The sequence below is a fragment of the Moschus berezovskii genome, chromosome 4 (genome assembly GCF_049115385.1).
Source record: "Moschus berezovskii isolate FMDL1 chromosome 4, NW_MosBer_1.0, whole genome shotgun sequence".
NCBI classification, from domain to species: domain Eukaryota; kingdom Metazoa; phylum Chordata; class Mammalia; order Artiodactyla; family Moschidae; genus Moschus; species Moschus berezovskii.
The window spans coordinates 242,042-309,633 of record NC_142463.1 but is presented as its reverse complement, the minus strand read 5'-3'; the positions used below and the strand labels follow the sequence as shown (position 1 = coordinate 309,633).

The 67,592-nt window shown below is 58.2% G+C and overlaps 2 protein-coding genes across 6 annotated transcripts; both read left to right on the top strand.

Moving 5' to 3' along the window:
* The first annotated feature begins 10,042 nt into the window (after window positions 1-10,042).
* ING5 (inhibitor of growth family member 5) lies at window positions 10,043-26,846 on the top strand. Of its 2 annotated transcripts, XM_055402609.2 has the most exons (9): window positions 10,043-10,196; window positions 12,304-12,375; window positions 17,695-17,861; window positions 18,938-19,049; window positions 19,213-19,306; window positions 21,768-21,903; window positions 22,055-22,116; window positions 22,311-22,403; window positions 23,818-26,846. In XM_055402609.2, the coding sequence occupies exons 1-8, from the start codon at window positions 10,160-10,162 to the stop codon at window positions 22,375-22,377; spliced, it is 747 nt and encodes a 248-aa protein (XP_055258584.1). In that variant the 5' UTR covers window positions 10,043-10,159; the 3' UTR covers window positions 22,378-22,403; window positions 23,818-26,846. The 2 variants fall into 2 exon arrangements, with proteins under 2 accessions (XP_055258584.1, XP_055258585.1); XM_055402610.2 differs by lacking the exon at window positions 22,311-22,403 and having other exon boundaries at window positions 10,046-10,196.
* Window positions 26,847-29,204: 2,358 nt separating this feature from the next.
* Window positions 29,205-54,537, top strand: D2HGDH (D-2-hydroxyglutarate dehydrogenase). 4 transcript variants are annotated; one of them, XR_016037147.1, is made up of 11 exons: window positions 29,205-29,253; window positions 30,679-31,046; window positions 35,020-35,077; window positions 36,565-36,704; window positions 37,372-37,565; window positions 38,513-38,681; window positions 40,494-40,637; window positions 41,622-41,764; window positions 44,759-44,924; window positions 51,217-51,609; window positions 53,303-53,436. XR_016037147.1 is itself a non-coding variant. In XM_055402809.2 (10 exons), exons 2-10 carry the CDS (start codon window positions 30,689-30,691, stop codon window positions 53,560-53,562), a joined length of 1,632 nt encoding a protein of 543 aa, XP_055258784.2. In that variant the 5' UTR covers window positions 29,205-29,253; window positions 30,679-30,688; the 3' UTR covers window positions 53,563-54,537. The 4 variants fall into 4 exon arrangements, 3 of the variants coding, with proteins under 3 accessions (XP_055258784.2, XP_055258785.2, XP_055258783.2); XM_055402809.2 differs by lacking the exon at window positions 51,217-51,609 and having other exon boundaries at window positions 53,303-54,537; XM_055402810.2 differs by lacking the exon at window positions 51,217-51,609 and having other exon boundaries at window positions 29,240-29,257; window positions 53,303-54,537.
* The last annotated feature ends 13,055 nt before the right edge of the window (window positions 54,538-67,592 follow it).

Below are 67,592 nucleotides of genomic sequence, written 5' to 3'. Positions count from 1 at the left end.
TGGCTGTCGTCCTGTGGGCGCGAACACTGCCTTCCTGTCTAGGGGTTCTGCCTTCAGGGCTTCGTGGCCTCCGACGGCTCGTCCCCAGACACCCGCATGGGGGTTCCGACCTCAGCCTAGGCGTTTGGTGCGGACAGCAGCGTCAGGCCCGTTACGTGCTGGGAGCCGCATTTCCCAGAACTTACTCTGGAACGCTCGAGTTGGCCGCGGAGAACTCCGGAGACCGCCAGAAATGTGGCCGTGGACTTGAGGGCTGCCCTCTAGGGAGTCCTTGAGAAGCTTCCCGGACGAGAGGCGGCCGAGAGGGCTGGGGGCGGCTGCGGACCCCCGCGAGCTGCAGACGGTCCACCGCAGTGTTGGGGCTGAGTTCGTGGCAACCCCCACCTCACTTGTACAAGCCCCTGATTTCGCTGTGACCCAAGACACCTGTGGTAGCTTTCCGTTTTCCTGATGGGTCCTTTCTTGATTGGGTTGTGGATCCTGGAAGGGTGGTAGATTCTGTTACTCCCAATTATTGGCGTTCGTCCTTCACGTTGAGCTTGTAAAGTAGCTGGAGCCGACTTTCAGGAAGAAAGCAGTTGTGCAGGTCACCACCCCTGCTCTTCCAGTCCCCAGTCTGAGAACTGCACGTGCACAATTGCGGCTGCTTTTTCACCCTGGATTCTGGTCACAGCCAAGCTACACCAGTGCCGCTGACAGGGAGCACCAGTTAGAAATAAACAAGTCTGAGCTGAGTCCACCTCGACTTTGGGGTCTTTTGTTACTGCGGTACAATCTACAAAAGGTCGCTGATACGCCAACAGCTCGATATCACCTTAGATGAACTTGTCTTGTTCTGAAACTTACATCTTGCCTTCAAAGGGATGACGGGCCTACAGTAGAGACCGTCCTGAGACTGGACAGCCTTATACCACATCAGCAGCAGTACCTCAGCTTGTGAGAGCTCAGCATTCCTGGTCACCCATAGAAATGCGGGCAGCCTGGCTGGTCTGCCCTTGCATGCTGGGGAGCCGTGGATACCCTTTTAATAGCAGGAAATAGTAGCAAACGTGGAATTTCTTTCTTAGCTAAAAGAAGCAGCACTCAGCGACTGAACGCCACCAACAGCCAGAATGCCAGCTTCACTGGCTTAAAACATCGGGATATCTAGTTATCTCATGTAACACAGAGTCCAGAGTTAGGCAGCCAAGAACTGTTTCTGCTGCTAGTGATCTCGGACGCTAGGTCAGCAACTCACCCGTTCTCTTAGCTTGTCCCTCAGCCATGGGGTGACTGTAGCACCTCCACGCATCCAGTCCTGACCTCCCATCCCTGACACAGGAGTAGAAGAGCCTGGGCATCTGTGTGTCCAGTTTCTCTGTGCCCTGCTGTGCTGACATTTATGTCTCGTGGCTGGTTTTTAGCACAGTATGCCCTGAGCAGTGCAAGTCCCCCAGGGAGGCCTGACAGGTGGACAAGGTGCTTCCGCTTTGTACAGGAGATCCTGGATAGGTTGCCAGGCCTGCATGTGTTTGGAGGCAGGTGAAGGGAAGTTGGTAATTGCTGAAACTGGCCAATGGGCACATGGAGTCTGTTAGGTTCTATTCTGTGAGTTTGAGACTTTCCATTAAGTAGAGGCCCTATAGCCCTGACTGTACCTGTTGCTTAGTGATGCACCTTCCATCCCAGTAATCAGTCAGTCTTCACTCAGTTCAGTTCAGTCGCTCAGTCGTGTCCGACTCTGCGACCCCCATGAATCACAGAACACCAGGCCTCCCTGTCCATCACCAACTCCCGGAGTTCACTCAAACACATGTCCATCGAGTCGGTGAGGCCATCCAGCCATCTCATTCTCTGTCTTCCCTTTCTGCTCCTGCCCCCAATCTTTCCCAGCATCAGAGTCTTTTCCAGTGAGTCAACTCTTCGCATGAGATGGCCAAAGTATTGGAGTTTCAGCTTTAGCATCAGTCCTTCCAATGAACACCCAGGATTGATCTCCTTTAGAATGGACTGGTTGGATCTCCTTGCAGTACAAAGGACTCTCAAGGGTCTTCTCCAGCACCACAGTTCAAAAGCATCAATTCTTCGGCGATCAGCTTTCTTCACAGTCCAACTCTCACATCCATACATGACCACGGGAAAAACCATAGCCTTGACTAGACGGACGTTTGTTGTCAAAGTAATGTCTCTGCTTTTTAATATACTATCCAGGTTGGTCATAACTTTCCTTCCAAGGAGCAAGCGTCTTTTAATTTCCTGGCTGCAGTCAGCATCCACAGTGATTTTGGAGCCCCCCCAAAAAAAGTCTGACATTGTTTCCACTGTTTCCCCATCTGTTTCCCATGAAGTGATGGGTCCAGATGCCATGATATTTGTTACTATCCATCAAAACCTCTCCCTGTCTCAGCTGGATTGCAAGCACAAAATGACACAAACTGGGTCGCTTAAACAGCACGTTCTCCTTGCAGTTCTGGAGGTCCAAGCTCAAGGTGCCAGGAGGGCTGCTGTCTCCCTCTGGGTTGCATGTGGATGACCTCTTTCTGACTGGGTCCCCACACGGCCTTCCTGCTGCACAGCTGCGGAGAGGTCTGGTTTCTCTTCCTCAATTCTCTCTCAAACACAGTCGCACTGCAGGTTCAGGGATTCAGCCTGTGAATTCTGAGGGGGGGATATTCAGTCTGCAGCACTCACACGTACTTGCAGAAGAACGAGATGCGCTGGGCACACCACTGTCCTGTGAGACGCCACCTCCCAGCCCTGCCCGCAAATAGACGTGGCCCGGTGGCTAAGTTCCTGCCCAGGAGCCGTGAGCAGCCGTGGTGTGTCTCCTTCATATGGCAGACTGCACCTCTGCCCCCAGCCCTGTCTTCGCGTTTCCAGCCTTGACTGGGGAGACCATGGCAAGGTCCTTTGGGGGCAGATGCCACACTGGCAGGAGTCCAGGTCCCCGAGTTACCCTGTGGAACATGTTTGCCCACCTCCTGGACTGTTCCAGAAGAAGTAAAGTTCCTTCTTTTCTGAGCTACTGAGTTTGGGTGGGTTTCTCTGTTAGAGTAGCTTAGTCTTACCCTCAAGCACCGGCTCTCAGCTGGGGGACATTCTGACCGTCACGACTTGGGGTTCGGGTCTGACAGCATCGAGTGTGAGAGGCCTGGGGTGCTGCTTGCCCCCGACAAGCACAGGAGAGCACCTCCCTCAGCCCCCCAGCACAGGCCTCCTGGGCCAAATGTCAGTAGTCCCAAGGGTGAAATCTGTTATCAAAGGTTTATCCAGAGCACACAGAAATAAAAAGCAGGGATGAAAAATGCTGCCTGCCATAGCAGTCATCAAAGGATGTGGCAGCTGTCAAGCCAGCAGCAGCTTCAGCTGCCCCTGAGAAGCAGGATCCTGGCCCCAGAGAATTAAGGCGCACACCAGAGGAGTGAGTCCAGGGAGCCCATGCTTGCATCTTCCAACACACAGCATTAAATCGACTCGAGATGTCTGGTTAATCAATAGTACTCTTTCGATGTTTTGACTGCGTAGTTTTTGCTCAAAAACTCTCCTATATCCTGTTTTCCTTCCTTACCTCCTCGAAGCACTCTCTCAGAAAGTCCTCCAGATAAAACTTAATTCTTAACGTTAGTTTGTGCAGTTTTTCCTTCAGTCGACAATAGTGAGAGATCATCGCTCATCTTTGCAGTTGCTAAAATGGTCTTTGGGCTTCCCTGGTGGCTTAGTGGTAAAGAATCTGCCTGCCAGTGCAGAAGATGTGGGTTCAGCTCCTGGGTCGGGAGGATCCCCTGGAGAACGAAATGTTAGCCCACTCCAGGATCCCTGCCTGGGGAATCTCATGGGCAGAGGAGCCTGGCAGGCTCTGTGGAATCACAAAGGAGGTGGACATGACTCAGCGACTGAACAGCAAAATGGTCTTTGTAAGAGAATGCATCGTCTTTTTATGTGAATGAAGGAAGACAGACTGCTTGTGTCTGATACGTAAAGGCCACTACCCTTTATTTCTCCATAGATGATGGTAAAGAACATACCGTGATAGAATAACTACAAACAGCCAACAAGTTTTGAAAGTTTGCTTAGCCGCGCTTAAAGAGATACAAACACTGAGGTTTTTTGGGTTTTTTTTCCCATGTGATGTTAAGCAAAGATAATAAAGCCTGATAAAATCTAGGGTTAACTGAAGTAGAAACATACTCAGTTGAGTGTTAGTTTAACTGTCCCTTCGGCCAGTGCATTTAGAAATATCAGTACTTACAACATGCCCTCTGAGCCAGCAATACAATTTCTGAGCATTAATCTTAAAGAACTAATAAAACAATATGCTGCTTAATAAGGCCACAGCAGTGCTACTCCTCCCATTGAGAGGTATGGGTCTACTTTCCCCTCCCCCCGGAGTCTGGATTGGCCCCAGGGACTCACTTGACCAACAGAATGTGGTGAGGTGTTGTCTTGGGATGACCCAGGTGAGGTCACAGAGTCTGGCAGCTTCCACCAGGGCCTCTCAGAACTCTAGAAGCTCTGGACTGGAGAAGCTACACTCCAGGTGCTCTGGTGCAGGTACCAGCTGCATGCCACCTTCCAGCCGCTCTGGAGATCTCTATCGCATCACACAGAACAAAACAATAACCCCGCTGAGCTTTGCTGGGATACCTGACTCATAAAAGTTGTGAGCTCCAATAAAATGTTTCTTTTAAACGACTTAGTTTACCGGTATATTATGTAGCAGTAGACAACTAGAACAGACAAATACATACAACTGTATGAACAAATGTTCACCAGAACATTTATGGTAATGAGAAACTGGAAACCATCAAAATATTGTTCCTCTATAAGGAGTCTCTTAAAGTATGGTATAGTAACCCAGTGAAATACGTCTAGTAACCAGGATGACATAAAACTGAGTAAAACATGAGATTGGTGGATGTCATTGCCGACTCAATGGACATGAGTTTGGGTGAACTCTGGGAGCTGGTGATGGACAGGGAGGCCTGGCGTGCTGCGGTTCATGGGGTCGCAAAGAGTTGGACATGACTGACTGAACTGAACTGAACTGGCCAGAATTTGCGAAGAATATTAAGTTAAAAATGTAAATGGTAGAAAAGTGGATAGTATGACTCAGTTAAGAAACCCAACAGCTCAGTTTTAAAACTGGGCAGAAAATCTGAACAGACTTCTCACCAAAGAGACATACAGGCAGCAACACGCATGTGAAAATGTTCCCAACACCGCATGCCCTTGTTCAGTCGCTAAACCGTATCCAACTCTTTGTGACCCCATGGACTGCAGCACTGCAGGCTTTCCAGAATTGGGAATAAAAGGAGACACCGCTACACGTCTTTTCGCATGGCCCCAAACCAAAACACTAACAACACAAAATCCTGGCAAAGATGTACAGTCACAGGAACTCTCATTCATTGCTGGTAGAAATACAAAACGGTACAGCTCATTCTGGAAGACTGTTTGGCAGTTTCTTGCAAGGGTAAACATTACAGTCTGATCCAGCAATTATAGTTCTTGGTATTTATCCAAAGAAATTGAAGTGTGTGCACATGAGAACCTGAACATGTATGATCATAGCACCTTTATTCCTAATTGACAGAACTTGGATGCAACCAATAGGTGAAGAATAAACTGTGGTACAGACAATGAAATGTTCTTTAGTGTTAAGAAGAGATGAGCACAACTTCCCTTTAGGTCCAGTGGTTGACAATCTGCCTTGCAATACAAGGGATCTGGGTTCAATCCCTAGTCTGGGAACTAAGATCCCACCTGCTGTGGTTCAACAAAGTCTGTTTCCTGCAACTACTGAGCCCCAGAGACACAACTAGAGTCTGTGCGCCACAAGGAAAGACCCCACGCGATGCAGCGAGGATTCCCAGTACTGCAGTACTTGACGCAGTCAAAGGAATAGATTTTTTTTTTAAAAAAGAAGAAGCTGTCTGGCCATGAGAGGGAATGGAGGAAACTTAAAGTGCACGTTACTAGGTGAAAGAAGCTAACCTGGAAGGGCTACACATTCTATGATTTCAACTATATGACACTCTGAGAAAGGTAGAACTAGAGGCAGTGAAAGGATTAGCGTCTGCCAGGCCTTCCCCTGATAGGATACTGAATGAGGAATTCCCCAGGTCGGTAGGTGCCCAGTATGCTACTGGAGCTCAGTGGAGAAGTAACTCTAGAAGGAATAAAGCGATGGAGCAAAAGCAAAACCAATACCCAGCTGTGGATGTGACCAGTGATAGAAGCAAGGTCCGGTGCTGTAAAGAGCAGTATTGCATAGGAACCTGGAATGTTAGGTCCATGAATCAAGGCAAATTGGAAGTGGTCAAACAGGAGATGGCAAGAGTGAATGTCGACATTCTAGAAATCAGTGAATTAAAATGGACTGGAAAGGGTGAATTTAACTCGGACGACCATTATATCTACTACTGTGGGCAGGAATCCCTTAGAAGAAATGAAGTAGCCATCATGGTCAACAAAAGAGTCCGAAATGCAGTACTTGGATGCAATCTTAAAAATGACAGAATGATTTCTGTTCGTTTCCAAGGCAAACCATTCAATATTACAGTAATCCAGGCCTATGCCCCAACCAGTAATGCTGAAGAAGCCGAAGTTAATCGGTTCTATGAAGACCTACAAGACCTTTTAGAACTAACACCCAAAAAAGATGTCCTTTTCATTATAGGGGACTGGAATGCAAAAGTAGGAAGTCAAGAAACACCTGGAGTAACAGGCAAATTTGGCCTTGGAGCACGGAATGAAGCAGGTCAAAGGCTAATAGAGTTTTGTCAAGAGAATGCACTGGTCATAGCAAACACCCTCTTCCAACAACACAAGAGAAGACTCTACACATGGACATCACCAGATGGTCAACACCGAAATCAGATTGATTATATTCTTTGCAACCAGAGATGGAGAAGCTGTATACAGTTAGCGAAAACAAGACCAGGAGCTGACTGTGGCTCAGATCATGAACTCCTTATTGCCAAATTCAGACTGAAATTGAAGAAAGTAGGGAAAACCACTAGACCATTCAGATATGACCTCAATCAAATCCCTTATGATTATACAGTGGAAGTGAGAAATAGATTTAAGGGACTAGATCTGATTGATAGAGTGCCTGATGAACTCTGGACAGAGGTTCGTGACATTGTACAGGAGACAGGGACCAAGACCATCCTCATGGAAAAGAAATGCAGAAGAGCGAAATGGCTGTCTGAGGAGGCCTTACAAATAGCTGTGAAAAGAAGAGAGGCGAAAAGCAAAGGAGGAAAGGAAAGATATAAGCATCTGAATGCAGAGTTCCAAAGAATAGCAAGGAGAGATAAGAAAGACTTCCTCAGTGATCAATGCAAAGAAATAGAGGAAAACAACAGAATAGGAAAAACAAGAGACCTCTTCAAGAAAATTAGAGATTCCAAGGGAACATTTCATGCAAAGATGGGCTCGATAAAGGACAGAAATGGTATGGACCTATCAGAAGCAGAAGATATTAAGAAGAGGTGGCAGGAATACACAGAAGAACTGTACAAAAAAGATCTTCACGACCAAGATAGTCACGATAACGTGATCACTGACCTAGAGCCAGACATCTTGGAATGTGAAGTCAAGTGGGCCTTAGAAAGCATCAACTACAAACAAAGCTAGTGGAGGTGATGGAATTCCAGTTGAGCTATTTCAAGTCTTGAAAGATGATGCTGTGAAAGTGCTGCACTCAATATGCCAGCAGATTTGGAAAACTCAGCAGTGGCCACAGGACTGGAAGAGGTCAGTCTTCATTCCAATCCCAAAGAAAGGCAATGGCAAAGAATGCTCAAACTACCGCACAATTGCACTCATTTCACACGCTAGTAAAGTCATGCTCAAAATTCTCCAAGCCAGGCTTCAGCAGTATGTAAACCGTGAACTCCCAGATGTTCAAGCAGGTTTTAGAAAAGGCAGAGGCACCAGAGATCAAATTGCCAACATCCACTGGATCATGGAGAAAGCAAGAGAGTTTCAGAAAAACATCTATTTCTGCTTCATTGACTATGCCAAAGCCTTTGACTGTGTGGATCACAATAAACTGTGGAACATTCTGAAAGAGATGGGAATCCCAGACCACCTGACCTGCCTCTTGAGAAACCTGTATGCAGGTCAGGAAGCAACAGTTAGAACTGGACATGGAACAACAGACTGGTTCCAAATAGGAAAAGGTGTACGTCAAGGTTGTATATTGTCACCTTGCTTATTTAACTTATATGCAGAGTACATCATGAGGAACGCTGGGCTGGAAGTAGCACAAGCTGGAATCAAGATTGCTGGGAGAAATATCAATAACCTCAGATATGCAGATGACACTACCCTTATGGCAGAAAGTGAAGAGGAACTCAAAAGCCTCTTGATGAAAGTGAAAGAGGAGAGTGAAAAGGTTGGCTTGAAGCTCAACATTCAGAAAACAAAGATCATGGCAACTGGTCCCATCACTTCATGGGAAATAGATGGAAAAACAGTGGAAACAGTGTCAGACTTTATTTTTTTGGGCTCCAAAATCACTGCAGATGCTGATTGCAGCCAGGAAATTAAAAGACGCTTGCTCCTTGGCAGGAAAGTTATGACCAACCTTGATAGTATATTAAAAAGCAGAGACATTACTTTGCCAACCAAGGTCCGTCTAGTCAAGGCTATGGTTTTTCCCGTGGTCATGTATGGATGTGAGAGTTGGACTGTGAAGAAAGCTGATCGCTGAAGAATCGATGCTTTTGAACTGTGGTGTTGGAGAAGACTCTTGAGAGTCCCTTATACTGCAAGGAGATCCAACCAGTCCATTCTAAAGGAGATCAATCCTGGATGTTCATTGGAGGGACTGATGCTAAAGCTGAAACTGCAATACTTTGGCCACCTCATGCGACGAGTTGACTCACTGGAAAAGACTCTGATGCTGGGAAAGGTTGGGGGCGGGAGGAGAAGGGGACGACGGAGAATGAGATGGCTGGATGGCATCACCGACTCTGTGGACTTGAGTTTGAGTGTACTCCGGGAGTTGGTGATGGACAGGGAGGCCTGGCTGTGCTGTAATTCATGGGGTCGCGGAAAGTCGGACACGACTGAGCGACTGAACTGAACTGAACTGAACTGAGGGCTTCCCCAGCAGGGAGAAGGGAGAAGGCAGATGCAGCTGAGTATTATGGCAGAGCAACTGAGTCGTTAAGTTGCGTCGGACTCCTTTGTGATCCTATGTAGTGTAGCCCACCAGGCTCCTCTGTCCATGTGACTTCCCATGGCAAGAATACTGGAGTGAGTTGCCATTTCCTTCTCCAGGGGATCTCTTCCACCCAGGGATCGAAGTGGAGTCTTCTGCATTGGCAGGCGGGTTCTTTACCAGAGCCAGCAGGGAAGCCTTAATAATAATGTATCAATACTGTTTCATCAGTTGTTATAAATGTGCCCCAGCCATGGAAAACGTTCGTAAGGAAAACTGTGTGTATGCGTGGAACGGGTGTATAAGAACTCTTGCATTTTCTTGTCAATTTTTCTCAGAGCCAAAAACTGCTCTAAAAATAAACTCAATTAATAAGAACACTTATCTACTCGGAACAATAAAATAGAGCTGGTGTGCAACAGTGCACGGGAGCATGCGTGTGAATTTTCACACCAAGCATTAAATAGAGCGGGGATGGTTGCACAGACATTGGTATCACTTGGATCAAAGGGTGAGCAAGACGGTCGCAGGCCGCGCCTCCGGGAGTGGGGAAGCTGTACAACTTCGTACAGCATGAGTTTGTATAATGCAGGTAAAGCTGGCAAGACAGTGAACGCGTTTCCCCTTTGACATGTCCGCCTGGGGTTTAAAGCAGGGCTCTCAAGAGGCGGCACGCCTCCAAGCCCGCCTCTTCGGCGAAGGAACGCCGGCCCCCGCCAGGCGGCCCCGGGAATCGCAGGCTCTGGGCCCGCGGGCCCCGGAAGCCGCCCCCCTAGGCGCTGCGCGCGCGCCCGGGCCCCCGGGCCGAGCCCCCAGCCCGCCCGCCCGCCGGGGCCGCCCAGCGCGCCCAGCCCCCGCGCGGCCCGGCCGGAAGCCGAGGCGGGGGCCCCGCCCGGCCGGCGCCCAATCAGCGCGCGCGGCTCATTAATAGTGACGAGCCGGCCCCGCCCCCGGCCCTCGCGGCGCCGCCGCCCGCGCAGACCCGGAGCGCGGCCGCGGACGAAGATGGCGACCGCCATGTACTTGGAGCACTACCTGGACAGTAAGCGCCCCGCGCGCCGCCCCGGCCCGCCGCCCGCGCCCCGCCGCCCCCGCCGCGCTCCCCCGAGCGCCGGGCTCCGCGCGCGGGCCCCGGGGCGCGCGGGGGCGGCGGGGCGGCCGGGCGGCGGCGGGGGCGCGCGGGGCGGGCGCGGCGGCGAGGGAGGGGCGCGGGGCGGGCGGCGCGGGGCCCCGCCGGCTCGGCCGCGCCAATTCCAGGTGCGTCACGGCGGGGCGGGGCCGGCGCCGCGGGGCGGGGCCTGCGCGGCCCGGCCCCGCCCCCGCGCGACCACGCCCATCCTCCTGCAGGCCCCGCCCTCCCCACCCTTGAACCCGGCCTCCTGGGCGGGGCCGCGCCCCTTATCGGCCGGGCTCCGCTCGCCTCCCTGTCGGGCCCGCCCCCTCTGGCCGGGCCCCGCCCCTCCGAGCCCCGCCCCACCCTGGGAGCGGGTCTGGCCCACCAAGATGGTTGAGTCCCAGTCGCCTGGGACTCTGGGTCGGGTTTGGGGGCGCCCAGGGCCTCGGGGTTCTGGGTTCTGTGCCTGCTTGTGCTGTGACCTAGCTTGTGCCTCACTTTCAGGCCTCAGTTCGTGCATCTGCAAGGCGTGCAGGCCCAGAGGGTCACTGAGGGTACCGGTCAGTGCCCAGGGGCTGGGGGCGCTCCCAGCCTGGGTTAGGATGTTCAAGGCAGGGGTCATCGTCTTGGGCCGATGTCCCGATGCGTTGCACATGTTGCCCTCTCTGGCGAACTCCTGAGCAGGTGGCTTTTTTCCTCCACATTTCACAGAGCAGGTGATGCTGCCTGCAGAAGCCACGTACTTTGTTAAGGTCGCTTGCTGGAGAGCGGCGATCCTGCGTTGGAGTCCTTCGTTCTGACTGCAGTCTGGCCTCCACTGGGGCATGGCCTGGGGAGGGTGGGGCTGGTGGGGGTTGGGCCCCATGACTCTAGAGCACAGTGCTGTGCTGGGGATTTTCACAGCCCCCAGACTGCCACCTGAGGTTGTTGAGAGTAGGGATTGAACCTGTGCTCTGCGGAAGACTGTGGGGGTCCACAGGGGATCCCCCAGTCCTGGCCCAGCCTGTGCACAGGTCCTGGGTGGGAGAGCACCCAGGTGCCTGTGTGGGGGCGCCACGGCTTCCCCTCCTCTTTCCTGGTGCTTTCCTGCTGGGCCCCATGAGGCGAGCCCGAGGAATATGATTCCTGGCCTTTGCGGGTCACCCGTGTAAAGGCTTGGGGACAGATGCCCCTGCTCACTCCCTGAGCACCTGCTGTGCACCAGGAATTTTCCTGGGATGCGCTATCAGATGGGGCAGGCGGAGCTTTTAAACACCCACAGGAGTTGAAAGGCCATGAAGGAGCCTAGCACATCTGAGAGTGCAGGGGTGCTGCAGGAACCTGGGCAGGTCCCACAGAGAGGCTGTGAGGGTCCGATTGCAGTCTGCTGGGCCAGGGGGCCCTGGGGCTTAGGCAGCAGCTTTGTCTGCTGAGAGGGGCCCGTCCTGCCTGCAGGCAGGGGGTGGGCTTGGCCCAGACCAGGTGCCTGGCAGTGGGGCCAGCAGAGCAGTGTGGCGCAGGGTCTGCACTGTGCCGTCCCTCCTGGTCTATTTGGGTTTAAATGAACTCGTGTAAAATGGGGAACTCAGTCCCTCTGTGGTGCTGGCCCCATTTCAGGAGCTCAGTAGCCCCGTGTGGCCAGTGCCACTGTGTTGGGCAGCTCCATCTTTGTATCACGTGCCCCCACACAGCCCTGATTGGCACTTCCCGATGCCCCAAGTTCAGAGTAAAGTTGAAGGAGGACCCTGGGGTTTGGGCTTGTTCTCTGTGATGGGGTGTCTGCAAGGGAGGAGTGGCCTGGGGTCTGGGGTGGGAGGGTCGCATGGGCGCCCTCTGTCCTCTGTTTGACTCTGACTTCTTGAGTTTCTGACAAGTGCTCAAGCACATCAGCCTGTACCAGGGTATGTTCAGTGTTTGGAGCACGTCCCTGGAGAAAGATACCCCGATTCTTGTTTCTGAACCCTAACAAACAGAAGTTGGAGTGGGCTTATCCCTTGTAGCCTTGAGGTGTGAAGCTTGGAAGGTGAGTTTTTGTCCTGCTGTGTCTGTGTTTCAGGTATTGAGAACCTTCCCTGTGAGCTTCAGAGGAACTTCCAGCTGATGCGAGAGCTGGACCAGAGGACGGAAGGTGGGTGCAGGCGTTTCAGTGCAGCCAGGGTGGGGAGAGCAGCTCCCCAGGGGAGGACCCTGCGGGTGGTGCTGAGCTTCCAGGTACCTGGGGCAGAGGGGCTGCGGGCATGGGGTGGTGTCTCAGAGAGAGTGCCGGGTCTGTGCAATCAAACTGAGTCCCTTGTGCTCCTGCGCTTCATCTTTATAACCCTCATCCCCTGCTTGCAGTTAAAGTGTTTGTTCAGTTCAGTTCAGTCGCTCAGTCGTGTCCGACTCTTTGCGACCCCATGAATCACAGCACACCAGGCCTCCCTGTCCATCACCAACTCCCGGAGTTCACTCAAACTCATGTCCATCGAGTCGGTGATGCCATCCAGCCATCTCATTCTCTGTCGTCCCCTTCTCCGCCCGCCCCCAATCCTTCCCAGCATCAGAGTCTTTTCCAGTGAGTCAACTCGTCACATGAGGTGGCCAAAGTATTGGAGCTTCAGCTTCAGCATCAATCCTTCCAGTGAATACTCCTTCTCTTTAAGAGGTTTTCTTTTTTCACGCTCTGTGTATATAGATTATATGGTGCCTTTGGATCTTTTGGCATGTAACTCCTTATTTCTAAGCAGCTCATTTTTGCTGCATTTCTTTATTTCCTCTTGGTTTTACACTTTAGCTGTTCAGTTATTACAGAAAGTGAAGCTCACGTCTCTGGTTGTGCCCAGCTGGCTCATGTGCATACCGCTCCTCCCCGCCGTCCCCTGGGTGTCGTGGGCTGGCATTCACACTGTACTGATGCTGCCTTCGCCAGGGCCCCTGCGATGGTGCTGACCATGTGCTGTGCGCACGCGCCCTGTTTGGACTGGCTTCTCCTCGGCGCTCCTCGCTGCTTGGCTGCTTTTGTTTTCCGTGTTGTTCTTGTGCGCTGCACCGGGTTCCCTGCCAGTCCTCCGTGCGCTGTCCGTGGAGACGCCTGGGGCTCACCTGTTGGTCTGCTGTGCGTGCCTGGCCCGAGGCCGCCCTCTCCCTCTGCTGCTCTTTGGTGCGCAGCCCTGTTTGCTAGGTGGTTGTGCATGCCGCATCTTGATTTCCCTTTGTTTCAGGGAGCCTCAGGGAAAAGGGTGGAGAGGAGGGTAAATTTGTTAGAATGGTGCATGTCGAAAATGCAGCAGTGAATAGTTGGCTGGGTATAGAACTCCAGTTTGACAGGCATTTCCCCCAGAACGTGACAGGTGTTGCTGCATTGTCTCCCAGCTTCTGCGTTGTTACTGAGAAGGTCAGTGTTGTTGGGATTTTTGATCGTTTGAAAATGTGATCTTTATTTCCACTTTCTTATTTAGAAGCTGTTAGACTTTTCTTTTTATCTGTGAGGTTTTACATTTGATGATGTGCTTGGGCATGGACACATTTTTCACACATCGTATTGGGCACATATTTTGTGAGATTGGAATAACTGGTTTTTGACTGAGGTACAGCTTCCTGACTAGTGAATACAGAGACTTTTTTTATTGTGAGTTACAGCACTTATGTTCAGAAATAAGCGTTCAGTTCAGCTCAGTCGTTCAGTCGTGTGCAACTTTTGCGACCCCATGGACTGCAGCACGCAAAGCCTCCCTGTCCATCACCAACTGCAGGAGTTTACTCAAATTCACGTCCATCGAGTCGGTGATGCCATCCAGCCATCTATCTCTTCCTCTGTCATCCCCTCCTCCTCCCGCCTTCAATCTTTCCCAGCATCAGGGTCTTTTCCAGTGACTCAGCTCTTCACATAAGGTGGCCAAAGTATTGGAGTTTCAGCTTCAACATTAGCCCTTCCAATGAACACTCAGGACTGATCTTCTTTAGGATGGACTGGTTGGACTCCTTGCAGTCCAAGGGACTCTCAAGAGTCTTCTCCAACACTACAGTTCAAAAGCATCAATTCTTCAGCGCTCAGCTTTCTTTATAGTCCAACTCTCACATGACCACTGGAAAAACCATAGCCTTGACTAGATGGACCTCTGTTGCAAAGTAATGTCTCTGCTCTTTAATATGCTGTCTAGGTTGGTGATAACTTTCCTTCCAAGGAGTAAGCGTCTTTTAATTTCATGGCTGCAGTCACCATGGCTGCAGTGAATTTGGAGCCCCAAGAAATAAAGTCTGACACTGTTTCCACTGTTTCTCCATCTATTTCCCATGAAGTGATGGGACCAGATGCCATGATCTTAGTTTTCTGAATATTGAACTTTAAGCCAACTTTTTCAATCTCTTCGTTCACTTTCATCAAGAGGCTCTTTAGTTCCTCTTCACTTTCTGCCATAAGGGTGGTGTCATCTGCATATCTGAGGTTATTGATATTTCTCCGGCAATCTTGATTCCAGCTTGTGCTTCTTCCAGCCCAGCGTTCCTCATGATGTACTCTGCATATAAGTTAAATAAGTGGGGTGACAATATACAGCCTTGACCTACTCCTTTTCCTATTTGGAACCAGTCTGTTGTTCCATGTCCGGTTCTAACTGTTGCTTCCTGACCTGCATATAGGTTTCTCAAGAGGCAGGTCAAGTGGTCTGGTATTCCCATCTCTTTCAGAATTTTCCAGTTTGTTGTGAGCCACACAGTCAAAGGCTTTGGCATAGTCAATAAAGCAGAAATAGATGTTTTTCTGGAACTCTCTTGCTTTTTTGATGATCCAGAGGATGTTGGCAATTTGATCTCTGGTTCCTCTGCTTTTTCTAAAACCAGCTTGAACATCTGGAAGTTCATGGTTCACGTATTGCTGAAGCCTGGCTTGGAGAATTTTAAGCATGACTTTACTAGCGTGTGAGATGAGTGCAGTTGTGCGGTAGTTTTAGCATTTTTGGCATTGCCTTTCTTTGGGATTGGAATGAAGACTGACCTTTTCCAGTCCTTTGGCCACTACTGAGTTTTCCAAATTTGCTGGCATATTGAATGCAGCACTTTCACAGCATCATTTTTCAGGATTTGAAATAGCTCAACTGGAATTCCATCACCTCCACTAGCTTTGTTTGTAGTGATGCTTTCTAAGGCCCACTTAACTTCATATTCCAGGATGTCTGGTTCCAGGTGAGTGATCACACCATTGTGATTATCTTGGTCATGAAGCTCTTTTGTACAGTTCTTCTGTGTATTCTTGCCACCTCTTCTTAATATCTTCTGCTTCTGTTAGGTCCATACCATTTCTGTCCTTTATCGAGCCCAACTTTGCGTGAAATGTTCACTTGGTATCTCTAATTTTCTTGAAGAGATCTCTAGTCTTTCCCATGCTATTGTTTTCCTCTATTTCTTTGCACTGATCACTGAGGAAGGCCTTCTTATCTCTCCTTGCTATTGAAAGGAACTCTGCCTTCAGATGCTTATAGCTTTCCTTTTCTCCTTTATTTTTCGCTTCTCTTTTTTTCCACAGCTATTTGTAAGCCCTCCTCAGACAGCCGTTTTGCTTTTTTGCATTTCTTTTTCTTGGAGTTGTTCTTAATCCCTGTCTGCTGTATAATGTCACGAACCTCTATCCATAGTTCTTCAGGTACTCTGTCTATCAGATCTAGTGCCTTAAATCTGTTTCTCACTTCTACTGTATAATCATAAAGGATTTGCTTTAGATCATACCTGAATGGTCTAGTGGTTTTCCCCACTTTCTTCAATTTAAGTCTGAATTTTGCAATAAGGAGTTCATGATCTGAGCCACAGTCAGCTCCTGGTCTTGTTTTTGCTACCTATATACAGCTTCGCCATCTTTGGCTGCAAAGAATATAATCAGTCTGATTTCGGTGTTGACCATCTGGTGATGTCCATGTGTAGAGTATTCTCTTGTGTTGTTGGAAGAGGGTGTTTGCTATGACCAGTGTGTTCTCTTGGCAAAACTCTATTGGCCTTTGCCCTGCTTCATTCCGTATTCCAAGGCCAAATTTGCCTGTTACCCCGGGTGTTTCTTGACTTCCTACTTTTGCATTCCACTCCCCTGTGATGAAAAGGACATCTTTTTTGGGTGTTAGTTCTAAACGGTCTTGTAGGTCTTCATAGAACTGTTCAACTTCACCTTCTTCAGCGTTACTGGTCGGGGCATAGACTTGGATTATCATGATATTTAATGGTTTGCCTTGTAAACAAACAGAGATCATTCTGTTGTTCTTGAGATTGTATCCAAGTACTGCATTTCAGACTGTTTTGTTGACTATGATGGCTACTTCATTTCTTCTAAGGGATTCCTGCCCACAGCAGTAGGTATAATGGTCATCTGAGTTAAATTCACCCATTCCAGTCCATTTTAGTTCACTGATTCCTAGAATGTCGACATTCACTCTTGCCATCTCCTGTTTGACCACTTCCAATTTGCCTTGATTCAGGACCTAACATTCCAGGTTCCTATGCAATATTGCTCTTTACATCATTGGACCTTGCTTCTGTCACCAGTCACATCCACAACTGGGTGTTATTTTTGCTTTGGCCCCGTCTCTTTATTCTTTCTGGAGTTATTTCTCCACTGATCTCCAGTAGCATACTGGGCACCTACCGACCTGGGGAGTTCATCTTTCAGTGTCCTATTATTTTGCCTTTTCATACTGTTCATGAGGTTCTCTAGGCAAGAATACTGAAGTGGTTTAAACATTTACAAATTGCTTAGCAAATAACACCCAGAGACCATTTCCCCAGATGGAGAAATAGAGCCCCTGGTGCCCAGGGCCTGTGAGACTCCTGAGCAGGACCCCTTCCCCTGAGGAGTGCACCCTGAGTTATCAGCTGCAAGGATGGTCTTTTCATCTCTCTAAACTGAAGCATTAACACTGTCTGTTTCCACCCTTAACAACAATGGCATCATCGCATTGTGTGTGTTTTCCTTTGCGTCATGCTTTTCTTGGTTACTGGGATTGACCAGTGTTGTCATGTCTTTTTACTGCTGGGTAGTGTTCTGTTCTGCGAATGGACCACAGCTTATTTATTTGTTTTATACTAGATCGGACATTTGAGTTGTTTCCTGTTATCTGTAGTTATGAATGTTTTCCCATGTGTATCCTGGCCTCTAAATCTTTAGGGTATGTCTCTGAGAGTAGCATGCCGGTCACAGGTGAAGTGAGCACATCATTTATTCAAACAGGGACTCTTGAGAGCCCAGGGAGACACAGTGAGCTCTTTGCTGGGCAGCGTCATACACTGGGTTGTCCCAGTTGGGGTATCTGCCTGTGGCCGTGATCCACAGTGTCTGGGAAGGCTGCTCCCCCTGCCAGCACAGGTGGCCAGTTCGAGCCAACCACTTCTTTGCTGGAACTTGGCATCGTTAGGCTTTATTGGTTGCCGGTCTGGCAAGCTTGTCCTGGATCGAATGCAGGAAGTGGCTCTTCACCCATTTCTCTCTCAGATAAGAAAGCCGAGATTGACATCCTGGCCGCAGAGTACGTCTCCACCGTGAGGACGCTGTCCTCGGACCAGCGCGTGGAGCACCTGCAGAAGATCCAGAGCGCCTACAGCAAGTGCAAGGAGTACAGCGACGACAAGGTGCAGCTGGCCATGCAGACCTACGAGATGGTGAGTGGCCGCGGCGGGCACGCTTTCAGACGCGGCGGGGCCGGCGGAGGCCAGGCTGGGTGGGGGAAGCGGCCAGTGGAGGTGCGCCGTGGAGGGGTCCTCCTCCTGGGGGCATCAGTGCAGGCTTGCGTTCTGTGCCCTTTCAGCTTGTCAGTTACATGTGTGTGTATATATATGTATTGTTTTTGCTGCTTGTCTTTGTCAGCTTTAGGTGAGGCCTTAGAGCCTGTTTTGTCCACTTCCCTCTCAGGTCGGCCTCACTTGAGGCTCACGAAGTGGCAAATGCAGGGTTGTGTTGTGAGGTGCCCCATCCTCACCTCCTGCAGGAAGACAATAGTGATTTCTTAAAGCCCGAATTCGGTTGTGTTTGAGAAAGAAGCCTCTCGAAGGAGAGCTTAATGCTTCTGTTCGGGATTTTGATGCTCTGAAGTAGTAAGCCCTCTGAGTAAGCAGACCATCTTCCTGAGTGCTCGGTGCGATCAGCATCCTTACGGCAGCCCCGTTTTCTCTCTGCTGTGTAACGAAGCTGAGGACTCTGCTTCACTCCCAGACGGGGCCGTGTGGCTCCCGCTTGGGAAGCTGCCACAGGGAGTGCTGGGTGGCTATCACTGCCGGCAGGCGCTTTTCTCGTGATGTCCCTGCAGCTGCTCAGCAGGAGCATCCCCTCTGTCTTGCCCTGTGTGGTCACGGGTGACGTTCCCCCTTCTTTCTCCTTCTAGCTCCATCTGGAACCTAAAGCGTAAGTTGTTTCCTGCTTAGGGGCCTGTGTGCTCTTCACAGTTGACGCTGCGGCTCAGTGTCTGCTGCCCTCAGCCCTTGCGCCACGTCGCACAGCTGTTTCTCGTCCCTTCCGAGCTTTCTCCCCAGTGGCTTCATTCTGTCGATGGGTCATGTGTGGGGAAAAAAGACCTTTGCATCAACTAGGAAATAGCGGGCCTTGTTCTAGCAGAGCTTCGGTAATTCAGGACTCAGCTAAGGCCAGGCAGTGCTTTCTGGCTGCCGCTGGGAGCATTTGTGGTTCCCGGGGCGTGTTGCCCTGAGAACCACACAGATTGTGTGAGCGTCCTTCCGCGCAGGTGGACAAGCACATCCGGAGGCTGGACGCAGACCTGGCTCGCTTTGAGGCGGACCTGAAGGACAAGCTGGAGGGCAGCGACTTGGAGAGCTCCGGGGGACGGGGGCTAAAAAGCAAGTCTGCTAATCTCCCTTCACTTTGTCACTGGTAACCGCGGAGTTCCGAAGAGCTCTGTCTGATCCGTGCGTTAGGAGCATTGCGGTGAATACCACACGTGGGTGAACTCGTCCTGCCTCAGGAATTCTGTGAACACAGTTGGGGTCTTTCTTGTTTCAGAAGGTCGAGGTCAGAAGGAAAAGAGGGGCTCCAGGGGTCGTGGCAGGAGGGCCTCAGAAGACGACACCCCGAAGCAGAAGAAGCAGAAGGGCGGGTGAGAGCTTCTCTGTTCTCTTCCCCAGAGACGCTGGCGTTTGCGCGGGCGACGGCACCAGTGCCGCTGCAGCTGCAGATGCCTGCTGGCCTGACAGCCTTCTGAGCCCGAGGCTCCACTTCCAAGGGCCACAGAATGCTGTAGCACGTGTTTGCTGAAAAGAGCCTCCACGTAGGTGGACTCACACAGTTCAAACCCATGTTGTTCAGGAGTCAGCTGTTACCTTCACATATTGTGCTTTTTGTTCTGGAACGCCATCTCACTCCTCCTCCTGCAGACCTTAGCTCTGTCTTGAGTCGTCCCCACACCTGCACATCTTGCTTGCGCTTGCCTCGTGGCGTGCGTTCACAGCCCTTCTGTGTCCCTCTGCACACCTGGTCTTCTCTGCAGCTGCTGCTTTCTTCACACGCTCATCCTGGTCGGTGGTGGTCAGCCTCTGAAGTCGTGTCTGACTCTCTGCAACCCCATGGACTCTGCCTGCCAGGCTCTTCTGTCCATGGGATTTCCCAGGCAGGCACCTGCCGACCGGGATCAAACCAGCGTCTGCTGCATTGGCAGGCAGCTTCTTTGCCACTGGCCCAGCAGAAAGGCCCTCCTGGAGGCCACTCCTGTGTTCTTGGTCCCTTAGGGCACATGGTTTTCTCCTCGTCTGGCCTTGCGGGCGCAGGAGGTTGTGGAGAGGTCAGCACCTGCGCTTCGCAGCGGGCTCGCCCTTGTGCGGTGCAGGTGGACGGAGCCGGTGGGGGCTGGTGGAAAAGTGGTGAGGTGGGGAAGCCAGAGCGCCCATCTGCCGCCTGCAGGCGAGGCTCTCCTGCTGCTGCTCCCCTGGTCGGTCACGGGGCCTGGGAGAGGCTGGCTGGTTGGAGTCCAGGGGCTGGGCTCTGCAGCCTCTGTGTGGCGGGGTTCAGTAGATGGACCGTGTGTGTGGCCGTGTGTGGGCCCCACGGTGTTGGAGCAGTCCCGTGGGCAAGGCCTCTGCTGCACCCAGCAGGTGCTGCCTGCCCCCTGCCTTCAGGCGCCTGGCCCCAGCCCTCCATAGTCTTCCCGCGTCTGTGCCCGTGGCGTGGCGGTGTGTGGGCCTGCCTTCCCCCGTGGCGGCAGGGCTTCCTGCTCATCCCTGCTCAGAGCCTGGGATCAGGCAGGCATCCTCTCATGTCCCTCCGTCCCCACGAGTCCCCTTGGAGGGATGAGACCCCGGCTTCTGAGTGCAGGGGCGCCTCCCGGGGGCACGTGCCTGGCCGCACAGAGCCCAGGTGAGCCCCGTGGTCCCAGCCCCCTGAGGGGCCGCAGTGTTCCCTCGGCCACTGTCCGTATCACAGTGGGTGAGCCGGGGGCGACGTGGCCAGAGCCCTCGGTGAGGAGGCTGGGCCTGGCGGCCCACCTGAACGGCGTCCTCCCCGCAGCTGCCTGGCCGAGCACAGGACTCCGCGGGCGGGGAGAGGGCCCCCTGGCCTGCAGGCCTGCCCACAGCCGTGCTTGAAGTGGTTGGAAAGCCCCGGGTCGAGTTATGTCTCTGTGATGTTTACAAAGAGGAAGTCTTTCCTCCGAGACGGAGACAGAGCCCTCACGGAGGAGGGCTTTGGAGTGACCCCGCGGGCACGGGCCAAGTCAGGAGGCTGGGGTGCCCGAGGAGGGGGCGAGCAGTCAGTCCCTCGGGGACCTGGATCCCTTCCGTTCACCCGATCGGTGCGTTCACGTCACCCGGTTGGCTGCTGCTTCTTAGTGTTCCCTTTGCTGCGTTCCTCGTGTGACACGCTGTCTTTTTAGCAGGTGAATATCTGAACACGCCTGTGGTTTCTACCTGGGGGTAGGGGAGGGAGAGTTTTCCTTTTGTACTGATTCGAAGGTACTGTTTTCACTCACTGAGCTCCAGAGATTTCTTTTAGAAGACTGAAACCCACGCGAGTCGATTACCCCCGAGCCCCTTCCCTCCTCACAGCTGCATTGCTGTGGGCAGCGGTCTCGGGGGTGGTCTGGGTGCTGTGGGGGCCTGGGGGTGGTGCAGGTGGCCCTGGTCTGGCTGGGCTGTTCGGGGGGCCCAGGGCAGCCGCTGGGTGCAGGGTGGTGGGCTGTTTACCGGGGCCGGCAGGTGAAGTGGTCCCGTGCACAGGGGCGGCTGTGCTCCTTGGTTCCTGAGAGGCAGAGCCCAGGGGAGGCTGGGAGGACAGGGACATCTGCTGTTCTGGGGTGAAGGTGCCAGTGGAGTTGGATGGTGGGCGGAGCTGCAGGGCTGCATGGACACCGAGCGTCCGTGTGGGCTTGGGGGTCCTCTTGGGTGTCGCTGGGCGCCCACGGGTGGTGGTGCCGTCTGCCTTGGGGCAGGGGAGGGGCTGGAGCAGGTCTGCTCAGTGGGGGACTGCTCTGGACACGTGGTGAATGGTGGCCCGCACCTTTGTGCTGCGTCCTCGCCAGCGCCATTGGGGGCAGTTTGTCCCCAGCCCCCTGCCTGTCACCCCCGCAGGTCAGAGTTCGCCGACACCATCCTCTCCGTGCACCCCTCCGACGTGCTGGACATGCCCGTGGACCCGAACGAGCCCACGTACTGCCTGTGTCACCAGGTGTCCTACGGGGAGATGATCGGCTGCGACAACCCGGATGTGAGCGCCGGCTGCGGGGCGGGCCGGGCCGGGCCGGGGCGGGTGCAGCGGGCAGGCAGCACTCACCACCTTCTCTGGACGAGAGCGCAGGCTGCGGGCCGGGCTGGGCGGCGGGCGGGCGGCACTGACCGCCTGCTCCCTTTCTTTGCAGTGCCCCATCGAGTGGTTTCACTTTGCCTGTGTGGACCTGACCACGAAGCCCAAAGGAAAATGGTCAGTATGGCGCCGGCCTTGCTCGTGGGCTGGGCTGGGCGGGGGGCCTGCCTGCTGTGCCTGTCCTGGTGCCCGGGGCTGAGCTGCCGAGGGACACCTGCCTGCTGCACCCAGCTCGTGGCTGTCATAACCCCTGCGTGACAGTGATCTCGAGTCATGCGGGTTTGAACCACTTACACATGGCTGTTTCTCAGTGGTAAACAGTACGGTACTGCGAGCTCCCTGGTGGGCGGAACCCGCGGATGCCGAACCCGGGTGTGAGGAGCCATGGGTGGGGACGGCTGGCTGTAAGTTACATACATGTGACTTTTGACTGTTAAGTGCTGGCACCCCGACCCCCACCTTGTGCAAGGTGGGCCTCCCCCCAACAGCAGCCGCTCTGGCTCTCGAGGGAGGCAGGGGTGACTGTGGGTCTAGACGAGGCATGAAGAACTCTCTCTGGGGAAGCCCTGATGGCAGCTGAGGGCCAGGCTCCGGCTGGACGCCCCTGGAGCCAGGGGCCTCCATCCCGGGGGAGGTGTGGGCGGCCGTGCTCTCTGCTCCCAGCTGCGTTCAGGGGCGGCCGCAGCTTTGCTGTGCATGAGAGCCTGGTCCTGTTGACTGTGCCAAGCGAAGGCCTGGGGACACTGGTTTCCCCGTGCACCCGGTTCCCTCCAGTGACACCGCGTGTGGACACGGTGCGTGGGCAGCCCGAGGGACCGTCCATGTCGTCTGCCTGCAGTGGACGGCCAGGCAGGGGGCGCAGGCATGTCTCGGAGCCACATGTGGTCTCCACCTGGCCGGGCCCTGGCAGACAGAGCCGGTGGAACCTGGTGGCCTGGAGCAGGCTCAGTGTGGGATGGGGTGGGGTCCTGTGCTGCGCACCCCGGGAAGGGGCGTGTGGGCTGGCCCTGGGGTGGGAGGCAAGGAGGCCGACTTGGGTTTGACTTTGGACTTGGTGGGTTTGTTTGTAGGACTTTTCTGGTAGGTGCTAGAAGATTGTTCCCTTCTGTGTAGGGGAGGGCGTGCCCACCATGTGGCGGGAGCAGGGTGGGGCCCATGGGCCCACCCACCTGCAGCCACCTGCCGCCTGACCCTTGGCCTCCCAGTCTGCCTTCAGAGGGGGCAGAGTGCAGGCTGCTTCCCACCTGGTCTGCATCCTAAGCCCGCGTCTGAGCCTGCGTTCCACGACCCTTGGTGCAGTGAGGCTCCTGGCCCCCCACCCCGGGGCCTGGCGGGCTGTGCTCAGGCCCTGGAGCAGGTGCTGGGAGCCGGGGGTTGGGTGGCCGCATCATAGGCGCGTCAGCTGTTCCCTGGGAGGGGTCTCGGGAAGCTGCATGCCCAGGGTCACGGGGCTGCTGAGCCCCCTGGGGCAGGGCGGGGGTCTGCACCTGCCTGGTGGGGCTGCCTGGCACCTCCAGCATGCCCCCTGAAGTGCTCACTTCCCGTGTGGTCCCAGGGCCCTGTCCTCGCACAGGGAGCGCTGATGAGCTCGGGCGACAGGAGTGCTTGTGTGTGCGTGCCACTGTGTTCGCTGACTCGGGTCTTCCCTGGCCTCAGCACAGACGTCGTGCAGACCTTCCCCCACGGCAGGGCTGTGCCGTCTGCGTCCGGATCTGCGTGCCGGCGCCGTGACCGCAGCATCCCCCTGTCCCGGGAGACCAGGAGGTGGGGTCTGGCCTCCTGCTTTCGGGGCCCCTGACGGCACCTTTCTGGTCACAGGTTCTGTCCGCGCTGTGTTCAGGAGAGGAGGAAGAAGAAGTAAGGCTGGGGCACTGGGCCAGAAGAGCAAGTTAACATGTTCCCTCATTCATGTTGCAATATTTTACATTCATTTTAAAACTACCTTGTTTCCGACGATATTTAATAACTCAATGGCCAGTTGTCATTCTGGATGTTTCCTCGAACAGACGAGAAGCCACCTGAGCCCTGTTGAGTAGAGGAGCGATCTTAGGGGACTTGCCACAGTGACTCCGATCTTGTGACTTTCATACAGACCCCAGGCCCTGAGCGTGGTGCTCTCCCCCGGTGGCCCCGGGACTCCGTGGGGTGCATGGCTGGTGCACTGCCATCACGTTGCACCCAGAGCCATGAGCCCTGGCATCCAGCTGGCATCCTGGGGTGGCTCGCCGAGGCCCCGGTGCCACCGTGGGCACCTCTGAGTCTTGCCGGAGCAGGGGCCTGTGGAGTCCGGGATGCGCCTGGAAGTGCCAACTCTCCCCGGGCGAGGGCTCCGCCTCGCTCTGCACTGCCTTCGCATTTGAACTGCCTGTTCCCTCCGTGAGGGGTTTTCTTTCCGGAGGAAACGACTCCACTAGCAAATGGGCTGTCAGTGATGTGACTGGTACGGATAAGAGATGGCCGAACAGAAGGGCCGATGGTCCGTTTCTCCGGGATTCTGACTCTGTACTGTGAAGATGAGTTATCGTGGTAGCATGAAGATAGTGGTCTGTGTGAATATGAAGTGAGCCCAGGCTGCTGGGAGCTGACCTGAGACCTGTTGACTTGCACAGTAGGTCAGCCGCTTAGACTGAGGGGTGACAATTATGTGATGTGATTTCTGAGCCTCTCATGCCGCAGGAGCAGTTCTGCGTGAAGCGAGGAAACCTGCGTGTCTTTCCTCCGCGATCAGCACGTGGCCTTGGACCCGCCTTGGTGGTCACAGTTGGGGTGGTCCAGGCATCGATGCCCCGCATGACTTTTGCAGGCAGCCTCTCCCCTGAGGCCATCCAGGCACACGTTTGGAAGGCCGCAGGCATGGCAGCTCTGCCTCAGGCCCGGAGTCTGCGACGCAGACTGAAGGCCCAGCTTCCCGGGGTGGATGAAGCGCGTCCTGTCTGTGAGGAGGGCCGTCGACAGGGACCGGCCTGCTTTCCCCTGACGGCCGCCTGTCCTGTGTGGTCCCGAGAGAGGAGACGGCAGGCAGGAGCCGCAGAGGCCGCATCTTGTGGGGCCACTGCCCGCGGGGCAGCTACTATCCAGCAGGTGACGGGGGGCCGCCCTGGGTCCGCTTCTGAGCGCCCTGCGTCTGACCCTGTCCTTGCCAGCGGGAGCTGGGGGACTGCGGGCGGTCTGTGCAGCACGTGGCCCCCGGGGCTCCTGTGGGTGGGCACGGGCTCTGGCCGCTGCTGCCCCTTGGCCCTGGCTCGTCCCGACCGCGCGGCATTCCTGAGGAAGGGGCCACTGGCACCCTCAGCCCCTGCCTTGGCCAGAAACCCCGGGGGAGTTGGTGTTTAGTAACTTAGGTTTTGTTAGCACGGATGTTTAAAGATTATGGGGAGAGTAAATTGTGGAAAAGTTTTTTTTTTTTCACTCTCTTAGCAGTTTTTGTGGAGATAGGTAAGTACAGTACGTTTGTGGTGATTCTTCAGAAGCTCATTTCATCTTGGACCCATTCACACCACCGTGCCCACGGGAGGGTTTGTGGACGCAGGTGGACGGTGGTCCTGGCCGTTCCCCAGGAGGGTGACTGACTTCCCTGCCGGAAGCTTTCGTTTAAAGTTGGAGGGTGTTGCCCTGCTTGTCGCCGTGTAACATGCCACCTCTGGGCCTTTTTGGGGAAGTTTCTTGCTTATATCGCTCCAGTGCTCACTTTTGCTGGCTGCAGTAACAGCACCACGATAATGTGCACGCTACTGGAGAAAACGGAAAGCAGGACGAGGAGGCCCCAGAATGGTTTTGGGCCCCTGGCCAAACGCCTCTGACCATGCTGCTGCCTGCGAGGCGGAAGACGCCGAGGAGGCCCTGTGGTCAGGAGCGTCCTGGCCTGCGGGGTCAGCGGGAGCCCGCTGCTCGCCCCTCACCCGCCACCCCCGTCGGGACGCTCGCTAGTCTTGGGCGCTGGCGCCGGGGGTAGGCCGCCCACTGCCGCAGCGTTCCTGAGCCAGCGAGGGTGTCGGCCCCCAGGGTCCTCCTCGGGGTCTGCGTGGGAGCGAGGAGGCTTCTCGTGCAGAGAAGTGGTACCATCCGTCTCCAGGGCTGCTCGCATCTGTTAGCAGTGGTTGAAACATCCTCTTGTTTTCCTGTAGGACAGCACACGCTGCACTAGTAGGAGCAGGTGTTAAGCTGGGTCCCCGCCTCTGCCGCGGAGCTTGAGGGGCGAGCAGCTGGCACACGAGGCCTGTGAGCGTCCCCACCGCGGGCTGGGCCCCTGAGCAGGTGGATGCAATCCTGGTGCTGGCAGGGCCACCTGAGCCAGGCGGCCCCCTTCTGCCCCGAGGTGGCAGACGCCTGGACACAGCCCCCGGGCAGTTGCGGGGTGTGTTGGACACTGGCTGGCCGCGTGTCAGTCCTGCCCCCTTGGCGAGGACTGCTTCAAGCAATAACACTGTCCAAAGAGCAGCTTCCCCATGTGGCCACAGCCAGGGACTGCCGTGTGCCGGGCTGGGACACTTAGGGTTTCAGACTTTCCTCAGCTTTTTGTGGACGGTGTGGTTGTGCCGAGAGGAATTTTAAAATGGGAAGTCTAAGAAAAGCACTCTCATTCAGGAGAGAGTTCTGTGAAATTTCCTCCCCGCTAGTATGTATTGTGGTGTTCATCTTACCACATCTCATCCAAAAAGATGATGCAGCTTTAACCTGAATGTTACATTGTGTTTTCAAGGAATCATTATTGATGTTCTCTTTGTAAAAGAAAGAAATATTGTAAATCTTTTTATTAAATAATGTAAAGATGTATATCTGTATTTTTGGATCATGTTATAGATGATGGATATATTGTTTAACGAATAAAGTATTTTTTGGAACAAACATTTAAGAATGCATCGTTTCTGGAAATAAGACTTCAGCATCATGTCGAGAGCTGGGACTGGATGCCATGTGGACTCTTGAAGGGGGCATGCAGTGGGCAGAGTGGGTGAGTCCCGCCAGGGGCCCAGGTGGGATCTTGGGCCTCGCCTGTCTCATGGCATCAGAAGGTGGTCCCAAGCTCACGAGAAAGATGTGTTCTTAGTGAGGGCACTGGAGGTCGCTTCCTAGGGGCGTAAGGTGCCTCCTCTGGAACAGAAGCTTCACCTTCTAGACCTGCTTGGGCACCAAGGCCCTGTGGGAACTAAACCTCGCTGAGGACATTTCCTTGTTGAGTGCTAACAGTCAGGGTCCAGAAAGCCAGCCCCGTCACCACGGTGAAAGCATGGCTGGGCACCCATTTTCAGATGAAGCCCCGTTCCCAGACTTGGGTCCTTGCTGGAAGGGAGGCTGTGGCTCTGGAGGAGGACCTGTGACCTGCCTCTGCCCGCACCATCCCCCACGTACCCCACGGGTGGCTGCCTGGGAGGAGGAGGAGGCCAGGCTCTTTGCTGCGGGGGTGGGGCACTCAGGTGCGTTGCTGAGGGTTTCCAGGGGCCCAGGATGCCACTGGTGTGTGGCAGAGTGAGGCCTGTGGCGGTCGGGTGATGAGGTGACATTTGTCTGAATGGCTGCCCAGGCTCCTCTCTGGTTGCCTTCCCATTGTCTTGTGTCTTTGGAATAGATGGACTTGACCACTGGCAGGATGGCCACGTCGACCTGTGGAGTGAGGGCTGTCATGGTAGGAAGGGCCAGGAAGAAATCTCTGGAGTGTTCTCTCCCTGCCAGGGCGTAACCCAAAGGCAGGGTGCGTCCTAGCGTGCCCCCACTGATTCACTGTGAGGAGGTGGGCAGGTCTTGGGGAAGAATGTTTACTGGAGAGGCGGTGAGACCCTGCTGCAGCTGCTGTCCCTGATCAGGTGTCCTTACCAGAGCAGAACACGCGCTTGTGGCAGGTGCAGGTGGCTGCTTGTTGATCCAGTCCTGGCCTGTGTTCCCGGCCAGTCTGCAGGGACCACCTGGATCTCTGTTCCACTCGGCAGAACCTGCAGCACGCCTTCCCAGCCCGGCCTTGGGCCCTGCGCACACGCAGTCTGTCTGTCGTGTCCTCCCGCAGAATGTCCCTCCTGTCTGCCACACCGAGGACTCTGGAGCGGGTGAGCCAGCCGTGTCCTGGAGCTGGCCCGGTAGGACACAGGGGCCAGAGAGTGAGAAGAGCACTCTGCTCTAGATACCAATGGCCGTGTCAGCCAGCAAAGGGCAGATGGAAGCCACTGTGAGTGCTGCAGCCACGTAATGAGGACATCCAAGGGCTGAAGAAAAACAGGGACATTGACCTAGCAATAACTGGAGGAAGCAGCTGCCACCCCTACGTTGGCGGGGGTGTGGGGGCAGAGGGAGGAAGTTGAGTCTGTGGATTTGACAGCTTGGAGGAGGCGTGCTGACTGGGATTCAGAGGAGGAGGAGGTCGGCTGGCTGCATGGCCACCTTGGGTACCTTGGCCCCAGGAGCCCTGGGAAGGGGAGCCCCACAGAGCTGGGGCTCAGACATCTGCGTGCTGCTCAGCCTCCGCCGGCACCCCCGGGGGAGGGGGAGGCGGCTGGGAGCTGGCCCCTGGGTGGCTGGGGCAGGGAACACCTGTCAGGCCGGGAGCCCCCGCCCCCCCCGGGCCTGGTGCCCCAGATGGCAGATCCCAACGGGCCCACAGAGCAGATACCCTGAAGCCGTGGGTGGCAAACTGGCAGCGGGTGGACTGGAGGGGCTGGAGGAGGCGGCAGTCCCGAGAGGCCGACTCTGCGTCCCAGGGGGCGGGGGTGGGAGTGGGGTCTGGGCCTTCCTGAAGCGGGATCGCCACCGGGACCAGATCCTAGGCCCCCTCACTTGAGTCACGGGTTCTATTCAAGAAGATGCTTGGGCAGCAGCTTCGGGGCGCCCTCGGGCTCTGCCTGCGCTGCATTCCTGACCCGCAGGGATGTCTGTCCTTCTGCCAGAATCGGGGCCAAGGGACCGGGGCTGCGGGTGCCAGCGTTCCCCGAAGCTAAGAGGGTGAGCCCGGTCCTCTGGGGACCCCTTAGGAGGACGGAGTTACGCTCTGGGGTCAGGCGGGATGTCCACGTGGGCCAGTCCTCGTGGGAGGGTGTGCAGCGACCACGCTAGACGATGCCAGCGCGGCTCAAGGCCAGCTGTCCTCGCGGGGGAAGCGGGATGCAGCCGGGCATCACGGCGAAAGGGGCGGGGCCCAGATGTGGGCGGGGCCAGTGTCGGGGCGGGGCCTTGGTGGGCGGGGTCCCCGAGGGCCTCCGGCGCAGGCGCAGTCTCGCCCGCCCCGCCCACTCTCCGCGGCGGCGGGAGGCCTACGGCGGGGACGCGGACGTGAGTGCGTGCGCGCGGCCGCTCGGGGTCTCGGCGGAGGGGCTGAGGGCCGCGGGAGCGCGCGGTCGTGGGGCGGCGGGCGCCCGCGGGGCCCTCGGATCCCACCGCCCGGGCCGATCCGGTCAGGCCTTCGCGCAGGCCGCGCGCCCCGGGCCTTCCGGACGAGGCCGGGTGACTGCGTGCCCGGGGCGCCGCCGCCTGGCCCCCGGTGGCGCCCTGACGGCCGCGACCCCAGGCGCGCGGCCCGCGGCGGGAGTGCGGCCCCGAGCGCGCTGCTCAGCTGCCCCGCGCAGCCCTGAACGGGGGGCTTGGCGTCCGCGCCTCGTCTAAGCCTCACCCCCGGGTGCGGCGCCTGCTGCCTCCAGGCGCCCAGGGCTCCGAGCGTGTCCTCAAGGTCACTCTGAGGTGTGACCCCGCGCGAGGGCGCCGCCCCTCTAGCCGTCCGGGTGGTCTGAGCGCCAGGTGAGCTGGAAGCAACCGGAATACCGGTGTGCCACCCAGCTCCCCTCCCCGGGGGCTGCCTGGCGAGTGTGCGCGCTCCCGGGCCCCCAAGGTGGGGCCCAGAGGAGCTTCCCTCTGACCCCCGCATATCCACAAACATAAGATTTATTATTTTAACCATTTGTTCCCTGGTGGCCCCGTCGTACAGAATCCACCTGCACATTCAGGAGACACTGGTTCACTCCCTGGGTCAGGAAGATTCCAGGCGGAAGGAAATGGCAACCTTCTCAAGTATTCTTGCCTGGGCAATCCTAGGGACAGAGGAGCCTGGCTGGCTACAGTCCACGGGGTCGCAGAGTGAGACACGCATGCATGTGTGTGCACACGATCAGTCGTGTCCAAGTATGTGACCCCAGTCCGTGAACTGTAGCCTACCAGGCTCTTCTGTCCAAGGAATTCTCCAGGCAAGAATACTGGAGCGAGTTGCCATTTCCTTCTCCAAAGGATCTTCCCGACCCAGGGATTGAAACCACGTTTTTTGCATCTCCTGCATTGGCAGGTGGGCTCCTTACTAGCTGAACCACCAGGGAAATGGCACCTGTCCTTTACAGCACTGTAACTGCTTGTTCCTTGTGAAGGAAGAGGGGCTGAAAGGGAGGTGTGGTTGTTGCAGGTGTTAAAGCTAACCACAGGGGTGGGGGTGGCCTCAGCCAGGGGTGTTCATCTCGGAACTTGTCAGAGGGTGACTCTTGCCAGGAGCCGTGCTGCGTCAGCTGAAGGCCTCTTGTCCCTTGTGCCCACCCAGCCTGCCTCTTCCAGGTGGTCCAAACCTCACTCTGCCACCGCAGCTGTGGAAGCCACTGTGCGTTTCTGGGCCCTTGTGGGCCTGGGGCCCTGCTGAGCTGTCTCCCCACCCTGCAGGTGCTCCCCTTGTATCATCTCCGTGCTGTTCCAGAGTCATAGGTCCGATCACTTACTTTGTAGGGCAGGAGTGATGATGCCCTGTCTGGTGCCCAAGTGGCCTGCGTGGCTCTTCTGCTGGCGGGCAGCCTGCATTCAGGGAGCCTCCGTGCGACAGAGGATGTGGGCAGAGCTGTCCAGAATCCCTGGGCTGGGCGGCCCGCGAGGGGCCTGGGGAACCAGCCCCCTCATTCGACGAGGCAGCTCCTCGGCCTCCTCCCGCGCTCCTGAGGTGACACTGACCCCGGAGCGCTACCCTGTGCGGCGGCTGCCCTTCTCTGTGGTGTCTGAGGATGACCTGGCCACCTTGGAGCAAATCGTCCCTGGCAGGGTCATCACAGACCCGGAGGAGCTCGAAGCTCCCAACGTGGACTGGCTGAGGACGGTCCGAGGTGAGTGAGGGTCTGTTCACACTTCATGCTTGGGGTGGGCAGGGTTGAGGAACAGCCTGAGACTCCATGTGGCCAGTGGTGAGCACTGGGTGCAGGAACTCTGGGCGGTGTCACAGACGCTTTTCTGATGCAGGACATCTGCAAATTAAGATGAAACAGCTGACCCCCCCAGCTGCTCTGAGGGGCGTGTGTGTGTTAACTACTACTCACTTCCTGGCAAGGCTTCAGTTCAGTCACTCAGTCGTGTCCGACTCTTTGCAACCCCATGGACTGCAGCACACCAGGCCTCCCCGTCCATCACCAGCTCCCGGAGTTTACTCAAACTCATGTCCATTGAGTCGGTGATGCCATCCAACCATCTCATCCTCTGTCGTCCCCTTCTCTTCCCGCCCCCAATCTTTCCCAGCCTCGGGGTCGTTTCCAATGAGTCAGCTCTTTGCAGCAGGTGGCCAAAGTATTGGAGTTTCAGCTTTAGCATCAGTCCTTCCAATGAACACCCAGGACTGATCTACTTTAGGATGGACTGGTTGGATCTCCTTGCAGTCCAAGGGACTCTCAAGAGTCTTCTCCAACACCACAGTTGAAAGCATCTGTTCTTCGGTGCTCAGCTTTCCTTATGGTCCAACTCTCACATCCGTACATGTCTACTGGAAAAACCATAGCTTTCAGTAGACGGAAGTAATGTTTGCTTTTTAATATGCTGTCTAGGTTGGTCATAGCTTTTCTTCCAAGGAGCAAACGTCATTTAATTTCATGGCTGCAGCCCAACACCTGGGCTAATATGTAACACCGAACCGCAAGCTGGGCTCAAACGACTAGAATGTCTCCTCTCTGCTCTCAGATGTGGGTAGGGCTCCCTCTAGTGGAGGGTCCCTCCTGCCTCCTCCAGCTCCTGGGGCCCCAGGTGACCTTGGCCTGTGACATCTTCCCGCCCTTGTCCCTCCTCACACGGCCTCTCCCTGTGTCTTCCTCTCTGTTCTCTCATGAGACCACCTGTCCTTGCATTGGGGCACCACCCTCATCAGGATGATCTCAAGTTTAGATCCTTAATTACATCTGTAAGGACCCTCTCTCCAAGGAAGGTCACGTTTGTGGGTTCTGCGGCGTGGGGTGTCTACACGTCTTTTGGGGGACCTGTTGTCCCTTCTGCAGCTCGCTTGGGCGGGATGCGGGCCCTGCAAGATGGCCTGGCCGCCCAGCCTCCCTCTCCTCCTGCCACACCCCGCACCAGTTTGGAGCTTCTCCATCTGGGCCCCGCTTGCCTTCTCAATAGCATTTCCTCAGGCCTGTGTTGTCTTCCCTGGTGCTCAGATGGTGAAGTATCCGCCTGCAACGCAGGAAGCCCAGGTTCAATCCCTGGGTCAGGAAGATGCCCTGGAGGAGGGAATGGCCACCCACTCTAGTATTCTTGCCTGGAGAATCCCATGGACAGAGGAGCCTGCTGGGCTACAGTCCATGGGGTCACAAACAGTCGGACACGACTGAGCGACTAACACTTTCACTTTTGTGTTGTCTCTTGAAGTGATTTCAGAGATAACATGACCTCAGTTCAGTTCAGTTGCTCAGTTGTATCCGACTCTTTGCAAGCCCATGCCAGGCCTCCCTGTCCATCACCAGCTCCCAGAGTTCACTCAAACTCATGTCCATCGAGTCAGTGATGCCATCCAGCCATCTCATCCTCTGTCGTCCCCTTCTCCTTCTGCCCTCAATCTTTCCCAACATCAGAGTCTTTTCCAATGAGTCAACTCTTTGCATGAGGTGGCCAAAGTATTGGAGTTTCAGCTTCAACATCAGTCCTTCCAATGAATATTCAGGACTGATCTCCTTTAGGATGGACTGGTTGGATCTCCTTGCAGTCCAAGGGACTCTCAAGAGTGTTTTCCAACACCACAGTTCAAAACCATCAATTCTTCAGCGCTCGACTTTCTTCACAGTCCAACTCTCACATCCATACATGACCACGGGAAAAACCATAGCCTTGACTAGACGGACTTTGGTTGGCAAAGTAATGTCTCTGCTTTTTAATATGCTGTCTAGGTTGGTCATAACTTTCCTTCCAAGGAGTAAGCGTCTTTTAATTTCATGGCTGCAATCACCATCTGTAATGATTTTGGAGCCCAGAAATAATAAAGTCTGACACTGTTTCCACTGTTTTTCCATCTGTTTCCCATGAAGTGATGGGACCAGATGCCATGATCTTAGTTTTCTGAAAGTTGAGCTTTAAGCCAACTTTTTCACTCCTCTTTCACTTTCATCAAGAGGCTCTTTAGTTCCTCTTCACTTTCTGTCATAAGGGTGATGTCATCTGCATATCTGAGGTTATTGATATTTCTCCTGGCAGTCTTGGTTCCAGCTTGTGATTCATCCAGCCCAGCGTTCCTCATGATGTACTCTGCATATAAGTTAAATAAGGTGACAATATACAGCCTTGATGTACTCCTTTTCCTATTTGGAACCAGTCTGTTGTTCCATGTCCAGTTCTAACTGTTGCTTCCTGACCTGCATACAGGTTTCTCAAGAGGCAGGTCAGGTGGTCTGCTATTCCCATCTCTTTCAGAATTTTCCACAGTTTATTGTGAACCACACAGTCAAAGGCTTTGGCGTAGTCAATGAAGCAGAAATAGATGTTTTTCTGGAACTCTCTTGCTTTCTCCATGATCCAGCGGATGTTGGCAATTTGATCTCTGGTTTCTCTGCCTTTTCTAAAACCAGCTTGAACATCTGGGAGTTCACGGTTCACGTATTGCTGAAGCCTGGCTTGGAGAATTTTGAGCATGACTTTACTAGCGTGTGAGATGAGTGCAATTGTGCGGTGGTTTGAGCATTCTTTGGCATTGCCTTTCTTTGGGATTGGAATGAAGACTGACCTTTTCCAGTCCTGTGGCCACTGCTGAGTTTTCCACATTTGCTGGCATATTGAGTGCAGCACTTTCACAGCATCATCTTTCAGGATTTGAAATAGCTCCACTGGAATTCCATCACCTCCACTAGCTTTGTTCATAGTGATGCTCTCTTTGTAGCCTCCCCTTATTAACACATTGGGTCACTTTCTTACCCTTTTCCCCGTTAAAGGCAGCTCCGTGGGGCGGGGGATTGCTTTTCTCTCTGTACCTGTGCCTGGGCACACAGTGGGAGCTCAGGTACTGAGAAACACGAGCGAGTGAAACCGATAGGAGCCGCGCGGGTGACCAGGGCCCCTGGACTCTGCTGCCCTGGAGGACCCGGAGGCCTGACAGCCAACCGCCTGGGCAGACACGGTTCGCTTGATGAAAAGCAAATGAGAAATGGCTTTCATAGTAAGAAAATAGGCTAGAAGCTACAGCCTGATCTCAGAGCACCATACAAGCCAGTGGCACAGCAGGGACACACGCGAGACAGCCTCCTGTCCTCTTGCAGCCTCTTAGCTGCTTAAAGCACTTTCCCTGAAACTGAGAGCGTGGAGAGAAACTCGATTGTCTTCGAGGCAGTGGTCAGGAATGCCGACAGGTGAGGCCGCGACGGGGCATCAGATAACTTATGATAACCAAGAACTGAGAGTCCACAGCCTGCACCCCTGTGGACAGATGGCCAAGATTATAAATACGCGAGGTGGGGAAGGCCCCTTCCTGGAGCAGGAAGTGGGTTCATGAGTGTGGGTGCATGGGTGCATTTGGAAGCATCTGCCAGAGAACAGACTCGGATGAGGATGACCCACAGACACTGAAGTTCATGGGCGTCTGCTTGCAGGGCGCCGGGTGTTCACGTGGCCTCAGGTGTCCCCACACGACACAGGTTACTTCCCAGGGAAACCCAGTCACTTGCAGTGGAGAGGACTCCGGGCCCTTGCCGCTGAGGTTCCCGGGCCCAGCTCCAGCCCACGGGCTGCCCGGGCGGGCCCTCCTCAGCGAGTCGGGCTCTAGGCCTGGAGGCTGGCGGGCGAGCTTCCCGGGAGGCGGGACGCCCCTCCTGGGTGACCGTGGCTTCTGTCCCACAGGCTCCAGCAAGGTGCTGCTGAGGCCCCGGACGACCCAGGAGGTGGCACACATCCTCAGGTAGGCGCCCTGCCCGCCCCTCTCCCTCGTCACCAGCGCGGGACAGAGAGCACGTGGACCCCGCGGCCACACAGGCGGGGACGGGAGGGCGGGCTGAGCAGGCTGAGCGGAGCTGCGGCCTCCAGGGGGAGCCGGGCAGCCTCGACGCCCAGGGCAGCAGCAGGCACAGGCCTTTTCTTGAAAAACGCCTGCTTTGATGTTTTCTATCCCTACACGCTCGTGTTTACTATAGAAAAATTGGAAAACGTTCAAAGCCATAAAGAAAAAAAAAGTTGCAAAAGCAACCAAAACTTTCCTCTGCAAATGTAACCACTGATGACGTTTTGGTTTGTCAGCTCAAGCGCGCTCCTGCACGTGTGTCATCGCATTGTGTCTCCCACACCGTGGTCTACTCCCTTCCATGTGGCAGTGCCCGTGTGTGGGTTGTTAAGCGTCATCGCATTGTGTCTCCCACACCGTGGTCTTCTCCTTTCCATGTGGCAGTGCCCGTGTGTGGGTTGTTAAGCGTCATCGCATTGTGTCTCCCACACCGTGGTCTTCTCCCTTCCATGTAGCAGTGCCACGTGTGTGGGTTGTTAAGCGTCATCGCATTGTGTCTCCCACACCGTGGTCTTCTCCCTTCCATGTGGCAGTGCCACGTGTGTGGGTTGTTAAGCGTCATCGCATTGTGTCTCCCACACCGTGGTCTTCTCCCTTCCATGTGGCAGTGCCACGTGTGTGGGTTGTTAAGCGTCATCGCATTGTGTCTCCCACACCGTGGTCTTCTCCCTTCCATGTGGCAGTGCCTGTGGTCTGATTACTTTCCATGTCACTGTCAATGCGTGGAAGGTGAGTCCCCAAGAGTGCTCTGTCCCTGCTGCCCCTTGGAGGTGTGCTCAGGGCCCCGGGACACCTGGCACTGCTCTGTCTGAGCTTCGTCTGGAGGCTGGCCGCCTGGCAGGTGGCTCATGTGACGCAGGTGGGCAGCCTGCCCCTCGGGGTGGGGGCCCCAGCGCCCAGATCCTGACCCATCAGGGCACGGTCTCTTCAGGTCCTTGCTTGGTAGGAGGCTGGCTGGGGACGAGGTGCTGCTGGTGACTCTAACCTGCCTCTGAAGGGCAATGGGCAGGGGAGGAGTGGGCAGCCCAGGATAAAGGGGAGCAGAGATGCGGAGTGGGGGGGCAGGAGGGGCCCTGAGTGCCTGGGGCCACAGCTGTCTAGGGGAACAGGCAGGGCGGCAGCGGGTGCTCTGTTGCGCTCGGAGGAGCAGCCTTGGGGCGGCCCTGGCCTCATCCATGACCTGGGAAGACCATGGCCACCTGCTCCCCCCGTGGTTTGCGGGGTCACTTGCCCCTCAGACACCCGTTGTGTGTGGGGACAGAGGGGGCAGCCCCTCAAGGCTGTGGCAGGAGGGAGAGGCTGGGGTCTCATGGCCCTGACGGTGTCCCCCCGGGGTGCTGGCGTGGGAGTCGGAGAGGGCCCTGAGCCTGGTCCTTGGCATGTCGCAGGTACTGTCATGAGCGGAACCTGGCCGTGAACCCACAGGGGGGCAACACGGGCATGGTGGGCGGCAGCACGCCGGTCTTCGACGAGATCATCCTGTCCACCGCCCTCATGAACCAGGTCCTCAGCTTCCACGATGTGTCAGGTAAGGCCGGCCTCCCCCGGGCCTTCCCTCTCGGCCACCGGGCTGGGCCGGGGGGGGCCCGGGCCCAGGGTTGGGGGACGAGCAGCCACCCGTCCGCCTGAGCCAGGCGCCCAGGCCCCTTGATCCCTGGACTTGAGCTGTTCTCTGGCCCCTCCCGGCCACTCTGACTCTTCCTGAGACCTGCGGGGCGTATGAAGGGCTCCACAGTTTCGAAGCTTCAGGCCCCACAACTCTGTCGGTGCCTCTCAGGCAGGACCCCTGGGCCGAGTATGCTCTCTGGCCAGGGAACCTGGACACTGAGGGGCTGGGCAGCATGCCAGGCTCCACCCAGTCGATGCCAGCAGCATCTCCAGCCCAGATTGTCTGCGGACTTGTCACATGTGCCCTGGGGCAGAAGCCCACCCGCACTTGAGAGCCCCAGCCTCGTAGGGACCCCTCCTCACCGCTCCCTCGCGTGAGCCTGTGTGTGAGCCCTGTTTCTCCCACGTGGTCTCGCTGGGCTTTTCTCTTTTCTCATAAAGGCATCTTCTGGGGGAGGGATGGGGCGCACCGTTTTCCTCCTCGCCCTGGTTCCTGGGCGGATGGATGCCCCTCCCAGGGTTTTTAGCCTGCTGGGCCCCCTGGACTGAGCCTGAGGGCCCCCATGGGGGCTCTGCTTGCTCGGCAGGGGTCCTGGTCTGCCAGGCGGGGTGTATTTTGGAGGCGCTGAGCCAGTATGTGGAGGAGCGGGGCTTTGTCATGCCGCTGGACCTCGGGGCGAAGGGCAGCTGCCACATTGGGGGAAATGTGGCCACCAATGCGGGCGGCCTGCGGTTCCTGCGATACGGCTCCCTGCGGGGGACGGTCCTGGGCCTGGAAGTGGTGAGCTGGGGACACTTGCCGCCGGGCGCTGGCCCTGCTTCTGGGGAACTGGCCGGACCTGAGCATGCGAGGTCTCTGGTGAGACCCCTGGCTCAGAGGTCAGGTGCACCCTCGCTCCCATGCACGGGCACCTGGGGTGCTGCAGGTCCAGCCCTGGTGCCGCCCTCTCGGGCCTCAGGTGGGCAGGGAGGCCACCTTGGGGTGCGGCCTGGTCCCCACTGGGCCCCACCCAGGCCACGGGGGTTACACGCAGCACCCCACTCTCTGGCTTCCCACGAGGCGATGATGCACACCCTGCCCCTACAAAGGGCTGCTGTGGGAGCTGCTGCCCTGAGCAGGTTCCCGGACCGGTGGCATTCTGCCTGCTGGCTTTCCGGGGGCTTGTGCCCGGAGGAGCCCGGTCAGGCCACCGTCACAGCTCCCAGGGGTTTTCTAAAGCCCGGACTCTGTGTTTACCCGAGGAGGGGGCCGCTTCCGTCTGATAAATCACAAGGTTCCTGTAGCTTTGTTCTCTGGCTGTAGGTTGTTTTTATTGCGAGTATCTTGCTGGCTTTTGCAAGTTGTTTCACTAAAGCTTCTGACTAAATTCACTGAAGGAGAGTCAGATGGGATTAGAGAGCGTGACTGAGGTGCCTGTCAGCGGACGAGGAGTGCGGGGCTGGGGGCACTGGAGCACTGCCGTTTCCTGCCTTCCTGCACCCCGGGTGCTCCCTGCTCCGTCCCGGGTGCTCCCCGCTCCACCCGAGGTGCTCCCCACTCAACATAGGGTGCTCCCTGCTCTGTCCTGGGTGCTCCCCACTCAACACAAGGTGCTCCCTGCTCCATCCTAGGTGCTCCCTACTCCATCCCAGGTGCTCCCTGCTCCGCCCCGGGGCTTGCTCTCAGGGTGCCTGGGGTGGGTTGGCCTCCGCAGGGCGGCATGGGGCCAGTGCTGACACCATCTCCAGGTGCTGGCTGACGGCACCGTCCTGAACTGCCTCACGTCTCTGAGAAAGGACAACACGGGCTACGACCTGAAGCAGCTCTTCATCGGGTCAGAGGGCACCCTGGGGGTCATCACGGCTGTGTCCATCCTGTGTCCGCCCAAGCCCAGCGCGGTGAACGTGGCCTTCCTCGGTAGGCGCCCTCCGCCAGCCTCCGGGGGGCTTCTTGGGCGGCCCTGCCTGTCCCGGGGGAGCTGCCTGCAGCCGTGTGGGCTGCCCTCCCCGTTCCTCCTGCTTCTCCCTCCGTCCATGGGCCGGGACCTGGCCTTGGTGCGCACGGTGGGGTCTGCACAGGGTGCGCTTTATTCTGTGAAAGGACCGGGGCTTCGCACGTCTTATCCACCCGGTGTTTGGTATTCTTATGACAGCTTATGCTGTAGGGTAAAGACCAAAAGGAAGCAAAACTACAGGAAGATAAATCAGGAGAGCCGGGTTTGATCCCTGGGTTGGGATGATCCCCTGGAGGAGGGCACGGCAACCCCCTCCAGGATTCTTGCCTGGAGGATCCATGGACAGAGGAGCCTGGCGGGCTGTGGTCGCTGGGGTCGCAAGAGTCGGACACGCCTGAGCGACCGACACTCACACTGTCACTCGCTCACCCACGCCGTCAGGTTCGCAGGGAAGCGGCGTTCGGTGCCAGATCCAGGGCCGCGTCTTCATCCCGGGGGCGTCAGTCCACCTGGTGGGGCCAGCAGCTCGACCCCCCACCCCTCCCCACCATCTCTGCGAGCGCGTCGGGGCGCCCTCCAGCCTGTCGGCTCCCCTGCCCCGGGGCCCGTGTATGTGCTCGCTGGGCCTCTCCTCCCCTGCCCCCGTCCACCCACGCTAGGCTCTGGGCCCCGTGGCCTTGTCGTCCTGATTCTGGCCGTCCACCCATCCCTTCCGTCGTGCTGGTCATCACTGTAATTCCACGTTTGCCCTTCCCTCGCTCCTGTGGTGGGCTTTCCCGGCCCCACGCTGTGAACACATCCTGGTTGCTCTGTCATGGATGCCTGGGGCTATGGGTCCCTGTCGAGTCCATGTGAGTCTGTCTGGGACATCTCCCTCTTCCCCTTTCCTGGAAGACGGCCCTGGTGTTTGGTGTCTCCTGTCCTGTGGGGAGCGGCTTTCCTCACGGCTCCGTGGTCAGCGGTGGTGGGTTGTTGTCCCCTGCAGCCGCCCTGAGGGGCTGTTTCTCTTTCTTTGGCCAACTTAAAGATTTCCTCTCTTCCTTTGGTCTTTTATGGGTCCCGGTGTGTCTCCTGTGAGAGCGTATTTCTTTTCCTTTCTGGAACTTCTTAAACGCCCCACCTCCGGAAGCTTCCCTCCACCCCGTCCTCAGCAGCCACCCCGGCCCCCTCTCCTCCCAGCACGGTGGTCAGACATGGGAGGGCCTTCCAGGCTGTCGGTCTCCACGTGTCGTAGCCGTGTGGGTCTCCCTCCAGTCCACTGTGTTGCATTCTGGAAGCTTTCCTCCGATCTGTCTCCAGTTCGCTCAACTCCCTTTGCTGGGGTTCACAGGTCGCCCCCGGCTGCTCCTTGGCCCCACAGAGTGGGTCCCAGCCCCTGACCCTCCTCCCTGTCCTCCCCGGGACCCCTCAGTGCCTCCCCATCCCTGCCCAGAAGGGCCGAGCATACCCCCATGCCCACCAGGTCTTCTGGGCCCGCCCCGCCTGCCCACACATGGACGTCCACGCTCCGCCTTGGGCGCCTGGCAGCCAGCCCCGGGTGCTGGGGCACTGCGAAGAGCTGGGGGCCGGGAAACGTGCCCTGAATGGCTTGCAGGCCCAGGGTGTCATAGAGACATGGCCAAACTGCTTCCTGAGGGGCCGGTTTCTGGCTGCATGTTTGTGACTTTCCAAGTGGCTGTTGGCCGGGCGGGTTGGTTGTGCTGCTTCGGGTGGCCTGTGGCGAGGCCCCGTGTCTGCGTGCCAGTCCCCCTGTCCTCTCGCCATGCCCGTTGCAGGCTGTCCGGGCTTTGCTGAGGTTCTGCAGACCTTCCGCACCTGCAGGGCGATGCTGGGCGAGGTCCTGTCTGCGTTCGAGTTCATGGACGCGGAGTGCGTGAGGCTGGTCAGGCTCCACCTCGGTCTCTCCTGCCCCGTGCAAGGTACCGTCCCTGCCTGCGGGCAGTGCCCGCCTTACCTTTTGTGCCAATGGCGTGTGGGCTGTTGGAAGGTGCCGGGCCTCCAGCGCGTCTGCGGAGTGGCAGTGCCAGGGAGCACGCGGTTCTGGCATCCCCGTTGCTCTTGAGGGCAGGGTTCTCCTTGAGATCCCTTCCCCTGCAGAGCTGGGTCAGATGCTGGCAGTTGTGCCGGAGCCCTGGGGTCTCTGGAACAGCCAAACGCAGTCAGGACCCTCTGCCGGCTCCTCAGCTGGGAGAAGTCTCCCCCCACAACATGCCGGCCCCCAGAGCTCAGCCAGCTCGTTCTGATTTAGCTGACGAGCTCGTCACGCCTGGTTCTGGAGTCTGTGCGCTGTGTGCGTCTGTGTAAACCCGCACAGCTGCAGGTCCTGGCGCTCTCACCCCTGAAACTGACCAGAGGAAGTGGCCCTGGTCTCACCCTAGGCCGCCCTCACGGAACCGCATCCCTCAGCAAGGGCACTGATTTCCCCTGTCCTGGAGGCTGCAAGTCCAGGACCAGGGCTCCAGGGGGGCTGGGTTCTGGTGAGGGCCCTCACGTGGCATCTTCTCTGTGTGTGAGGGTCTGGAAAAGTGGAGGGTCCCTTGGGGTGGGGGTAGGAAGGTCCCTGGGGGTGTGGAGGGCCCCTGGATGAACAGAGGGCCCCTGGGGAGTCATCGACCATGGCAGGCACCACACCTCTGCTCACCCTGGGGTTTGATGAGTGGAGCCGCACCCTCCACTGCACGGTGCCGGCCCCAGCACCGGCTGTGCCGTGTCTCGGCGGGGTGGAGGGGCACTGTCGGTCTTCTCTTACAGTGAAGGACCTGTCTTTTAGCTGCAGTAGCCGGTGGCTGCTCTGTGGGTGACGCCAGTGCGTTGGGAGGCGCTGGAGCCCCCTGGCACCGGTGGTCCTGCCCCAGCCTTCCCCTGAGCGCTGCCCGCTGCTCACCCTGCCTCTGCGCTTCCAGAAAGCCCCTTCTACGTCCTTGTCGAGACCGCGGGCTCCGGGCCACGGCACGATGCCGAGAAGCTGGGCCACTTCCTGGAGCAGGTGCTGGATTTGGGGCTGGTGACCGATGGGACCCTGGGCAGCGACGAGAGGAGAATCAGGGTGGGTGATGCCCCTCCACACACTAAAGTGAGACGGGCTGTGGCTTGGGACCCGCCTGCCGGCCGCCTCCCTGAAATGCTCTTGGTGTCAGGGCCTATGGATGGGGTGGAGGTGGCTGGGCAGGGCGAGGGGGCTCCCCGAGAGGGGCTTCACCAGAGGGTGTGGAGGGAGGCCGCTGTCACCGTGCGGGCGTGGGAGCTGGGTGGCCACGGCCACCGTCCAGGGACCTGGGGGGATGGGGCTGCCACCCCTCCTGTTCCTGCCTGGCCCTCCGGTCTGGGTTCCCGGGAGGCCCTCGTCTCCTGAGCCAGGATTTCAGTCCTGCTCCCCATCCCAGTGACCCACCACCTTCCTGTCAGCCGCTCCCTCCACTCCTTCCTGTGAGGCTGGGCTGAGTCTTGGGGGGATGGGGCTGAGTCCTGGGGCCTGAGTCCTGGGGGGATGGGGCTGAGTCCTGGGGCCTGAGTCCTGGGGGGATGGGGCTGAGTCCTGGGGGGGATGGGGCCTGAGTCCTGGGGGGGATGGGGCCTGAGTCCTGGGGGGATGGGGGCTGAGTCCTGGGGGGATGGGGGCTGAGTCCTGGGGGGATGGGGGCTGAGTCCTGGGGGGGATGCGGCCTGAGTCCTGGGGGGGATGGGGGCTGAGTCCTGGGGGGATCGGGGTTGAGTCCTGGAGGGATCGGGGCTGAGTCCTGGGGGGATGGGGCCTGAGTCCTTGGGGCTGAGTCCTGGGGGGATGGGGCTGAGTCCTGGGGGGATGGGGCTGAGTCCTGGGGGGATGGGGCTGAGTCCTGGGGGCTGAGTCCTGGGGGGTTGGGGGCTGAGTCCTGGAGGCTGAGTCCTGGGGGGATGGGGCCTGAGTCCTGGGGGGGATGGGGCCTGAGTCCTGTGGGGATGGGGGCTGAGTCCTGGGGGTATGGGGGCTGAGTCCTGGAGGGATGGGGGCTGAGTCCTGGGGGGATGGGGGCTGAGTCCTGGGGGGATCGGGGCTGAGTCCTGGGGGGGATGGGGCCTGAGTCCTGGGGGGGATGGGGCCTGAGTCCTGGGGGGATGGGGGCTGAATCCTGGAGGGATCGGGGCTGAGTCCTGGGGGGATGGGGGCTGAGTCCTGGAGGCTGAGTCCTGGGGGGATGGGGCCTGAGTCCTTGGGGCTGAGTCCTGGGGGGATGGGGCTGAGTCCTGGGGGGTTGGGGGCTGAGTCCTGGAGGCTGAGTCCTGGGGGGATGGGGCCTGAGTCCTGGGGGGGATGGGGCCTGAGTCCTGTGGGGATGGGGGCTGAGTCCTGGAGGGATGGGGGCTGAGTCCTGGGGGGATGGGGGCTGAGTCCTGGAGGGATGGGGGCTGAGTCCTGGGGGGATGGGGGCTGAGTCCTGGGGGGATGGGGGCTGAGTCCTGGGGGGGATGCGGCCTGAGTCCTGGGGGGTATGGGGGCTGAGTCCTGGGGGGATCGGGGCTGAGTCCTGGAGGGATCGGGGCTGAGTCCTGGGGGGATGGGGCCTGAGTCCTTGGGGCTGAGTCCTGGGGGGATGGGGGCTGAGTCCTAGGGGGTATGGGGGCTGAGTCCTAGGGGGTATGGGGGCTGAGTCCTGGGGGGATGGGGGCTGAGTCCTAGGGGGTATGGGGGCTGAGTCCTAGGGGGGATGGGGGCTGAGTCCTGGGGGGATGGGGGCTGAGTCCTGGGGGGATGGGGCTGAGTCCTGGGGGGATGGGCTGCGTCCTGGGGGGATGGGCTGTGTCCTGGGGCCTGTCCTCCTGTCCCCACCAGGCCCAGTGTTGGGTCTTACCTCCCACATTTCCCTTGTTTCCCCCTAAACACGCTGTCAGTTGCCTGGGAATGAGGAACCGCTGGGCCTTGGGCCTGAGAGCCGGGCCCTGTCTGCTGAGTGCACACGACCCAGGCACACGTACGCGTCTTCTCATGGAGGGCCCAGCTCCAGCGGCCCCGGCTCCGACTGGATGCACTGAGCTGCAGGCTGCTTTGCGGGGCGGGTGGGGCTAGGGTGGGTCTCCTGGGCCGTCTGCTGGGGGCCAGGGAGGGTCCCACCCCAGGGGTCATGCTGCCTGCCTCAGTGCCCTGTTATCAAGCATTGGCGTCCAGGGGCCTGGGGGTGATGCGGGGTGGGGTTGGGGGCGTTTGAGCCTGGATGGGTTGAGGGAGCAGTGTTTGCAGGCGGAGAATTCTTGAGAGGGTGGGTTTGGAGCAGTGGGCAGGGTGGGCAAGGGGCCTGCAGCTCTGTGGCCGCGCTGGGACGTGAGGTGTTGAGGAGGCTGCGCAGGGTGGGCGGGGCTGCCGGGCTCAGGCCGGCCAGCCGTGCGGGGATGTGGCCGGACCCCAGGCTTGGGAGGAGCGTCAGGCCAGGATGATGGTCTGGGCCCCCAGGTGCAGGAAGGGCGCGACCCACAGTGCTGAACGATTGGGGAAACGCATACGCCTGCTATGTATCCCGTGCTGGCGAGGAACTGTTCCTTACTCAGGGTGATTATTGCACCATGGGCTTGTTAAAAAATAAATGAAGAGAATGATGGTTTCCCTTACCCAGAAAGCTGCCTGCGTCCAGAAAGTTTCCTGCGACGTGGAGAGGGGAGTGGAGGATGGGGAGGGATGAGAGGGACAAGCCTGGGGACACCCTCCCTGGGCGTCTGTGACGGGACAGGACATCGTGGGGCTCTGGGAAGGGCGCGTGGCTGTGCTGAGGTCCCTGCCTGTGTCCGCAAGCTCCGGGCTGGGGGCACCCCTCTGTCCACCTCGCTCTACCCCACGTGGCTGGTCCTGGGCTCACAGGGTCAGCGCTGATTTTCCCCGAGGGGCCCTGGGTGTCTGCCCTCAGGGGCCCGCCTGGCTGCGTCTGGGACCTCCGTCCAGTGTGGGTTCTCGGACGGAAGCCACGCCTCTGTCACCGCATGGGACGTTTCTGTCACCTGGGGTTCCCTCCCGACCCCGGGGTCACCCCGCAGCCCTGCCTGCTTGGGATGACGGTGCCCGTCCCCCCTCCAGATGCTGTGGGCGCTCAGGGAGAGGATCACCGAGGCTCTGAGCCATGATGGCTACGTGTACAAGTACGACCTCTCGCTGCCCCTGGACAGGCTGTACGACCTTGTGGACGACCTGCGTGTCCGGCTCGGCCCAAGCGCCAAGCGTGTGGTGGGCTACGGCCACCTAGGTGAGCACAGCCCGCGGGGCGGGGGGCGTGCCTGGGGCGTCCCGGGAAGGCCTGCCCTGGGAGCTTGGGCTTGGGGCTTGGCTGGGGCAGGGGACCGGCCTGATCACGGGGGTCTCATGTTTGAGAATGATCTCTGACCCCACCCTCCCTCCAGATGATAGGGTCTTAAAGCCAGTTCCGGTCATTATTCTGTGCAGAAGAGTCACGTTTATAAGTTACTGATTCACAGGAAGGAGCAATTTCATCCCCCTCGATTCTCAGGAGCCTTTGGGACCGGGTGTCTCAAAGCCCCGCCCTTTCACAGTGTGGGGGTGACCTCTGCCTGGGCTTCTGCTGTCCTTTCCATAACGTGGGCTCAGTCCCGCCTCCCGGGCCTGTGTGGGGGCCCTGAGTGCGCCACCTGGAGGCACCTGGAGGAACTCCACTCTGGAAGTTGAGCGAGTGCCGAGTCTGCCAAGTGCTCTTTCTGCGTCCGCCCGGGTGCCGGGCTCCGGTCTCCCGTTGACCCCCCGCAGGGCTCATCTCTCTGGACCTGGGGGCGAGTGGGTCTGTGTCTCCGGGTCAACCCAGCATGGCCGGACCCTTCTGTGTCTTGTCTGATGCCGTTTACTGACCCTGCGGAGGACCTCCTCCGTCCTGCCTTGTCAGGTTCCCTTTGTCCAGGCTGGAGGCTGGGCTCAGAGTCATAGAGCAACCTGGGGGGTCCTCTTTGGAAGCGTCCAGCAGCTTGGAATTATCTCCTCTTTGAACATTTAGTGACTTGCAGGTGAAGGTGGTTGGGCCTGAAGTTTTTTGTGGGTGATTTTTTTGAGGAGATTGACTGCAAAGCACTTTCTTTCATAACTACAGGACTCTCCCAGCTTTCCTTTTCTTCAGAATTGACTTTGGTCATTTTTTTTTCTGGCCTTTTGTCCGTGTCTTCTAAGATTCTGAGTGTTCTGGCATCACTTTGTTCTTATCCTTTGTGCCGTGTCCAGCGCTTGTGGAGGGGGACTAAGTCCGGATTTGGACTGTTTCTTATCTCTGTACAACCCGAAGGTTGTGAGTTCAGTTTTATTTGGGACCTTAGTGAGAGCTCTAGGCGGGGAGCGGGCTCTTGGACGGTGCAGAGGGACTGCTCCTGGAGGCCGGGGAGCAGCCAGGATGCGTCGGAGCGTTGTGCTGGGGCCAGAAAAGCCCGCGCAGGCACACAGCACAGTGTCACTGCTCCTCACAGAGCCAGGCGTGCCGGGGGTGATCTTACTGCTCTCTGTGCACGGGGAGGGCGGGAGTCTGGGCTGGAAACGGTTCGTTCCGCATGGCTCACCTGTCTCGGGCCAGGGTGCGGCCTGGTTTCCACGCGGGGCTGTGGGCGCAGGGGCTGGCGGCCGGGCCCTCGTCACTGGGACAGGGGGGCGGCCCCGTCCACACCTCTCCCTCTCTTGTTCGGGTGTTTGTCGATCTCACAGTCTCTCCAGAGGCAGCGCTGGGCCTTGCTGGTCTTTTCCTTTGTGGGTTTTCTGTTTTGTGCTTTTCTTGCTATTTCTTCTTTACCTTCAGGCATCACCATTGCTTTTCTGACTTTAAAATTAAATATGTAGCTCATTGATTTCCAGCCTTTCTGCTCTTCAGTGTATTTAAATTTCCCTCCACGTAAGCACACAGGTGGTGTTTGCTGGTTTTAAAGTGTACCTGTTCCTGCCTCCTCAGACTTGGCAGCATCCAAGAGCGCCCGCAGGAGTCACCGGGGCCAGACCCGGCTCCAGGGCCTTGTGTCCTGTGACCGAGGCGCTGGCCCTGCACGCCCGGTACTTCAGCCCGCTCTGGGCGTCCGCTCCCCTGGGCGTTCGATGCCACCCCTCTGAAGAGGAGTGGGTCGGGGACGCCCGGGTGCCTCCCTCTGTCCCGTCTCTGCTGCTGGCCAGATGATGCCCCCGTCTGAGGGCACTCTCGTCATCTTTCGGTTCTGAATGCTTTCTGATCTCCCTCGTCATTTTTTCTTTGACCCGCGAGGTGGGCAGAACTGTGTATTTTAGCTTCCAAACATGCGGGAGTTTTCCGTCCACTTGAAGGCCATGGGCTTGTTGCTGACCATGCGGTGGGCAGAGGACTGGGTGGAGCGCGCTGCTGGTGGAAGTGTGGTCCCTGCCCGGGGCGCCGCCAGTCTCCCCAGCCTGTGCCGGGTGCTGAGAGCAGAGCCTCCTGATCCAGCCTGTCTTCTGCGCCGCCGGTTGCTGGAGCCTGCTTGGCTGTCAGCTGCCGAGCGAGCCCCCTGCCCCCCGCAGAGGGTGGGCCCCCTTCTGGTGCCTCTGCTGCTTCTGAAGGTGGAGATCTGGGCTGTTGGTTTGATGCTGAGAGCTCAGCCTCTGCGCAGTGGTGCCAGATCAGATCTCAGAGGCAGAGTTTGGGGCGAAGTAATAAAAAATAGATTTATTGCTTTGCCAGGCAGGGGTGACACAGTGGGCTCCTGCCCCCAGACTGTGTCCCAAGCCGGGAGGATCTCGTGAGGAGTTTAAGGGGTCAGCGCAGGGTGGGGTGGATGATAAGGACCAGGGTGTGAGCAGGGCCTGCACTTCCCTAGCCTGGCCTCAGGTGTCTCCTGAGCTTCTCCAGATTAGCAAACTGGGATCCTCTGTGGAATGAAGCGCCTTACATCTTACACTTATGGGGCGCTGAGTTCTGTAAAGCTCGGAGACACTGTCATATGCGTCCCTTGAGGTGCAGCTGAAACCATGTACCTCAGATTGGGACCTGAACCCACGTGGTGGGGGCAGGGACTCGAATGCGGCCAAAATCCATGCTCTTTTCTTTCTTGTTTTAAATTTCTTTCACATGTACTATGTGACTTCTGGGTTTCCCCAGTGGCTCAGCGGTAAAGAGTCCACCTGCAGTGCAGGAGCAGCAGGGACCACAGGTTCGATCCCTGGGTTGGGAAGATTCCCCTGGAAGATGGCCTGGCAACCCGCTCCAGTGTTCTCACCTGGAGAGTCCCAGGGACAGAGGAGTGAGCTAAATATAGTCCATGGAGTCACAAAGAGATGGACATGACTGAGCAATGAAGCGTGCAACATGCGTGTGACATTTAAAAGCTATTGAGTTACTTTTGGCTGCACTAGGTTTTCACTGCCGTGTGGGCTTTTGCCAGTTGTGGGGAGTGGGCTTCTCACTGTAGAGGCTTCTCTTGTTGCAGAGCGCAACTCTAAGAGCGCCTCTAGAGCGTACAGGCTCAGGAGCTGCAGTGCTTAGTTTTCCTGCAGCGTGCGGAATCTTCTGGGACCAGGGATCAAACCCACGTCCCCTGCGTTGGCAGGCAGAGTCTTAACCACTGGACCACTGGGGACGTCCACCCATGGTCTGTTAACTAAGATCACGCACCTGGTCTCAGGACTTAATGACGCTCAGGTTCTTGATGTCTCATTGTAGAAAGGATTCAGTGAGAGACAAAACAGTCGGTAAGAAGCGGGTTCATTTAGAGAGAGACACCCTGCACAGCGCGGGCCATCTCAGGGTGAGAGCCCCCCGTATATGGGGTGGCCGGTGTGTATTAGGCGAGTGATTTCATAAGCTAATGAGGGGGAGGATTACTCCAGCTGCTTCAGGGAGAGGTGGGGGTCTCCAGGAACCGGATCACAGCCGGCTCCTTGGTCTCTGTGGCTCCACCTTGGCCCCAGCGCGCTGGCGGGTGAGTCACTGGCCTGCTGGCTGGTTATGGTGACGCGTACGAGGCCCAAGGTCTAGTGGAGGCTGACTCGTTGCCATCTTGGGCCCACCTGGCTCTGATTGTTACAGGTCGCCTCATTCTCTTCAATGAGTCCTTGGGGAGATGGGGCCAGAGAGCCCCGCCCCTGCCGCCCTGCTGCTCTGCCTACTCCTCCCCGTCTCTGCACCCCTCCCTTCCCTGATTAGCACTGTTCGCGTCTCCCCTTTGGAGCTCAGGGAAGGTCGTGGAGGCTGGACAGAGAGACCCCACAGGGCCCTGCTCAGTTTCAGGTGGTCCGACTTGCAGGGCATTTTAGCAAAGAGCGGTGCCTCTGTGGAGACAGAATGGATGGCGGACGAGGATGGACGTCCGGGGGAAGTTGTGGAAGGTTTGTAAACACGCAGGGAGCTGGCAGACTGAGCCTCACGCAGGCCAAGCCCGGAGCTGTTCCGGGCCTGGGGACACCTTCACACACTCTCGTCCTGCTTCCAGGTGCATGGAGGGCAGGGGGCTGTTCTGTGTCTCTTTCTTCTCAGTTGGTTTCAGCTCAAAATAATCCTTATGCCACCTGTTTTGAGGTGGCATATTTTGCTGCCCTTCACTTACAGAGACTGTAGTCTCTCAGTGACCTGGATTGGTCTCACTTTGGGCCTTCTATTTGTCCCTCATTTCTTCTATTTTTTTTACTCTGATCTGTTACCTTCTTTGCCAACAAAAGTCTGTTTAATCAAAGCTATGGTTTTTCCAGTGGTCATGTATGGATGTGAGAGTTGGACTATAAAGAAAGCTGATCGCCGAAGAATTGATGTGAACTGCAGTGTTGGAGAAGACTCTTGAGAGTCCCTTGGATTGCAAGGAGATCCAACCTGTTCACCCTAAAGGAGATCAGTCCTGGGTGTTCATTGGAAGGACTGATGCTGAAGCTGAAGCTCCAATACTTGGGCCACCTCATGCTAAGAACTGACTCATTGGAAAAGGGTCTGATGCTGGGAGGGATTGGGGGCGGGAGGAGAAGGGGACGACAGAGAGTGAGATGGCTGGATGGCATCACTGACTCGATGGACATGAGTTTGAGTGAACTCCGGGAGTTGGTGAAGGACAGGGAGGCCTGGTGTGCTGTGATTCACCGGGTCGCAGAGAGTCGGACACGACTGAGCGACCGAACTGAAATGAACTGAATTACCTTCTTTTGTTGGTGTTTTTCCTCAGAGTTTGTTTCCATTTACGCACAGGACGTTGTGCCTGGCTGTTCTCTCGGCAGCGTCCCTGGACTTGCACGTGTGTCAGGGTGGTGCTGCTCAGTCGCTTAGTCGTGTCCGACTCTTTTTGACCCCCTGAACTGTGGCGTGCAAGACTTCTCTGTCCTCCACTGTTTTCTGGAGTTCACTCAAACTCATGTCCATCGAGTCGGTGATGCCATCCAGCCATCGCATCCTCTGTCGTCCCCGTCTCCTCCCGCCCCCAATCCCTCCCAGCGTCATCGTCTTCTCCAGTGAGTCAGCTCTTCACACCAGGCGGCCAAAGTACTGGAGCTTCAGCTTCAGCACCAGTCCTTCCAATGAATATTCAGGACTGATTTCCTTTAGGATGGAATGGTTGGATCTCCTTGCAGTCCAAGGGACTCTCAAGAGTCTTCTCCAACACCACAATTTGAAAGCATCAATTCTTCAGCGCTCAGCTTTCTTTATGGTCCAGCTCTGCCATCTGTACATGACTACTGGAAAAACCAGAGCTTTGACTGTAAGGACATTTGTCAGCAAAGTGATCTCTGATCTCTAATACAGTGTCTGTATTTGTCATAACTTTCTTCCAAGGAGCAAGCGTCTTTTAATTTTATGGCTGCAGTCACCATCTGCAGTGATTTTGTATCCCCAAAAGTAAAGTCTGACACTGTTTCTACTTTTTCCCCTTCTATTGGCCATGAAGTGACAGGACCAGATGTCATGATCTTATTGAATTTCAAGCCACTCTTTCAGTCTCCTCTTTGACCCTCATCAAGAGGCTCTTTAGTTCCTCTTCCCTTTCTGCCATCAGAATGGTATCATCTGTATATCTGAGATTGTTGATATTTCTTCTGGCAAAGTTATCAGGGTGGTCCTACCTTAAAAGAGTTGGAGATTAATCAGTATCATGACCCTCTTCCCAAACAGTGTGGCGACCTGTGTATCAGCTTGGCTGGGCCGTGTGCCCAGATGCTTGGTCAGACGTCAGTCTGGACATTGTTGTGAACATAGTTTTAAGATGAAATTAGCATTTATCCACAGACCTTGAGTAAACCAGGTCACCCTCCCCATGTGGGAGGGTCTCGCCTGATCAATTGAAGGCCCCAGGCCACAGGACACAGACATCCCCCACAGAAGAGGACTCTTGCTGTGGCCTTTTGCCCGGAGCTGTAGCATCAGCTCGTCTCTGGGTGCCCAAATGCTGGCCGGCCCTGCGGATGCTGGGCTAACCGTGTCCCCACAGTCATCTGGGCCAGTTCCTTACAGTCAGCTCTCTGTCCCCCACCCCCGGACACCCCTGTTTCCCTGAGAGCCTGACTGGCCCTCGGAGCAGGGAGCTTGGGGCCCTGCCCCTTGGGTATCATCGTCTGCTTCTGTTTTCTGTTTGCAGTGTATCCTGGTCCCGCGATGCTCCCTAGCCCCAGTGGGAGTGCTGTTGTTACTGCCGTGGGAGCCCGTGATTGACTAGACTCACCCACACTGCTGGTCCGTCTTTGACCTGGTGTCCCAGCCCTGCCTTTAGAGTTTCCTCTGGGCTGGGAAGGCAGCTGACAGCACGGCGTGGATTTTATTAGCCTGAAAACGTGTGCCTTCTGCTCTTCAGTGGTTTCCCCACAGTGGACTTTGAGACTCTGGTCTGACAGTCCTGCTCTCTGCAGAGAGGAGGCGTCGCTGACCGCTGTCGGCAGGCAGCTGTGGGCCAGCGGTGCTCCACGGGGAGAAATCCGCTTTAGGATCTCTCCCTTGTCCTCGGGGCTCCTTGGCTTCTCCCAGCTTTATTTAGGTGGGTCAGTGTCTGTCAGCTGGAGTCCGTGGGCTTTGCTTTCAGACACCGCCCCCTGGTTGTCCCTGCGGACGCTGTCTCCCCGCTCCCGCGCCCAGAGCGCCCCCGAGGGCTCGCGACGCCTCCGTCTCTCCACCGGCGTGGCCCCAGCCCTCTGCTTGTCTGTTTCCCTTTCCACTACGGCTCTCCTAGCGTTTCAGACGGTCTCTTTCAGTGACCATCTCGTTCATTTCTAGAAGGTCGGCCTGGATATTGAAAAGTTCTCTCTGGTCCGTGTTTTATCTTCTCTCTCTTATTTTTGTAAACACGTGAAGTGTTTATTTTCTGCTTTTGGAAATCACTGGGTCGCAGGTCATCATGGTTTCTTTTCTGTGTGTTTGTGATTTTTGTCTTAGGCTTTTGTGGGGTGTGCGTGTGTCTTAGGCTTTTGTGGGGTGTGCGTGTGTCTTAGGCTTTTGTGGGGTGCGTGTGTCTTAGGCTTTTGTGGGGTGCGTGTGTCTTAGGCTTTTGTAGGGTGTGTGTGTGTCTTAGGCTTTTGTGTGGGGTGTGTGTGTCTTAGGCTTTTGTGGGGTGCGTGTGTCTTAGGCTTTTGTGGGGTGTGTGTGTGTCTTAGGCTTTTGTGTGGGGTGCGTGTGTCTTAGGCTTTTGTGGGGTGTGCGTGTGTCTTAGGCTTTTGTGGGGTGCGTGTGTCTTAGGCTTTTGTGGGGTGCGTGTGTCTTAGGCTTTTGTAGGGTGTGTGTGTGTCTTAGGCTTTTGTGTGGGGTGTGTGTGTCTTAGGCTTTTGTGGGGTGCGTGTGTCTTAGGCTTTTGTGGGGTGTGTGTGTCTTAGGCTTTTGTGGGGTGCGTGTGTCTTAGGCTTTTGTGGGGTGCGTGTGTCTTAGGCTTTTGTGGGGTGTGTGTGTGTCTTAGGCTTTTGTGGGGTGTGTGTGTCTTAGGCTTTTGTGGGGTGTGTGTGTCTTAGGCTTTTGTGGGGTGTGTGTGTCTTAGGCTTTTGTCTGTGGGAATTGTTGGAGGCTGAGTTGGAGGGAATTTGCTTGTACAAGGCGTGGGGGGCTGGGGTGAGGGGGGTGGACCCCGGGGCTGTGTGGATCCCGCAGGTCCATACAGGGGGGCTGCTGGTGTGGATGAGTATTAAAGGAGCCCAGCTTCTCTCTCCGCAGTGCTCCCCTTGTCTTCAGAGCCTTCACCCTGGGTGTGTTCTGGGAGCCACGTTTGGTGGGAGAGGGGTCCCTGGTTTGCTCCCTACATTTGACAGACGTGCATGGAGGAGGGGGCATAAGAAGCCCCAGGTCACAGGGTCAGAGGGCCAAGGTCACTGAGTCAGAGGCTGCAGGTCACCCAGTCAGCGGCCTCCTGGGTGCTGGGGGACCCGGGCCTGCAGCAGCCTTGGTGGTCCCGCCAGGCTCGCGCAGGTTAGGCGGATGTTTGTCTGTCTCAGGCGGGAACCCTTGGGGAGGGGGTCTGTACAGGAGGGCTGGGGGGCTGGAGAGAAACGTGTGTGTGGCCGGGGTGCTGCGACCCCTGGAGGAGGGGAGTGACCACCCCCAGATCAGCAGCCAGTGGTGTGAAGGGCGGCGGGGCGGGGCTGGGGGCTCTTGGGAGTGGGGGCCTGGGGAAGGCAGGGGCCTCAGGGAGGAGAGGGCCTCAGGGGGCAGGGGAGGTCCCACTGACCGGTGCACCCTTGCCCCTCCAGGGGACGGGAACCTGCACCTCAACGTGACAGCCGAGACCTTCTGCGCATCCCTGCTGGGCGCCCTGGAGCCCTACGTGTACGAGTGGACGGCGGGTCAGTGGGGCAGTGTCAGTGCTGAGCACGGCCTGGGCTTTAAGAAGAAGGACGTCCTCGGCTACAGCAAGCCCCCTGAGGCGCTGCAGCTCATGAGGCAGGTCAAGGCCCTCTTGGACCCCAAGGGCATCCTGAACCCCTACAAGACGCTGCCCACCCATGCCTGATGGCCCCTTGCAGCCAGACTGGGGGCCTCCATCTTGTCTTGGCATTGCCTGTGGGACAGGCCCACAGAGCCTCCAACCCTCAGAGCCTGCAGCAGGCTGGACGACTGGCCACTTGGTCCAGGGGCCCGGAGCTGGCCCCGTGAAGCCCAGGACACATGGCTCTCTCGGCAGGAGTCTTCTCAGAGCCCCACTGTTCTGTTGGGTGAACAGAGAGCTGTCCGTCCACCATGCCTGCCTGCTGGACAGACACTCCATCCCTCCACAGGTCCTGGACAGGCCGGGTGGGCACACGATTCTGCCCACTCAGGTTGACCAGGTCACCCCTGCTTGCCTGTGGCCCATGGGATCCTGCCTGTGGGGTACATTCCTGAGAGGGCGGTCCTCCCACTGGCGCCCCACTTGGCGTAAGCCTCTGAGGGGCCCCGGGCAGAGGGGATGAACTCCATGTGGGTAACGGGGCACTGAGGTGGGTCCATTCATGCTCTGACCAGCAGAGCCAAGACATCGGGCACTTTCTGGACGACAGCTGGTCCCCTTTGAGCCAGAGGGACAGGCGTGCCCTGCCGTGGGTTTGTCGCAAACCTGTTTGCTAAGAGGCCCTGCGGTTCAGAAGCCAGGCACCCCTTTCTTACACTGGCTGTGACGCATCCATGGAGATGTCTTTCTGGTTCTGCTCTGACCACAAACATCAGTAGTTCCGGGTGAGAAGCCCCGCCAGCCGCAGGCACCCTGTCACCCCGAGCGGGTGCTCCCCTGGGGCGGCTGCTGGGGTGAGAAGCCCCGCCAGCCGCAGGCACCCTGTCACCCCGAGCGGGTGCTCCCCTGGGGCGGCTGCTGGGGTGAGAAGCCCCGCCAGCCGCAGGCACCCTGTCACCCCGAGCGGGTGCTCCCCTGGGGCTGGGAGATGGTCTGAGAGGCTGCACTCGCCTTCTCTCTGGCGCCGTGAGCTTCCAATAAAAGCGTAATTAACCAGGATCCTCTCCTCCCTTTTGTTTCTGGGAAAGTATCCTCACAAGCTGGGTGAAGGGCCCGTGTACTGCGTTCTTGAGCATGGTAACTTCGGTGCCCCAGGGCCTGACCACCCGTGTGTGGGGGCATCCCTGCCCCGGCCCCTGGCCCCATGCCATGTCCCCTGGCCCCCACTGTGTGACTGGGAGGCCCGCCTCATCGGGCCCCTGAGGTGTGGCCTGTTGTGGCTTCCTAAAGTTGCAGAGGTGGTCAGGTCCTATTTGCAATGTGCAGTGGGGGCCTTTGTGCAGAGACCTCCCATAAGAAGTGTTGGGACTCAGCAAGTTTATTTTAGAGAATTAAAGTAACGCATGAATTATTAGAAGGCTTAGCCGTTGGAGGCATTCTCTGCTGTAGTAACGGTGGGGCTTTGAGAAGGCGGCTTAGTGATGGGGTGGGAGGGGGCAAGTGACAGGGGAACCCCGCTTCCATGCAGGACGAAGCTGGCCCGCTGAATGTCAAAGAGTGAAGCGGCAACCACTGGCCCTGCATTTGCCACTGGGGCTCACCCCGCAGTGTGGACCTGTGCACGCACCCAGCACACGAGCGTGCACACGGCGGCAGGCCACGGCCCCAGGCCAGGCACGGAGCGCTGTGTGCAGCTGGGGTCAGCCAGTGGCTGGTCGCCGGCCGTGCGCCTGTTGAGGAGGCGAGTGTGGCCCTCGAGGCCCGTCGGGAGAGGGGGGAGCAGCGGGCAGCTCACCGCTGTTTCCAAGAAAGGATGCGGACCCTTGGACGCCGGTTCCAACAGAGCCCTCCCGCATGGAGGCCATGGTGGGGACTCACTTTGGGGAGGGTCTGGAGGTGGGGTCCAGTGGGGAAATGTCATTGTCTATACTTTCGGAGGCTTTGCCTTGTTTTTCTGCCAGGAGCAGTTGTACTCGTATCAAACCTGGACGTGCCAGGCACAGGCTGACTTGGGTCCCACGGCTCTGCTGGCTGAGTGAGGCCTGCGCTGCCCTCAGCCTGCTCCGAAGGGGCTCTGCCCCCAATGCGATGGCTGCCTGGAGGCCCCCTGTTTGTCCAGGGCCCCCCAGCTGTGGAAGGGATGCACCTTGGGGGAGATGGGTGTTCTCCTTGAGGGGGCTCTTGGCTCATCAGGATTTCAGGCCCGTGTCCAGCCCCCATGCCGGTCCAGGAAGGTGTCAGGTCGCCTGTGAAAGACTTCCTGGCTGGGGCCCCTCCAGTCTGTCCACCACTGGCCCCTCCTGCTCTCTGCCAGGGTTTGAAACGTGGTCCCCTCCCCACCGGTTGCTGACTGTTTCCTCACTGGGTCCCAGGGCCTGCCTGGACTGGGGGCTCCTGGGGGCCCTCCTGCCTCGCTGGCCCTGGCGGCGGGCTCCGTCCCTTTCCCACTGTCCTGGGCTCGGCACGCGGCCCCACGGGGCTGCCCAAGCCCCTTGTGGCTGATCTCTGTCCTTGGCCTCCGACTCTGGAAGCTGGGCTGCAGGCTGGTGTTTCTCACCTGTTTCAGGGTTGGGGCAGGGGCGCTGGGTGGCGGACCCCCCAGCGGAGGAGGTGGCAGAGGCTGCACCCTGGGAGGCAGCTTGCATCAGGCGTTTCCTGCTGGGGTGACCCTGAGGGTGGGGGCGACCCCGAGGTGGGGTGATCCCGAAGGTGTGGGGACCCCAAGGGTGGGGTGATGATGAAGGTGGGGGGAACCCCGAGGGTGTGGGGACCCCGAGGTGGGGGCGAACCCAAGGTGGGGGGGACCCTGAGGGTGTGGGGACCCTGAGGGTGGGGGGTGACGAAGGTGGGGAGCTCGTACTAGGCCTCACAGCCGCTGGGATGGGGGCTGCCGTCCTCTCTGCCCCCTTGGCTGGTGATGATTCACTTCTGCCTCCGAGCCCCCGGACTCCTCTCTGCTTTGGGGTGTCTCAGTGGACAGTGTCTTGGAGTCAGTGAAACAAGAGGGAGGGTGCCAGTCAGGCTGGACTGCGAGAGACCCGCCTTCCAGACCTGATGGACCCCTGTGTCTGGGGTGGGGTCCGGGAGAGACCCCCCACACCTGTGACTTCCCGAGGATAATCCGCGGAGGTACCCGGGAGGGGCTGAGTGTATTGTGTCTGGGTTAGAGAAAGCTGAATTTCACCCTAAAACCTCTAAGCTGCAACCTGAGAAGAGGTTATGTAATAGGAGGGCCCGCTGGAGGGGCGCAGGGTGCTGAGGAAGGGGCTGCGGGTGGCCCCCACACCCCACGGGGGGAGCCGCAGGCACGGGTGGCAGCTGCTGGAGGGCCCGGGGGTGAGAGGGCGTCTCCCACTGCTCAGCCCCGGGATGGGGTGTGTCGGTGGGAGGCACGCTGCGCAGGCCTGCGGGAGGCTGAGTCCCCATCCTGTAAGCTGGACTTGTATTCCGGAGCCCAGAGGCTCGGGGGGAGACTGGTGGCCTCGTGGCCCTGCAGGTGGGCCACCTGAGCGTGTCCATCAGGACGCCGACCCCTGAAGGGTGCAGGTGGCCCTGATCCCTGACCTCACTCATGTGGGATGCTGGCCCCGGCCTGCCCCCGTCTCTTCCCTGACCTCCGCCAGGACCAGGGGCAGGGGCCCCGCCAGCCCCATTGCTGCCTGGCCCACGGCCTGCGTCCTAGGCTCCAGGCACCTCAGACCCCGGGCCGAGAGGACAGGCCGAGTCTCCTCCCTTTCACGGGCGGTGGGGACGTGGCCTCTTCTGGGACGGTCGCCCTGGTGAACGCACTCGGGATGGCCCTTGGTGACTCCTGCTCCCCCAGGGAGGGTCGGCCTCCCCGCCGCCCTGCGGGACTGTCCGTCCTAGCAGGCTTCCAGAGCCACTCCTGCAGGGGCCCCTGGGAAAGCGGCTGCGGGGCATCCCTGGCGGGCCTGTCTCCCCGGGGCCTCTTCCCCTCCCCCCTCTCCCGAGGTGGTCCGGGCATCCCGTGGGGCGGCCGCTATGGTCAGCCGTGTCCCTTTGTTTCTGGCCAGAGTGAGCAGCAGCCGGCCCCATGGCCCGGGCGTGGGGGCAGTGAGGGAGCGGGGCAGGGGTTCCGAGGGTGGCAGGCTGGCAGCTGCGGGGTCGTCCGCGGCCCCTGGACTCAGAGCCTGAGGGCGGGGCAGGGGTGGGGGGCTGCCCTGCTTGTGACCCGCTCCTGGGGTTCACCAGCCCGAGCCCGGAGGGGCTGCCGGCGGTCAGCTGCCCGGCCCAGGGCTGGTGACGGGGGTGCATCTGCGGTCTCTGGATGGGGGCCCCCGTCCCCCATTCAGGGCGGAACCCAGGGGAGCAGCCGTGCTCTCAGGCCGCCCTCCCGCCCGTGCGCCTGCCGCCCCGCGAGGGTGTGGGCAGCCCTGGTGGGCAGAGCCCCGCGGGGTTAAACTGCCCCTCGCAGGAGGGGAGTGGACCCCAAGGTGGGGGCATGGCCTCAGCCCTCAGCCCAGAGGCGACCTCCGGCCCTCAGGGTCAGCTCTGCTGGCTGCGCCACCGCACCTGCTCCCAGGCTTTGCTGGAATCTTCTTGGAGTCCTGTCGACCCCCGGGGCCCTGCCAGGGTGAGCGGGAGCCCCCAGACCCTGGCCTCACGGGCTCCCACAGTGAGTCATGAGCCCAGGCAGCCCCTCCCTGTGTCCGCCAGCCCGGATCTGAGCTGGGGGCACAGCGATGGCCCCTGGGCCGCCCACCTTCATCCGCTCCTCCTGCTCGGATCTGGGTGCTGGGACCCCAGCTGGAGAGCGATGCACCCGCCATCCATGGGTGCAGGGGCAGGAGAGGGGCTGGGTGCGGAGGGAGCGTTCCCTTGAAAGGTGGGGCCGGCCTGAGCCTTCAGGCAAGGAATGCGGAGGCCGCTGGGCGTGTGAGCGAGAGATGCCCCCGCCAGCAGCACCGTGGCCCTGGGACGTGGGAGGAGGTGAGCAGGACAGAGGGGGCGTCCGGCCCTCCGGGGCCGCTGGACCCTCTGGGTGATGAGGGCTGTGGCCACCGGGCCAAGGCCTCTGACGCCAGCAAGGCCAGGCTGTGGGGACCCAGGCCCCCTGGGCCCCCTTCAGGTGGCCTGTGCCGGGCGGCACGGCTATCCCCCATCCTGGCCCTGCAGAGTGGGCGCTGGGGCCTGGGCAGCAGCCCTGTCTGCGTGGCTGCCTTCGGTTCTGCTCGCAGGGTTGCTGGCACAGGGTAGAGGGCACACAGAGATGCCCGCCTCTGAAGGGGCCCCTGTGGCCCTCGAACCAGAGCTCCCAAGACCTCAGGGCAGCCCAGGGCTGTGCTGCCCGGGGACCCCCATCCTGTCCCCGAGGTTGGAGAAGGGCCGTCTCAGGAGACCAAGGCCCCCAGTCACGGGCAGGGATTCACAGAGTCCAAGATGGGGTCCTGATAACGGGAGGCTGGGAAGGGGGATGGGGTCTCCTAGCCGTCCTCCAGGACCCCAACCCTGAGGGGCTGTGATGGGGGTGGGGCGCTCAGTGAAGGCTCCTGGGGGAGTCCGCAGAAGCCGCAAGTGGGTAGGCCTGGGGTGATGGAGGGTCTCTCTGGCACAGACAAGCCACTCCCCACCTATTGCTGTGGGGGCTCGGTTTGCTCTGGAGAAAGGAGACCCAAGTCCTGCAAGGCCGGCACCCAGCTCCCAGACCCCAGTTCCCCAGCCCCCAGCCCCCCAAGGCCAGCACCCAGCCCCCCAGACCCCAGTTCCCTAGCCCCCAGCCCCCAGCCCTCCCCCTGCAGCGGCCCACTCGGCTTGCGCGTGGTGGTGTCCGCTCCCTGCCCCGTCCAGCTCCCTGTCCAGGCTATTCACAGGCATCTCCCCTTCTGAGGCCCCTCCCGCTCTGGCCCTGTGGCCCATCCTCGCCCTGCTCGCAGCTCCTGACGGCCGACCTCTGAGACACCCTGATGACGGCCGGGCCCACGGTCCACTCCTCCTCTCTGCTGCTGGCCACGCCGGCAGGACCTGCTAGGGGCCCCTGCCTTTGACAGCAGACTCTGACTGCTGTGGCTGTGGGCTCCAGCAGCCTTGCCTTGAACTGGGGATGCAGCCGTTGACCCTGCCTGGCCCCTGGGCCCCCTCACGGAGCCAACACCCCAGGACCGTCTGTATCCCTGCAGGTGGGGCCCCAGGGGACCCTTGGGGTCTCTGCTCAGCAGCCCGTCCCCCCAGGTCCGTCACCGAGCGTCTGGGGTACATTTGGAGGAGAGCAAACATTTGTAGCAACAACGAAGCCTGAGGCCGCGGTGGGTAGGAGAGTGAGGGGTCTGCCCTGAGACCTCCTCACGTGTGGCCCTTAGTGTTCGCCACCCCGCCCAGAGGTGGGGCTCCTCACCCAGGGGCAGTCAGGGAGGATTCTCATTCCCCTGAGCCCACGTGCCACCTTGCTGCAGGAGGAATGGGTCTCCAAAGCCGGAGCTACTGATGGCTGTTTACCTGCCCAGCCCCGACTGGGAGGAGCCAGTCAGACAGCTGCCTCCTGGCCCAGTGAGGGCCCTGAGAAAGTCAAGGAGCCCCTCAGGCCCTCACCATGGGGAGGACCAGCCGTCCCAGCAAACTGCACCCTGGAGCCTTCAGGAGGCACCCCCGGCACCCGCGTGGCCAAAGACCCTGGGCTGGCTGGGGCTTGGATGCTTCATGGTGCCGTGGGGAATTTTGTCTTTCCTTATGGACCTAATACTTGGTTAAAATGCTGCAAATATTTCCCTCAGTCTGTTGTCTTTGAATTGTATTTATTTCCTAAAGAAAGAAGTGTACTTGCGTGGAGTAAAATCTACTAAATTTCTACCGTAATGTTCTCTTTTGAAAGTTCTTTTCCAGCCCACGGTGTAAAGAACAGCTAAGTTTCCTCCTGGGGTGAAGCTTTTGAGACTAAGGAGGAAAAGAAGAAAAGCTGTTGACTTTGGCTCCTGCTTTCTTCCTTGCCCTCAGAGCTGTCCACCGACCCTCAGCAGGATCTGCGTCTTGCCCTGAGTTCTGGACCCAGAGGCCTTGTCGCTGCCCACAGCTCCCTGCAGGCCCCCCGGGATGACCTACCCCACACCAGGGCGTGTGCCAGGCTCGGGCTCCTCCGGGAAGGCCCGGGCTCGTGTGCGGGCGCAGGGTGCGGCCCCACCCCAGGCTGGCAGGTGCGCTCCTCGAGTTCCTGCCCTGCCCAGCGTCACACCCCGCCAGTGCCTGTGCCCTGCGGCCGCCTGCCCAAGTGGGGCAAGGGGCCAGGCCAGATCGCCACCTGCCAGCATGCCGTCCTCTCTGGGGGGCTTGCGGAGGTAAGCGGGGGCTGTGCCATCACAGGGGCCAGATTCCTTCTTCAGTCCTGGTGGCCTGAGTGCCTGATGAACCAAGTCCTCCTGGGGCATCGCCCTCGAGTGGGCACTCGTCCTGAGTTCACCCTCGTGGACTTCATTTTAGGCAGTGGGGAGCCCCCCTGTCCTGCCTGGCTGGCCTTGTCCCAAGCCTGGTGGGCGGTTGGGGTAAGACGTATGCGGGGCAGAGGAGATGGGGCTATGGTGTCTGGACTGGAGGCCTGGGTGGGCGGCTGCTGGGGTTGGGCTCTGCCAGCCTCAGTCCCGTGGTCACCTTCTGGGGGGCTGGCCATGTCCCCCACCCAGCTCCATCACTTCAGCCCAATCACCCGCCTGTGCAGTTTAGGGTGCTGCCCGGGCCCTGAGCCCTGGAGCCCGCCCGTGCTGCGGAGGTCAGGAGGGGAGGGGCATGGCATCTGCAAGCGCCCGCGTCCTCTCCTGGCCTGCAGGGTTGCTGTGCCGCCAGGGCCCCCTCCCCGTAGCCCACTGCCACCGCTCCCCGAGGGCGTGGGACCGTGACCAGCCTCTTCCTGGGTCCTCCCTGGAGGGCCACCTGGGTGGTGTCGCTCCGCTTTCGGGGGTCCAGCCCAGGTCTCGCGGGCTGTGCCGGCCCTGATGGAAGGGTGGGTCCTGTGGGTGCTGTTGGGACAGAAGGCCCAGGCGGCCGCTGTGCGTGTCCCAGACTTGCGGGTGCATCACAGACCTCAGGGGTAGGGCAGTGTGCAGGCTCACACTCGGTGGCCCTGAAGGCCCAGATCCTCGGGTCAGTTTTCTCCGACTTGAGGGAACGCTTGGGGCCCATCCTGCTTGGTCAGTGTCCTGGGCCTGTGGGCAGACAGGCTGGCTGCCGCCCAGGACAGGGCACCAGCAGGCTCGGGCTTGCAGCATGTCTGGATGCCACGGGGATGAGGGGATGGGCCTGGAGTAGGGATGCCCAGGGGTTCACGGGGAGGCGAGGGGATGGGCATGGGCCGGGAGTGCCTGGTGGCCTGTTTGGCAGGACAGGCCTCCTGGAGCAGAGACCAGACCTCTTCCGCTGGGCAGGGTGAGGGGTCTGTGTGAGGCTCCTGGCCTGAGATGCAGGGGCATCAGCCCCCTGAGTGTCGGGAGCCATTGGAATGGTCCCCCAGCTCCACGCCTTGGCTTCAGGTCTTTGGAAACTTGTGTTTCTGGTTATTTGAGGTCAGCTTCTCGGGACAAAACTCTCCTGGGGTGCTGGGACCAGGGAGTGGCTGTGGGGAGCCATGATATCCCAGGGGACTGTGTGACCCATAGAAGGCTATGACCCTGTGGGTGCTGTGTGACCTTATGGGGAGCTGTGTGACCCCGTGGGGACTGTGTGACCCCATAGAAGGCTGTGACCCCATAGAAAGCTGTGACCCCGTGGGTGCTGTGTGACCTGTGGGGGACTGTGTGGACCCTTGGGGGGCTGAGTGGGGGCTGTGTGACCCCCTGTGGGTGCTGTGTGACCTGTGGGGGACTGTGTGGACCCTTGGGGGGCTGTGTGGGTGCTGTGTGACCCCCTGTGGGTGCTGTGTGACCTGTGGGGGACTGTGTGGACCCTTGGGGGGCTGTGTGACCCCGTGGGTGCTGTGTGACCTGTGGGGGACTGTGTGACCCCCCGTGGGTGCTGTGTGACCTGTGGGGGACTGTGTGACCTGTGGGGGACTGTGTGACCCCCTGTGGGTGCTGTGTGACCTGTGGGGGACTGTGTGGACCCTTGGGGGGCTGTGTGACCCCGTGGGTGCTGTGTGACCTGTGGGGGACTGTGTGACCTGTGGGGGACTGTGTGACCTGTGGGGGACTGTGTGAACCCTTGGGGGGCTGTGTGACCCCGTGGGTGCTGTGTGACCTGTGGGGGACTGTGTGACCTGTGGGGGACTGTGTGACCCCCTGTGGGTGCTGTGTGACCTGTGGGGGACTGTGTGGACCCTTGGGGGGCTGTGTGACCCCGTGGGTGCTGTGTGACCTGTGGATGCTCTGTGACCTGTGGGGGACTGTGTGGGCCCTTGGGGGCCTGTGTGACCCCGTGGGGGCTGTGTGACCTGTGGGGGACTGTGTGACCTGTGGGGGACTGTGTGGACCCTTGGGGGGCTGTGTGACCCCGTGGGTGCTGTGTGACCTGTGGGGGACTGTGTGACCTGTGGGGGACTGTGTGACCCCCTGTGGGTGCTGTGTGACCTGTGGGGGACTGTGTGGACCCTTGGAGGGCTGTGTGACCCCCTGTGGGTGCTGTGTGACCTGTGGGGGACTGTGTGACCCCCTGTGGGTGCTGTGTACCCCGTGGGGACTGTGTGACCCCCTGTGGTTGCTGTGTACCCCGTGGGGACTGTGTGACCCCCTGTGGGTGCTGTGTGCCCCGTGGGTGCTGGGTGACTCTCGTGGCCTCAGGCCAGCTCTGAGGGTGGGTGAACAGTACACGTGGGAGTGCGGGCGGGGATGGACAGGCAGGGCGTCTGGCGGCATTCTGCTGGTGCACCACTGTGGTGGCCACGTGAGGCCTGGATGAGGGCCAGAAGGAGTCCAGAGGGGGCCAGCCAGGACACGTGCCATCCACGTTTTAGTGGACAAGGGGACGCTTTGGCCTGAGCATGAGGTGACGGACGCAGGATGGCCACTGAATGATGAGGAGGAGTGGACTGTTTCCATGGCGACTGGGCAGAAGAGTGGACCTGTTTCCATGGCGACCCGGGGGAAGGCAGTGCGTGGCATCGCTGTCTGGGACACACTTGAATCTCCGTGTGCTGTGTCTGAAACACGCCTCCCCGCAGCCACACTGCCTCCCACGCGCTCAGAGATTGTCTAGTCTGCTGCAGTCTGCGTTTATTCTTTGCCAGTCTGTATCAGGTGGCACAGTGGTAATGAATCCGCCTCCAATGCAGGGGAGTCAAGAAAGCTTGGGTTTGATCCCTGGGTGGGGAAGATCCCCTGGAAGGGGAAATGGCAAGCTACTCCAGTGTTCTTGCCTGGGAAATCCCCTGGACGGAGGAGCCTGGTGGGCGACAGTCCATGGGGTCACAAAGAGAGTTAGACACAACTTACCTACATCTATTCTATTCTGCCTCTGGCCTTTCTTTCTGTTCTATTTGGTTCTATTTGGTTCTATTTCACTATTCTCTACGAGTGCTGGCTCCAACCTCCAGCCCTCATGGTGTGACCCACTGAAGTGACTTCAAGGCAAATGTGGTGCCACCTGGAGGTGAGTAGACACCCCAGGTTGTAGAGCACGAAGCACTCCCCTTTGGGGGAAGGGCTCAGAGGTCCCTGTCGGGGTCGGGTGGGGACATGGGCCGCCCTGTGCTCTCCTCATGTCAGCAATCTTGTAAGCAGCCCCTAGACACCCGGCTGCGCCAGGCCGCGCTGGCCTATGTCTCGGCCTCAGTGTCCCCCCGGCAACGCCCTGCCCCACCGGTAGCTGTGCCCAGCTGGATGGCTGCAGGGCTGGAAGGCCCTGGCTGCCTCTTGCTCCCAGGTCTTGGCTGTGGCATCTTGGTTCCCCTCCTGGAAAGTGGCACAGCAGCTTCCTGGGGGGTGCCGTCTCGGGACAGTGTTGAGGGAGTAGAAGCAGAAGTTGCAAGGTTCTTCCTGCCAGCCTCAGATTCTGGCCAAAGCAAGGCCCCGTCATTCCCGATTTGGTGGGCGGTGACAGGTGGGGACTGGGGACAGGCGTCTTGGCCATGTTTCTTCTCTGCTGCACCCTGAAGGCAGCGACAGAGTGACTTTCCTTTCTGTTTTAGCAGGATCCCTTGGGTGAAGGGTGCCCCTACCCTTTCCCTCTATTTGGGGGATGTTGAGTTTGGACATCTGGGCCCCTGTCCCTGTTTCCTTTTGGGTTTGATCTTAGTACAGATGGCTGTGTGCCCTGGACTCACCGGACGACGGCCTCACCCATCCTGATCACATGGTCCCCAGGCCCAGGAAGACCTCGGGCAGCCCTTTGCCAGGCTTTCTGCTGATGCGTCTGGGGGTGGGGGTGGGGACCGGGGGCCAGTACCTCCTTGTTCTCAAACAGCCGAGCAGGGGCAGGGGGGCAGGGCTTGGTTTCCTGAGGATGCAGCCTTCCCGGCCAAGGGCTTATCTGTGAGGAGGGAGCCCTGAGTAACTGTTCAGCCATGTCCTTCAGTTCAGTTCTGTCGCTCAGTCGTGTCCGACTCTTTGCGACCCCGTGAATCACAGCACATCAGGCCTCCCTGTCCATCACCAGCTCCCAGAGTTCACTTAAACTCACATCCATCGAGTTGGTGATGCCATCCAGCCATCTCATTCTCTGTCGTCCCCGTTTCCTCCTGCCCCCAATCCCTCCCAGCATCAGAGTCTTTTCCAGTGAGTCGACTCGTCGCATGAGGTGGCCAAAGTATTGGAGTTTCAGCTTTAGCATCTGTCCTTCCAATGAACACCCAGGACTGATCTCCTTTAGAATGGACTGGTTGGATCTCCTTGCAGTCGAAGGGACTCTCAAGAGTCTTCTCCAGCACCACAGTTCAAAAGCAGCAATTCTTCGGTGATCAGCTTTCTTCACAGTCCAACTCTCACATCCATACATGACCACGGGAAAAACCATAGCCTTGACTAGATGGACCTTGGTTGGCAAAGTAATGTCTCTGCTTTTTACTATGCTATCTAGGTTGGTCATAACTTTCCTTCCAAGGAGTAAGCGTCTTTTAATTTCATGGCTGCAGTCATCATCTGCAGTGATTTTGGAGCCCAAAAAAATGAAGTCTGACACTGTTTCCACTGTTTCCCCATCTATTTGCCATGAAGTGATGGGACCAGATGCCATGATCTTAGTTTTCTGAATGTTGAGCTTCAAGCCAACCTTTTCACTCTCCTCTTTCACCTTCACTTTCTGCCATAAGGGTGGGGTCATCTGCATGTCTGAGGTTATTGATATTTCTCCCAGCAATCTTGATTCCAGCTTGTGTCCTTGGCCTCTGCTAATTAAATGCTGCCACTGCACCCACCCCCTTGGCTTGGCCCCACACCCAGTAGGGCATTTGGGGCTCAACAAGGGCCAGTTGAAGGAATGATGGGTGGACAGACCACCACTGGTGACCGCTGTGGGTGTGTTTACATGGCCACTTTGGATCCTATGCGGCAGCCCTGGATTGGGCCCTGGGATCAGCCCAGGGAGATTTTGTTCTGGAAAAGCAGGAGGACAGAAGGGTTGTGTATGTGTGTGGGCGGGGGCTGGCCCTTTTCCGCTCGTCCCTGCTTCCCTCAGGCTGCGGGACCACCGAGGGGCGGGGCAGGCGACAGGTGTGGCCCTGGGTCTCCTAGAGCCTCCTGCCTGTGGTGCTGGAGCTTGTCGGGCGCTGTGTTTCTCGATTCTGGGTAAAACTGGCTGAGCACAGAATGGTGGTTAGATGTTGTCCTTCTGGAGAACTTCCCTGAATTGGAGATGGGGTGTCCTGAGACTGTTTATTACCCATAATTTCAGATCTTTTATTGGTTCTTACTCAGATGCTCAGGAATTCTCCCTGAACGGCCCCACCTGGGGCACTCAGCAGTCAGCCGGCTGCTCACCTGGGCCTTGGGGGCTGGGGGCCTTGAGCTCCCCCCGCCAGCTCCCGCTGGAATGGGAGCAGAGCCCTGCCCAGCAGCCCCATCAGCTCCTGGCCCCTCTGCTGCAGGGCTGGCTGTTGCCACCTTTGAGCCCACGCTCCATGACCCTAATAGCAAAGCCTGAGGGGTGCTGTCCGCCTGGCCACCCCAGGAAACCCCGCCCATGAGCAGGGCGGAGGCCACCACCTGGCTGTAGCCCAGAGCCCCACACTTGGGCTCCACATGCAGGAGGCTTGGGGCTCTTGGCAGTCTTCCCGCTGAGTGACTCGGGCCAGCCCAGAGGGAAAGGGGCCTCACCGAGAGCCCTTGGTTTGAGTGGCCAGGCCCTCACGGCCCTTCCTCACAGGAAGCCTCTTTAACCAACAGCCCGGGAAGCGCTGTTACGTGGTTTATAATTTTCATATTTAATTATTCTACAATTATTGACTTTCAAAAGGTTTTTTAGCCCTGAACTCTTCAAAAATATTTCTGTTTATTATTTGACTTTTAAAAACAGCTTTATCGACATGTAATTCATATACCCCATGCTTTCCCCAAAGTTGTGTAGCCAGCCGCTGAGCTTGCCCTGTGGGTAAGGGCCTGTGGGCACTCCCTGGGGCAGGGGGAGGGACCGTGAGGCAGACCAGGGAGGCGGTTTCCCAATGTTCACTTAAAACGATGGACAACATGACAGTTGCGAGTGAAGGTTTATTTGGGGCAAATGAGGACTGCAGCCTGGGAGCCAGCGCCTCAGACGGCTCTGAGAGACTGCTGCAAAGGGGCAGTGTCGGGGGAAGGCCCGTGTATGTGACTTTGGTGAAGGAGGAGTTCATGGAATCAAGCGCTTCTCTTACAAAAGGTTTTCTGCTCGTCGTGAGGAGCTGATGGCACCATGAAGGGATGGAGTGATTGCTCACGGTGAGGGCATGCAAGGCTTGGGCTCATGAAATCAGTTTCTGAAAATATTGATGTAAAGACCTATTCCACCGGTTTTCCTGGAACACAGAGTGCTTCATTTCAGGGAGTGTCAGAGGCCAGCAGCTGCAGCCATGCAGGATTCCATTCCCAAAGACAGATGGCAGATGCCTGGGACCCTGTCTACCTGCCAGGCAGAACATCCCTCCTGTTGCCAGCCCCGGAAGTGGCTCCCTGAGCACCCGTCCTGCTGGGCGGACCACCCGGCCCATCCCACACCCACATCCTGCTGACCCCACGAGTGATGGGACCAGGGGGTCTTCTGCAAAGGAAGAG

Bases quoted from the DNA above. Each gene is read 5' to 3' on its own strand.
- ING5 (XM_055402609.2), top strand. From the start codon at position 10,160: ATGGCGACCGCCATGTACTTGGAGCACTACCTGGACA. The intron at 10,197-12,303 runs GTAAGCGCCCCG...TCTGTGTTTCAG, and splicing joins CTTGGAGCACTACCTGGACA to GTATTGAGAACCTTCCCTGT. The intron at 19,307-21,767 runs GTGAGAGCTTCT...TCACCCCCGCAG, and splicing joins CAGAAGAAGCAGAAGGGCGG to GTCAGAGTTCGCCGACACCA.
- D2HGDH (XM_055402809.2), top strand. From the start codon at position 30,689: ATGATGCCCTGTCTGGTGCCCAAGTGGCCTGCGTGGCTCTTCTGCTGG. The intron at 35,078-36,564 runs GTAGGCGCCCTG...GGCATGTCGCAG, and splicing joins GAGGTGGCACACATCCTCAG to GTACTGTCATGAGCGGAACC. The intron at 41,765-44,758 runs GTGGGTGATGCC...TCCCCCCTCCAG, and splicing joins GCGACGAGAGGAGAATCAGG to ATGCTGTGGGCGCTCAGGGA.